Raw genomic sequence first — 72,089 nt, 5'->3', positions numbered from 1 at the left:
TTACATACTTGATCGAATCTTTAAGTCAAACACCTTGGCATAAAGTACCAAATATAATATTATGTGAATCGTTTTCAATACCCACAAAGGCTCACTGATCACAGTCTTGCAGGTAGTTATGAAGGACCGGTCATAGTAACTGGTTTCACAATTACCACTTTAGGCGTTATAATCCAACTGCCGATTCCATATTTAGTTGCCAAAATACCGTATTTCTTTTTTGATTAACCCGCTTTCCCCGACAAAAACGGTAATTAAAAATAGTTTCATACGACGTTCGTGCATCCTTTAACATGCCTGAGAATGTTCATATGATATCTGAACTCAGACGAGAAGCCTCCACTGCACAAGAAACGTATGGCGGCATACGTAAAAGTGCATTACGATACATTTGCCACCGATGACTTCTACACAATTTGAGAACTGCCGCCGGCCGCTGTGACCGAGCGGTTCTAGGCGATTCAGCCCGGAACAGCGCTGTTACTACGGTAGCAGGTTCGAATCCTGCCTTGGACATGGATGTGTGTGATGTCCTTAGGTTAGTAAGGTTTAAGTAGTACTAAGTCTAGGGGGCTGATGACTCAGATGTTAAATCCCATAGTGCTTAGAGCCATTTGAACCATTTGAGAACTGCCAGTGCATTCAAAATTAATGGATAATACGTAACCAGTCATTGGTTGTTGTTGCATGAAGGAATACATGTCTCACGGAAAATGCGTCAAATGGAAGAATGACCATAACAGTAATTAAGCTTTATCATTTGCTGACAGTCGCCATAAGAAAACTGCATTCTAGTTGTAACTTTTCCTAACATAAGGCTGTTTGCAGAGACTAATAGAAATGAATACACAAATACATCACAGGTATATGCGCTAGAGGCTATATTAAACAAATATTCTGGCAATAAATACGCAACAGACATACCTAATTAAAAGTGGTATTATTTCCTGTTGGGCTGCATTAACAAGAAATACAATTCGTCTGTGTTGAAACAGTGCTCCACAGTAGCCTATCCTATGTAGGCCTTTTCATCTCTATATAACTACTGCATCCTACATCCATTCTAATCTGCTTACCATTGGCAAGCCCTGGTTCCTTGGTGCCTCATAATATGTCCTGTCAGCTAACCCCTCTTGTAGACAAGTTGCGCCATGTTTCCTCTTCCTCCTCTATTTAATTTAGTACCTCTTCTTTATTTATACGATCTTCGTATCTAATCTTCAGCATTGTTAATTATCACATTATTTTGAAAGCTTCCATTGCCTTCTTGACGCCGGCTGGAGTGGCCGAGTGGTTCTAGGCGCTTCAGTCTGGAACCGAGCGACTAATGTTAAGTCCCACAGTGTTCAGGGCCATTTTTTTGCAGTTCGTAACCAGTAAATTATCATCGGTCTGCGTGTGCACTGGAAAATGGCTTAAAATTTAAAATCTAGTTTCGAAAACTCTGTTCCAGATACGTATTACTCTTTCATGATTCTTGAGCGAAGTGTTGGTGATGTTTACATTATCCTCTGTGTAGAATGCTATGAGGACACTTCCCCTTTCATTCCTTCCCCCAAGCCTGTATTTTCTTACTGTTTTATCTTCCTACAGCTGCTACTGTACTCCAGTCTCTCATCAGATTTTAAATTTTTGTCTCGCTTAGCTATCTGAGTAATCTCTTTTATCGTACATTGTTTCAATCTGTTCATCAACTGTGGTGTAGGCAGGCATGTAAACTTGTATCAATGTGGTGTCAGTGTTAGCATTATGTCTATCTTGGTAGTGATAATGTTAGTAGCTGTTTAGAGTGGGAGATGAGTGTTGTGATACTACTTCATTGGTAGTTTCAATAGCTAACACTCACAGAGTAATTAAAATACATGATCGTAAACAGCCAATATTGAGGATCAACTGTCAGACACTTTCAGTTATAAATAAATGATTATCAGATAACACGTAATGTACTATCATACTAGTAAGCCGGCCAAGGTGGCCGAGCGGTTCTAGGCGCGACACTCTGGAACCGCGCGACCGCTATGGTCGCAGGTTCGAATCCTGCCTCGGGCATGGATGTGTGTGATGTCCTTAGGTTAGTTAGGTTTAAGTAATTCTAAGTTCTAGGGGACTGATGACCTCAGAAGTTAAGTCCCATAGTGCCCAGAGCCATTTGAACCAATAGTAAACTGCGTTTAGGTACAACAATTTGCAATACTAAAAGCTGTTATGAAAGTAGTAATAAGTTTATGTTCTGGGGCGGTCGGTTTTCTAAATGAGAGTGAACAATCATGGACGGTAGTCATGAAATCTGTTTATGATGAAATATGAAAACATGTAAAAGGGTACATCGTAAAGAAAATAAAAATTTGGTATTTCTTGATTCAACTTCGTCTTTCCTTCATGTAGGTTCATGGTATAGTTAATGAAACGCACCGGGCGTTTCGGTGGCTCCCGCCCTATATCTCAGATTTGAACGCCAATTAAGCGAGCGGCCGCGTCAAAGCGGAAAACGCTTGCTGCTGCCGTTGTTGCGCGCCGCGCTGGAGTTTGAATCGGCGAACAGAGAGGCTGCGGCGTGGTGGGGTGTGACGGAAATGCGCGCGCATCGTGCGGTTGCGACAACACGAGAGAAGCGGCACATGTGAAATACGGGGGATCAGTTTTGACAGCGATGCCACCTAATAGCAGCAGTGGCGAGTCGGCACTGCATAACACTGACAATGTTTTCATACCTCAGTCCCTTGTGTGAGGAATCTTTGTCTTTTTACGCAAAACGATAGTTACGCAAAATGGTAGCTGGTACAAGGAAATCCAGCTCATTTTCCTAAATTATCGTGAGAGGAAGGTGCTGTTGTTGATACATATTTCAGTATCCTTAAGGAAGGATTTGAGCTATTTTTATAAGATCTGACGGCATTAGAAAGTAATTTGCAACTGTTCTCTTCTCCACATTCAGGGAATATTGAAGAGATTCGTCCTGAACTACAACTAGAAATTGCTTACCGGTAGTGTGACAGAGAATTAAAGACAAATGTGAGTACAAGAAAAACAGTTTGGAATCATGGAATTCCATATATACGTCCGCAGGACAGATTTCCTCGTTTCAGCAAACAGGTGGTTACAGTAATAATCGATGTTCGGTTCCACTTACGCTTACGAACAATTGTTCTCTGCAGTGAAAAGTAAGGAGAAGCGTGTGATAAAACTCGCTCTCTGGTCGCAATCTGAATTGCGCGCTGCGTCTGTAACGCACAAGAAGAAATATTCCAGACACAGAAGCTTCATAGGCAAACTGCAAGAGAACGGAGAATGTCACATTTTACCTGTCATTTTTGTGTAACTGCTCACAAAGTAAATGAAGAAAAATGTAGGTGTATACTTTAATAGGATAATGTGGCATGTGAGCAGTTTTGTTTACTTGTTTCATTTGTAACAAGAATAATTCATATATATCCATGCAACTGTTCGCGGATTTAAGTTGACTGACAAACATGCGACAGCAGCTGTTATGTTTCCCACTCGGCTCTCCATTTGCCTCCCCACGCTCCGCCCTTTGCCAGTAGTGCGGGTACTGTGCTCGCTGCGTTCCGTGCTCGCGCCGTGCTGTTGACAGGTTGCTCCGCGACACATTTCTTGTGACGCTCTGGTCTAGACGGACCACTGGCATAGAGGAAGGATGACTGCCAATACGTCCACGCACGTGAGGTGCCTAAATTTAAGTAGCAGCTGGCGACGGAAGACGAGATTTGCCTCCTCTCTCCTACTGGACCATGTGCCGGTGCTGTATGATCTTTCTCGTGAGTTCCAGTGCATTCCGGAGCTACAATGTCATGAACGCCAGTGTTAATCATGTTAGACGGAGACAGAATGTTCTAATCTGCAGTTAATCATACTTGTGCCGTTTCTTCTTCTTTTTCAGTGGACTTTCGTCTTATCAGACGTACCTTACACTTGTAAGATTACGGACGTGCTAATGAAACTCATTAATCCGGCCAGTGGTATTTTTACCTTGTAAGTAGGCTGTTTAGATTTTTATATTGGTAATGCCACGTAGCGCTCTGTATGAAAATCACTGGCTGTGCTGTGTGCAGTCTGTGGCTAGTTTGCATTGTTGTCTGCCATTGTAGTGTTGGGCAGCGGCAGCTGGATGTGAACAGCGCGTACCGTTGCGCAGTTGGAGGTGAGCCGGCAGCAGTGTTGGATGTGGGGAGAGAGATGGCGGAGTTTTGTAATTTGTCATGAACTGCTATATATATATTATGACTATTAAGGTAAATACATTGTTTGTTCTCTATTAATATCTTTCATTTGTTAACTATCCCTATCAGTAGTTAGTGCCTTCCGTAGTTTGAATCTTTTATTTAGGTGGCAGTAGTGGCGCTCGCTGTATTGCAGTAGTTCGAGTAATGAAGATTTTTGTGAGGTAAGTGATTTCTGAAAGGTATAGTTTAATGTTACTCAGGGCCATTCTTTTGCAGGGATCTTTGATAGTCAGATTGCGTTGCGCTAAAAACATTGTGTGTCAGTTTAAGCACAGTCGTGTATAATTGTTCTAAGGGGACGTTTCATATGTCGACCCTTAGCCGAGGATACCTCACTGGAATCTTCTGATTTTTTCTTGTAGTTTGTGTATTTAGTGTAGCTTTTGTTTATTGCTAGCGCGTAATTATAGAGAGAATTTCCTTGGTAGTTGTGGTTTCTCATTGTTGCACAGTAAAACAGTTGTGGCAAGCATGTAGATTTGCACCAAGTATTTCGCAGCTGCAATTAACTAGATATTATTTTCAGTGCTATGTTAATGTGTTCTCTTATTTTTGCTCTTCAAATTGTGTTTTTCTGTGTTATCGTGTGTTGTCACAAAAATGGCGTGTGAAAAACGTAACACTAGGCTCCAAAGTAAACTGAGAAATAATAGTGACGACGAGCGTAGCTTATCAGCACCACTGTGTAGTGAATTAACACACATTCCAAGTAGTAATTTGGTAATTGTGCATAGGGAAATGGAGCGGGCGGCAAATAATGGTGCAGACAGTGAAACAGGTTGTGAACAGGGAAGCATTATCGATCGATCGGTCGGCAACAGCTCGCCTCAGGAATCCGAAATGACAGGACACAATTTTACAAATACTGTAGATTCAGGTTTTGCGTCCTCACCGTTTTCTCAAATAAGTCAAGACACATTTTCAGCTTGTCAAAATGTGAATGTTGCCGGTGCAAATGCACTGCCGAAAAGCGTAGAGGAACAGATTCCAGACACTAATGCATTGTTATTACAACTAATGCAACAAATGGAACAAAATCAGAGACAAACACAGCAAAAGCTTCAAAAGTTAGACACAATGGAACAACATCAGAGACAAACATAGCAACAGTTAGACGCAATGGAACAAAATCTTCACACCACGCTTGAACAAACACATGAAGATTTAACTACTGAGTTACATAAAATAGAATCGAAATGTCAAAAAGCCTGTAATGACGTAAAAACAAATTTGTGAGCATTTCCAACCTATTTTTTCGCTTCATGAAAATGCATTACAGAATCACGAAGCAGCCATAAAAGAGCTGCAAACTATTGTTCATGAAAATCATGAGACCTTGCAAGCTAAAATTGACTCAGTTGCGTCTACCGATTCGGTTACGCAACTTGCAAAAACTCAGGAAAACTTAAAGGACACAGTAGAAAGACACATGGAGGAAATTAGTACATTATCAGAGAAAGTAGTTGAACTTTCGGATCAGCTGAATAATTTATCTACGAAGGTAGATGATAATCTGAATGACACAAAACCGGTAGTCTTTAATGACACAGAAGAGAGCGAACAAATTAGGAAACTGAAACAAAATCTGAATCAAATTGATACGCAACACCAAAGAGAAATCCGGGAAGTACAACATCAGCTGACACAGGTAATACAAGAATTACGTATTTCAGAGGACACTCGCGCCCCAATAAGGGAAGAGGGATATAGAAATACGGAACAGCCACAAAATAATAACACAGGGCATTTCGGAAGTTATGAAAGAAATTGGCAATGTGCACCGAATTTTGAGATGGAACCGCCGAAGCGACGTAACAATGACCGACATGCGACTCGCCGACATGATGATTTTGACTCTAAGCTGTTCATTACTACACGTAAATTCAAAACGTTTAAGAATTCTGCCAACGACATTCATCCACAAGCGTGGCTCCATCAATTCTCTCATTGTTTTCCTCCCAACTGGTCATTGGAGCACAGGTTAGAATTTATGTGTGGCTACTTGGAGAATGAACCAGCTGTAAGAATGCGATCGGTCATTCACGATTGTCACAGTGAAGGAGAATTTTACCATGCCTTCCTCTCAGCATATTGGTCTCAAGCCACACAAGACCGAGTAAAACATGGCATCATAATGATGAAACATTTCGAACAATCTGAATTTTCCAGTCTTGTGAAATATTTTGTAGACATGTTGCACAAGAATCAGTACCTGTCAAACCCATACAGCCCTTCAGAACTCATTCGCATTTGCTTAATGAAATTGCCTGAACATTTACGACATATTATTTTAGCAGGACGTTGCAAAGACGACATTGAAGCTTTTCAGGGACTCTTACAAGAATTAGAAATTGACACAGACAGTCGCAGGATGCGAAAACAGAAAAACAATCACTACAGGTCACATCCGTCACAATTCCGTGACGACAGAAACAATAACTGGACACGACAATTCTATTCTTACAACGTAAATCGTGACCAAAAGAGACATCACCTGTATGACAACCACTGGCAGACTAATAATAGTTACAGAGAAAGATCACATTTTCGTAGTAATGAATATGACAGAGATTACCTTAGAAACAGACAATATGGGAACCAAAAAAATTATTATCAAGGGAGACAGAATAACTTCAGACGCAACAGTCCAGCGCGCAGTTACGATTCAGGGAGAAATTCTCCACCACGTGACTGACAGGAAAGAAACTATGGAATGTACCGACATGATGACAGACGATATGATCGTAACGACAGACCTGAACTGCATCAGAACTGTCGGGATTTAAACAGAGCAGAGCCCTCTCGGCAAGGCGAATTTGTAGAAGTTAGGTCTCCTAATCCCAATAACGACGCGCGCCAACAAAGAAACAGACAATGACTCGCACCGCAGGCTGCCACTTGCGCCCGCTGGTTCAGGGAAAAATAACATTGACGCTAACCGTGAGCAAAATTCCAGTATTCTTTACGGACGAATACCACATGATAATTGCATTCAAGTTGAAACTCTGCGTACTGAGAAGAGCAAAGGTTTACACCACATTTCACATGTAAAACCGTTTATTGAAAGATAATCTGCTTTTTAACTTTGTCTTTGCCATAAATACGTTACAGCACAGTACTTTCATCATCACAACAATAAGCGTAATAACTAAGATATCTCTATGCAAAGCATTTCACTTTTGTGTATCATGAGGTAAGTACATTGATTTCTGCAGAACTTAGCTTTCAGAGGAAAATAACTACGACACTTCCACAGAGATTATCTTACAGCAAGACGCACATTTAGCGCTACAGGACACAAATTTGAGTGATTAATTTTGTACTTAAAACATTTATTTTTAAAGATTTTTGAATTACAAAGAAAGTTTTCCGTGATACATTTCATTCCATTGCTGTAATCTGTAACACCTGAGGGTATAATTACAATAATCCTCAGGGGGGGTACACGCTTACTTTGTGTACCATGTGTGTGGCAAGCACAAGAAGCCCTAGCTAATATGGTATTTGCTTATACAACTTTACACATTGGTACCATATTTCTCTAATATATAAATTACACAGCTATCTGATCATTTAACTGAGAGAGGCAAACTTTTTTATTACGTCAGTGACACATGTTTACGCAATTACAGAGTTGGATTACTTCACACTTACGAAATTGTATTTTGTCTGTACTGTGTGAACTGTTCATATTTTTTCAGACCCATTGGGATACTATGAGAGCTTTGAATGATGTATTTGGTATGAGATCATGATTTTTAAAGTACGTTTGAGGTAGATGACACTATTTAAATGAGCAGAGAATTCTTTTTAGGTTTTGAAATTATTGGAGGAAGCTACGACGATTTTGAGATTTGACTGATGTGTTATGATGTTATTATTACGACGACGATGTGTATTATGCTGCTGAGGTATGTTTATGATTAATAGGCTGATGCTATATGAGTTATTTGATTAAGCCACATAGCCGTTGTGATGAAATATTGAAGAAGTGTCGACGAATAAGGTAAGGAATAATGAGTAGTGTTTAGGGACTCTGGTTTGTGAAAAAGGTTGTTGGAAACCAAGATTCGTACTTTAAGAGTTATGAAATGTGTGTAAATGCGTGAATGTATCACAATGCCTGCGAAAATTTTTTGGACACTGTTATATTTATAGGGTTTTGTTTCTACACATTTGCAACGCAAATTCTCGACCTGTGAAATTTTTATATGAGACTGTCACTGTAGAGGGAACTGCTGTCGTAAATATTTCCGTAAGAAAGTTGAGTGACCACTTGCATGTAATGCGTTTTGGGCGCACCGGCTGAGAGGTAGTCGTCTGACAAAAGAAAGCCATTAGTGTGTGCGCCTTACAGAGGCAGAGGTGGAAAAAAAAAAGAGACCATTAACCTCGCTATTGACATTCCTTTGTAGAAAGCATTGCAAATATAACAAGCTCATTACTTGAAAACATATGATTACTCGTACTTTGTGCTAATTACTGAAATGCTTATGAACTGATGGGAAATATTCGTACATCTGCACACCTGACTATGACAAGTGTCTTTCTACGAGAGTTGAGAGCTACTGACTTACAAAATGCCACATAGCTATTGAATGATGTTTTTATGCTTTGGTTTGCGTAATTGCTTATTTCATTTGATACCTGTTTTCCAGCTGTGTTGCAGCATTGGTTTTATAAAATAAACTTAAATGCATCTGCTAATGTGAACACTTTCTGTCAACAGATTTATTAAATAATTATTTTCTGATCCACATTCTTCGAAAAAGGAGCTCTTGGAATGGAGAGAACAATAAGAAGGGACTAATAACAATAACTGCATATATAATTTTCTTTTCAAGTACTTGGTAATTTTTTGTAGAATTAGTTTTTATGGTGCACCACTTTAATTACATAGACATTAAGATGTGAATAGACATTTCCCTTTTCTGCATTGTTGTTTTTACTGTAATATTTTTTCTGCTTGAGCTATGTCATGTTTAGGTATAAGTTACTGCTGTTTGCCAGGCATAGTGTTACTGAATTTGACTTTGTGCTACTCTTCTAAGCTACTTTTCCTTGTTTGCTGCACAGTGCCTTATATTAGTTGTAGTACTGCAATTGCTTTGCCTATTTAAAATTTTTGTTCTTGATGTTTGTGTTAATTGTTTTATGCTGCTGCATTGCCTCGTCCCTTAGTTTAGCATCTGAGCTCAGTAGATTTAAGTTAGCTTAAGAGGGGGTAGACTATATAAGAAACTAACTATGATGAATTTATTAGAAATGCATTGAGAAGCTATCAGAAAATGGTTTGGCAAAAAAAAAAAGATACTGCACAGTGGAGAAAAACTGTTTTTGACAGAGGATGTGAACAGAATACAGAAAGCAGGCTTAGATAGGACTTTTTGGGAATAATGATGAACGAAGGGAGATCTCCATGCAAAATACTGCAGTAAAACAAACCCTGTCCTTTCCCTTTTGTGTTATCCCACTATATGTTTGTGTACCCTTGTGTATTTGTTTTCTTCCTGTCTCTGTGTAGTTTCATAGAATTTTTTCTTCTTCTAATACTAAGCTACATTCACTATGATGAGGAATACTGTTATCCTCAAATATAATTGGCATTAATAATATGTTATTTACCTTGTAAATACGCTTAGACGTTATTTATTCTGTTTTGTTTTACTGCTCATGTGTAAAGTTGATGTTTCGAAAGTTATTCTGATCTTTTATGTATGTACTTATAATTCCTGTAACACTGATGTATATGTTATTTCGATTCTTTTGTAAAGCCTGTACTACAAATGTTATCTGTATTGTTATGTTCTTTAATGATGTATTATGTACCTTTGTAATTGTATTCTTATGTTCTAATATTGTAATTGACACCAGTTCATCAAATTAAGTAACTTGTAAGCATTCATTTCACTGCACACATTTCTGTTGGTCATAGTAATGCACAATATGTGAGAAGTAGGGACTGTTAGTGTTTGCACATGTGTTGATAATTCAGCAAGGGACTGGATAACAGCATTACTGGTTCTAAGGACAATTCCAAAATTTTTGTGAGTGCATAAGTGGTGGTTTATGGACTTGCAAAATTCTCCGCAAGACTCTTCGATGGTGAATGTGCACCTGCACAACCGCAACAGATGGCTGCTGGTCATCTCTACAAGGACTGCAGTGGGTCTGCATCTCTGATGACCCACCAATACCATACTCTCTACCAGGAATACAGTGGGTCTACTCTGTGATGACCTACCTACCAATCTTCTTCAAAACGTCGAATGACTCTGCTGTGGGTTTGCTCTGTTGTGGCCCATTACCTGTCTGCATGTCAAGAGTCAGCACAGTCTTTCCGTTGGAAGGACAACACTACTTCTTCACGACTGCATGGAAATCCACTACTTCCGTGTGCATTGTCTTTTACTGCTCAGACTTTGAGAAAACAAACTGCAGGTTTACTCTTATGATGAATGATCAGGACTGTCTTTATGGACTGTGAGAAAATTTTAGCTTTTGACCAACATTGTATCAATAAGTGTGTGCATTTGATTTCTTTGTTATTGTATTTATGAAAAATTTTATCAAATCATTATTGGCCACTGTCCAAAACAATTTGTAAAATTTTTTGTGGGGAGCATGGGGGCTATGTAAGTAGGCTGTTTAGATTTTTATATTGGTAATGCCACGTAGCGCTCTGTATGAAAATCACTGGCTGTGCTGTGTGCAGTCTGTGGCTAGTTTGCATTGTTGTCTGCCATTGTAGTGTTGGGCAGCGGCAGCTGGATGTGAACAGCGCGTACCGTTGCGCAGTTGGAGGTGAGCCGGCAGCAGTGGTGGATGTGGGGAGAGAGATGGCGGAGTTTTGTAATTTGTCATAAACTGCTATATATATTATGTCTATTAAGGTAAATACATTGTTTGTTCTCTATTAATATCTTTCATTTGCTAACTATCCCTATCAGTAGTTAGTGCCTTCCGTAGTTTGAATCTTTTATTTAGCTGGCAGTATTGGCGCTCGCTGTATTGCAGTAGTTCGGGTAATGAAGATTTTTGTGAGGTAAGTGATTTCTGAAAGGTATACTTTAATGTTACTCAGGGCCATTCTTTTGCAGGGATCTTTGATAGTCAGATTGCGTTGCGCTATAAACATTGTGTGTCAGTTTAAGCACAGTCGTGTATAATTGTTCTAAGGGGACGTTTCAACCTGTACTGTTTATTGTTTTCCTTGTCAACGTAACACAAACACATATTATGGTACCCACACAGATTTGCTTCATACGGATAAATGTAGTGAAGTTTTGAATAGGATAACGTAAGATAATATATGGATGGTAATCCCACACCAAGTCCTTTTGTCTGTCAGTAGCCAGGCGAAACCCTATACTAGAACGATGTTACATCATCTGGGGAATTATTACTTTACAGGTACACATCTTTAGAAAAAAGAAAATGGAAACTTCTCAAAACCTCAACCAATCTCTCACATCACAACGTAACTAGATGTCGGGCTAAACAACTAATCAAACTTAAACCACAGCCCGTGTGGCTGTGTATAACCTGCCAAAATTTGCTTATCCCAGCAAGAGCCCGAGGTTCTGCAGAAATAACTCTCTGTAGAATTGACACTCCACGCGAAGGTCACACAGGCCGCTGCTAGGCCTACTACTGCCGGGGCTTGAACTTGCGCCATCCAGTTGGGACCGCCTTCCGGGTGACTACAACCAGCCTCTGCACGTCTCCAGGGGGTCTTGGGTCTGGGTCCAGTGCACCGCGACCCTGACCGTTCACATCACGCCTTCCAGTGCTGCCAGCAGCCATTGTAGAGAGGCACAGTGAATGAAGATTTAAACTGATAACGGGGCATTTCTGAGTTCACATACACAAGGACACTGGTAGTACGCATCCTGTGTCCTGCACTGGTTCATGAAAAAACCTTCCTCGCATGTAATATCGTCCACAACCCCATCACAATTGCAATAAAATGCAACCTTAAGAGACTTAGCTTTCCTTATTCCAGAAGAACTCAGTGATGACCTTGGCGGTTTCTTACCTCATGCCGGTTGCAATTACTGCTCACAGTGTGTTGGGTATCTCCAATGAACAAGAGGGCAGAGAGGTGAAAGTATAGGTTAGCCACAGACGTGCTTCTAAATTCCAAAGCAGATTTAGGTTCGCAGGATTCCACAGGCTACATAAGCTGCACGCACAAGCACGAAACAGTAACTGCTTTTCAATTCGTAAGTGCTACAAGAAACTCATACCAGCATACGTGACAACCGCTTTGCCAGATGTCCGTAAAGGAATGGAGAAAAACTAGAATCAGATGTGACACGCAACACAGTGAATGAAAGAACTGATGTCACAGGAGTAGGGCTAGGGCCCTTGTATAAGGGTTACTGATTCAGGAGGATGTGCGCATTAACTGGTAAAATCATGTTTAAAATTAACTGACACTTCAGTCAGTTTTTAAAAATGTTCTAGCGCATGCGGTTATCTGTGTGTGTCTGATTTATGTGTTTGGGACTTCTGGGGAGGAAATCATGTATGTGTGAACATTTTTAGTAGGGTAATTTTGTGCCAATTTATTGTGTAGTAGGAATAATTTCTTAGTATTTATGTCTCTGTACCTTTTTGAGAGCAAATCGTGTAAATATAATCGGAAATAGAGGATAGCTTAGCATTTAAGTGCGGATTTTGGATATCTACCGCTTAAATTAAAGCTTAAAACACCATTACCATGGAGAAAATTATGGATGATTCTGTAACAAATCTCTATGAGAGACACTATTCATTCTAGGGAAACTTTCCTACTCTCCGAAAGATTGCACTCCGAAAAGAATGTTCGTAGTAACATGAAAAATGACTTACTAGGTGAAAGAGTTACAGTCTAACATTTGCTCGAACAGTCCACGGGTGTACTGCCGGTCCATACTGTCCAACGGGCACTATGGACCGGCAGTACACCCGTGGACTGTTAGAGCAAGAAATACACCGGGAGAAACTGAGGAATTACAGTCAAACATTTATTTACGGAAATCACTGCAATGATAGAGCTTAGAGTCAAAAGACTCACAGTGGAATTAGTTAAATAGAACGCAATATGAGGGCAGAGGGAAACAGAAATGAATCAAGTCATAATTCAACGATTAGAGGATATGTAAAGAAAGTTTCAAAAACAACTGGTTGAGTTCTGGGAATATCGTTGGACGTTTGTGGCAGCAAGATAGTTGTTGAACCAGAGCAAGTGGGTTTACGTACCGAGATGATAGAAGAAAATTGACTCATTTGAAACCACGACTAATGGGAGTTTAGAGACAATAGAAAAGAACTCGGTACAACAGCGAAATTAGGTCACTGTATCTAATTCTGGTATGCATGCAGCACATATGGAGCTTGCAACACAAGGGACTGAAAAAATTCAGCAAACTAAGGAATCGATATCAAGTGAACTTACTGGAAAAGCATATTATGGAGAAGGGTAGTTGATATAGTAGAAAAGGTTTGGGAAATAACTGAGACCGCTGAAACGATAAAGTGTGAAGATCGTTCTAGTGAAGCGCCATGTTCCCAAAAACTTAGAGACAAGAGGAGACAAGACAGTAAGAATGCAAATGACTCGTAAAGGTTCTTATACCTGTGTGCACCACATCCATATCTTCCCTCAGGAAAATGTACGCAGATGCCTTTATCAGACAATTTGATGAACTTCTAACAACTGAAAACTAGGTGTCCTCAGAATATTCCAAACAACGTAAATATTTACAGATAGATGAAGATAGAACAAATGTACTTTGCAAAAAGCATTTGTAGCTCTTTAGAACATCATTTATCGAAATAGGTTCCTAAAGAGCCGTACAATTCACAAGATTATAATGATCATGTACTTACATTCTCATCAGGTGCCTGCCGTATATTAATATTACATTTACTCCTTTCTTTTCCGAAAGCAGCGTTTGACCAGTACTTTCCACTGGCGTCAGCTTTAGTAGGGAATGACGAAGCACCAGACTGATGTATCTGCGGGTTCTCAGACACCTGGAAGAGGTAAGAATGACTGGATCAGTGCTTATCAGTCGTTTCCCGAGCAGGTTCATTCAATGCAGTAAAAGCGGTGAAGCTTTATCGTACTTTTCTGACACAACGAAGTGATAAAGAGAAAAACAACAATTACTTTTTTGTGAGTCATCAGTCTTCTGACTGTTTTGATGCGGCCCACCACGAATTTCTCTCCTGTGCCAACCTCTTCGTCTCAGAGTTGCACAAGCAATCTACGCCCTCAGTTATCTGCGGGATGCATTCCTATCTCTGCCTTCCTCTACAGTTTTTGCCCTCTACAGCTCCCTCCGGTACCGTGGAAGTAATTTCCTAATGTCATAACAAATGTCCTATCATCCTGTCCCTTCTTCTTTTCGTTGTTTTTCACATATTCCTTTCCTCTCCGATTCTGTGCAGAACCTCCTCATTCTTTACCTTATCCTTACCGTCCAACTAATTCTCAACATTCATCTGTAGCACCACATCTCAAATGCTTCGATTCTCTTCTGTTCAGGATCTCCCATAGTCCATGTTTCACTATCACACAGTGCTGTGCTTCAAACATACATTCCCAGAAATTTCTTTCTGAAATTAAGGCTTATGTTTCATCTTAGTACACTTGCCTTGGCCAGGAATACCCTTTTTGCCATTGCTATTCTGCTTTTGATGTCCTCCTTGCTCCGTCCCTCATTGGGTATTTTGCGGTCAAGGCAGCAGAATTCCTTAAATTCGTCTACTTCGTGACCATCAGTCCTGATGTTAAGTTTCTCACTGTTCTGATTTCTGCTACTTTTCATTACTTTCGTCTTTCTTCGATTTACTCTGAATCCGTAATCTGTACTCATTAGACTGTCCGTTGCATTCAGCAGATCATGTAATTCTTCTTCACTTTCAGCCAGGACAGCAATTTCATCAGCGAATCATATCACTGATATCCTTGAATTTTAATTCCACTCCTGAACCTTCCTTTTATTTCTGTCGTTGCTTCTTCGACGTACGGATTGAACAGTAGGGGAGAAACACTACATACTTGTCTTACACTCATTTTAATCCGAGCATTTCGTTCTTGGTCATCCACTCTTTATTATTCCCTCTTGATTCTTGTACATATTGTATATTATCCGTCTCTCCCTATAGCTTACCCCTACTTTTCTCAGAATTCCGAACATCTTGCACAATTTTACATTGCCTTACGCTTTTTCTAGATCAAAAATGAAATGGCTCTGAGCACTAAGGGACTTAACATCTATGGTCATCAGTCCCCTAGAACTTAGAACTACTTAAACCTAACTAACCTAAGGACGTCACACAACACCCAGTCATCACGAGGCAGAGAAAATCCCTGACCCCGCCGGAAATCGAACCCGGGAACCCGGGCGCGGGAAGCGAGATTTTTCTAGATCGATAAATCCTACGAACGTGTCTTGATTTTTCTTTAGTCTTTCTTCCATTATCAACTGCAACGTCAGAATTGCCTCTGTCGTGCATTTACCTTTCCTGTAGCCTAACTGATATTCATCTAACACATCCTCAATTTTCTTTTCCATTCTTCTGTATATTATTCTTATCATCTACTTGGATGCATGAGCTGTTAAGCTGATTGTGCAATAACTCCCGCACTTGTCAGCTCTTTCAGTCTTTGGAATTGTTTGGGAGACATTTTTTCGAAAGTCTGACAGTATAATGCCACACTCACACGATCTACACACCAACGTAAATAGCCGCTGGTGTCACTTCCCCTAATGATTTTAGAAATTCTGATGGAATGATATTGATCCTGTCTGCCTTATTTGATCTTAATTCCTCGAAAGCACTCTTAAATTCTGATTGAAATACTGGATCACCTATTTCTTCTAAACCGACTCCTGTTTCCTTTTCATCTCACGAGACAAATCTTCCCCCTCACACAGGCCTTCAATGTTCCCTTTCCGCCTATTCTCTCTCTCCTCTGGATTTAACAATGGAGTTCCGGTTCCACTCTTAATGTTACCACCCTTGCTTTTAATTTCACCGAAGTTTGTTTTGACTTTCCTATATGCTGAGTCAGTCCTTCCGACTATCGTTTCTTTTTCGATTTCTTCACATTTTTCGTGCGACCATTTCGTCCTAGTTTCCCTGTGCCTACTCCACTATTCTTTATTGTTGCATCTACAGCCTTAGAGAACTTTAAGCGAATCTCGACATTCCTTAGTACTTCCGTATCTCACTTCTTTGCGTATTGATTCTTCCTGACTAATCTCTTAAACTTCAGCCTACTCTTCATCACTACGACATTGGGATCTGAGTCTATATCTGCTCCTGGGTGCGCCTTACAATCCAAAATCTGATTTCGGAACCTTTGTCTAACCGTGATGTAATCTAACAGAAATCTTGCCGTATCATCCAGCCTTTTCCTACTGTACTTCCTCCTTTTGTGCTTCTTAAACAGAGTATTCGCTATTACCTGCACAAATTTATTACAGAACTCAATCAGTTTTTCACCTTTCTCACTCCTTGTCCCAAGCACATATTCTCCTGTAACCTTTTCTTCTGCTCCTTCTCCTACAACTCCATTCCAGGCCCCATGACTGTTAGATTTTCATCTCTCTTTTCGTATTGTATCAGTCTTTCAATATCCTCATATACTTCCTTAATCTCTTCATTTTCAGCTTGCGACGTCGGCATGTATACTTGAACTATCCTTGTCGCTGTTGGTTTGCTGTCGATTCGGATAATAATAACCCTATCACTGAACTGTTCACAGTAACACACTCTCTGCCCGATTTTCCTATTCTTAACGAATCCTACTGCCGTATTCCATTTTCTGATGCTGTTGATATTACCCTATACTCATCTGACCAGAAATCCTTGTCTTCTTTTCACTTCATCAACCCCTACTATATCTAGATTAAGCTTTTGTGTTTTCCTTTTTAGATTTTCTAGTTTCACTACCACGTTCAAGCTTCTGAGATTCCAAGCCCCGACTCGTAGAACGTTGCCCTTTCTTTGATTATTCAATCTTTTTCTCATGGTCACCTCCCCCTTGGCAGTCCCCTCCGGAGATCCGAATGGAGGACTACTCTGGGATCTTTTTCCAATGGAGAGATCATCATGACACAGTTTTCAGTTACAAGCCATATGTGAATACACGTTATGTGTCTTTAATGCAGGGTTTCCATTGCCCTCTGCATCCTCATGCAGATCATTGCTGATTCACCGCCTTTTGGGGCAGTTTCCCACCCCAAGGACGAGAGAGTGCCCTGAACCTGCTCCTCCTCCATCTTTGACAAGGCCTTTGGCAGAATGAAGGTGATTTCTTATATCGGAAATATTCAGCCGCCAATGCTGATTATTAAACAAGCTGCAAGTAGTGGCGGGTTTCGAACGCGGGGCCGGGGACATTTTGATTATGAATCAAAGACGCTACCCCTCCCCCTTTTCATTGTGGACATCATAATGGATAACACAGAGAAAAGAAAGCAGATTAATCCCACTGCACCTGTCCTCCGAAGTCAACAAATGATCCCCAAACCAAATCTCCCATTGAGGCTGATAACGGATTTCAGAAAATCACCCACTTACAAACTCGCAGGATGGATGTTAAAATTACTATCTCAGAATTTCAAAGTACACAAAGGCAGAACCATTAAACACACTACACAGCTAATACAACAAATAAAAGATGTAAAAATCCCAGACACAGTAACACTTTTTTCATTTGTTATATAAAGCACATATTCCAGCATACCAGTAAGAGAAACAATAGACATCATAGACAAAAACCTGAAGACACATAGCCGACTCCCTAATGATCCGATTAATGAAATACTCATATCAATTAAGCTCAAAATTGAACAAAATTACTTCCAAGTCAATAATGAAGCTTGTTTACATCAAGATCGATTATCAATGGCCTCCCCAGTTTTAGGAGCCTTAGCAAATATTTTTATAAACCACACAGAACAGATAATTTTCACAAAAATAGAATCAAAAGAATATAAAATCTCATGCTGGTTCAGATATGTGGATGGCATCCTCTGCTTTGAGAAGAATCACAAATAAAAACTTAAAGACTACATACTGATGTGAACAAGGTAAATAGAATATAAAATACACAATGACAGGAGAACAGAATAAGTAGATTAACTTTCTGGACACAACAATCAAAAAACAAAACAATAAGGATGTGTTTGAAATTTACTGTAGACCCACAGTAATTGACAATATCATTCCCCAATCCAGAAACCACCCACCCTCACAAAAGCAAGCAGCACTTCGACACACGCTACATAGATTCAACACAGTGCCACTCAACAAAGAAAGCTACCAAAAACAACTTGACATAACAATGAACATAGCCAAAAACCAATGGTTTTTATACTAACATAGTCGCAGAGCTAAACAACAAAATTAAAATTAAATAAAAGCAGAAACCACAAAACCACAGACACCAACACCACAGAATTAAATTCAATCACAAACACTCAGAGCCATAGCAATTACACAGAATAATCAGAAAAATATAAGAGAATGACGTACAAACACAAATTCACACATAAAAACACCAACATTTTCAAAAGAGAGGGCACAATCATAGCGTACACAATAGACAATCTGTCCAGAAATACACCTCAAAACCGACAAAAGACATAGATATACACCAGAAAACAGGTACATATCAATTACTGTGTAACACTTGTGATGGAAGATGCGTAGGACAACCAGGCAGACCACTTGAAGTCAGATACAAAGAGCACATGAAAGCCTGGAAATATGGGACAAATCACTCAACATTTGCAGAATATCTAAGAGACCACAATCACAAACCAATCTCTAGAGAAGAAGACATGAAAATAACTAGAATCAATAATAAGAAACACTTCCTAACCCTGCAAGAAAATTACCACACACAGAAAAACCAAAGCAGAAAAGAAAACCCTTTGAACAATCATGTACACATGACAAACAACTAATTGTTTACACTAACAGATAAAATAGTGGACTAACCCTCGCATAGAGGATTATTATCGTAGTAATAACACCACACAACCTCTTTCCACTCACTTGTCTGTGAACCTCATATCAGCTTAGCACCAAAACTTTCAACCACTCTCTACAATTCACGGTGAATAACCACCGGCACACACACACACACACACACACACACACACACACACAAACACACAAAGACACAAACACGAACATGTACATATACACTCTTTATCTCTCTTACACACAGACACACAAAATACTACATAAGTATACACACTCTTTCTCTGTCTCTCTCTCTCTCTCTGTTACACACACACACACACACACGCGCGCGCGCGCGCACACACGCAGACACACACACACACACACACACACACACACACATGAACGCACACGTATACACACATATAAACAAGAGCAGAAATGAATAGGCGTTAGTTTTTAGCATATACTTTATTACGTTGACAACAGGTACATTATCAAACCGAGCACGAAGAGACAGTGCAACACAGTAGTTACGACTCCAAAGCACAGTTTTCGGTAAAATATTTATAACTAGTGACAGAAGACTAATAGTGCTCCGCAACAATTAGGGCAGAGAATATGAAAATTATGAGGAAAAATGTTCATAACATGTCAACATGCTTGTGTTTCGCAAGTGAAGTTATAGTGCGAGCTACAACATGAGATCGGATGACGGGAAACACAGATGCCAACCAAAAAAGCGAAGAACTTAAGTGACGACTTACGTAAAAAAAAAGGCGTGGACTGTTTTATAATCTAGTAACATTGTATGTTAAAACACAACTGTATTATTCTAGATTCCACTGACGGTGCTTTATGGAAAAAGGCAAAGCACGCCTGGAATAAAAAAAAATGCAGCAGTAAAGTGCGGTTTTCATTTACAAAATAAGCAATGGGTGAGTGAGTACACAAAGTTGCTCTAGAACAAAAAAGAAAAAAAAAACGGAAACAGAAAACTACTGTTTGTTGGATGTATTCCAAACCACAACCTGTATGTTATTTTATCTTTTTGGGATAAATTAGAATATTTGTTATGTCCCAGGCAGTTTGTCCAGGGACTTTTAAGAGCTATTCTCTATTCATCAGGGAGTTGGAAATGAATTTCACCTGTAGAGAACGAAAATACAAGTGTAAAGTTTCTTCAGAAGTTAAACACTATTACACTATTACTTAACGCAACAAAGCACAGACAACACTGAATTTTGTTGTAAAGATACGACGGTTGACTGAAAAGTAATACCTCCACTTTCATAACGCTTCAACAGTTGGCAGCACTGGTATACGGCAGCTACTGGCTTGTTCCACAGCCTCTTCTCTACAGCGTCAGTTGGCGGGAAGCCTTAGCATTGAACGGTTGTGTTGCTACAGTGGAAAGTATGGAACCCTGCGCAGACTGTCGGTCAATGCTATTTAAGCAACCTGTATTCATTGAATTCTTGACAGCAGAAGGTGTCACTCCAAAGGAGATTCATCAGAGAATGAAAGCATTTTATGGTGATTGTGTAGATGTGAGTACTGAGCGTTGTTGGGCGAGTAAGTTTGAAGATATTGAGGCGGGAACATCTGATCTGCCTGACAAACATAGAGTTGGACGTCATGTGACAGCAACCACTGAGTTTCACAAGCAAAATGTTAACAGATTGATTCAGGACGATCGTCGTATCACTCAGAGGGGAACTGCAAGCACAATCGGAATTTCACAAGAATGTGTGGGTCACATTATTGCTTTGCTTGGCTATCGGAAGATCTGTGCATGATGGGTACCCCAGATGCTAACTCTTGGAATGAAAGTGCACAGACCTGAAATTTGTCAGGATCTCCTTTCGCGCTACGAGAATGAAGGTCACGCCTTTCTCCATTCAATCGTGGCAGAAGATGGTCCTGATGAAGACCTTGAGAGAACTGTGAGACTGTGGTTGTGGGAACAGTGTGTCGACTTCTTCCGTGACGGCTTCAGAAAACTTGTTCATTGTGGAGAGAAATGCATCCAATAGGCTGGCGATTATGTGGAAAAGTGAATATTGGTAATTAAACTTCACATTCTAAGGATTATTTCTGAGTTTGATTTATTAAAATATTCCCATCCAGACCCAGTTAACGAAGGTGGAGGCATTACGTTTCATTCAACCCTTGTAGGTGGAAGTCAGTTAAGCGACATTGAAGGTCGTCGCATGAGGACAAATTATTCCAGGAACCACAGACCCACGATTACTGATCAAGTTGATTGCTAGAGAGTCACACGAGTACTTGAATGAGTAATGTACTTAGAAGGATTATTGTAGATTTGTTCTGAAAGCAGCATCTGGATTGGATAACTTTCTGGGCAAAACTTACCTGTGTTATAAGCGAATGACATTGACTGCAAAATTGTATACAGTAACTGTCAATTTTGTTTGCTGTCTGTTGAGGGTTTAAAGCAATCAAACCTGGCACATTATATTCATGTACATGTGGAATGTGATTGTGTGTAAATGAAATGGACTTCGGCTATACAGTATCATATAACGAAAGGAAAATATTACTGGCCTGATGGTATTGGGCAGAATACATCCCTTTACGTTTCAGTAGTTTCTTAGGTTAAAGACATGCTACTAATACGCTAAACACAGTATTATCTTTCTTGTATATTATTATCTATTTGTGTTAGTTTGCCGAACAGCACTCGTTACTTCGTACATACAGCACTCCTTTTTGCGAATATGTCTTGGAGATTTAATAGCGCTTCCTTGTATTCTTTGTTTATGGTCTTTATTTAAATATTTTTGGAAACATCAACACATTGAAGAAATGTATGTATAGTTAGGCCAATTTTGTAAGAAAGGCAAAATTACACACCTGGTTGCGATTTGAAGCTATTGTGAAACATTAGCTCTGGGTTCAGTTCAAATAAAGTATTGTTTTCCGAGATTTTCATGGTATGACGGACTACATTTGTCACCACATGATTTTATATCAATTGTCGAATTTCTTTAACATCTACTGAACATCAGATCAATCACACAGGTATTTATAATATTCTTTAGAATCAGTTACTTATTTTTCTGTGTGTTCTCGCACTTTAACTGTTTGAACACTGTAAATCCGGGGAGAATTAGCTACACATTCATATAAGGAAGGATGGAAAACTAAAAATCTAAGTAACAAGTGTTTCGCGATCAGAGTAATCGGAAGTGGAGACAAAAAAATGGCTCTGAGCACTATAGGACTTACCGTCTGAGGTCATCAGTCCCCTGGAACTTAGAACTACACTACTGGGCATTAAAATTGCTACACCAAGAAGAAATGAAGATGATAAACAAGTATTTATTGGACAAATATATTATACTACAACTGACATGTGATTACATTTTCACGCAATTTGGGTGCATAGATCCTGAGAAATAGGTACCCAGAACAACTACCTCTGGCCGTAATAACGGCCTTGATACGCCTGGGCATTGAGTCAAACAGAGCTTCAACACGACACCACAGTTCATCAAGAGTAGTGACTGGCGTATTGTGACGAGCCAGTTGCTTGGCCACCATTGACCAGACGTTTTCAATTGGTGAGAGATCTGGAGAATGTGCTGGCCAGGGCAGCAGCCGAACATTTTCTGTATCCAGAAAGGCCCGTACAGGACCTGCAACGTGTGGTCGTGCATTATTCTGCTGAAATGTAGGGTTTCGCAGGGATCGAATGAAAGGTAGAGCCACGGGTCGTAACACATCTGAAATGTAACGTCCACTGTTCAAAGTGCCGTCAATGCGAACAAGAGGTGACCGAGACGTGTAACCAATGGTACCCCAAACCATCACGCCGGGTGATACGCCAGTATGGCGATGACGAATACACGCTTCACGCTTCTAATGTGCGTTCACCTCGATGTCGCCAAACACGGATGCGACCATCATGATGCTGTTAACAGAACCTGGATTCATCCGAAAAAATGACGTTTTGCCATTCGTGCACCCAGGTTCGCCGTTGAGTACACCATCGCAGGCGCTCCTGTCTGTGATGCAGCGTCAAGGGTAACCGCAGCCATGGTCTCCGAGCTGATAGTCCATGCTGCTGCAAACGTCGTCGAACTCTTCGGGCAGATGAGTGTTGTCTTGCAAATGTCCCCATCTGTTGACTCAGGGATTGAGACGTGGCTGCACGATCCGTTACAGTCATGCGGATAAGATGCCTGTCATCTCGACTACTAGTGATATGAGGCCTTTGGGATCGAGCACGGTATTTAGTATTACCCTCTAGAACCCACCGATTCCATATTCTGCTAACGGTCATTGGATCTCGACCAACCCGAGCAACAATGTCGCGATACGATAAACCACAATCGCGATGGGCTACAATCCGATCTTTATCAAAGTCGGAAACGTGATGGTACGCATTTCTTCTCCTTACACGAGGCATCACAACAACTTTTCACCAGGCAACGCCGGTCAACTGCTGTTTGTGTACGAGAAATGGTTTGGAAACTTTTCTCATGTCAGCACGTTGTAGGTGTCGCTACCGGCGCCAACCTTGTGTGAATGCTCTGAAAAACTAATCATTTGCATATCACAACATCTACTTCCTGTCGGCTAAATTTAGTGTCTGTAGCATGTCATCTTCGCGATGTAGCAATTTGAATGGCCAGTAGTGTACTTAAACCTAACTGATCTAAGGACATCACACACATCCATGCCCGAGGCAGGATTCAAACCTACAACAGTAGCCGTCGCGGGGTTCTAGACGGAAGCGCCTAGAACCGCTCGGCCACTAAGGCTGGCGAAAGTGGGGACAGAAATTGAGAAGTATCCTACAGTTCATAGCAGATCAGTAACTTCTCAAACATGGTAGGGTATTCCGAGAGTAAATTTACCCCGACAGTGATAACAGGGAACGCACTCACCGCTACACCACTCGGAAAGAGTCCGAACAGACTGGCGCAGAGCGGCGGCAGCTCGCGGGGCGGCGGCGCGTTGAACGGCGGGCAGAGCTGGCCCTCGGCCATGGCGAGCGCCAGCTGCGACAGGTACACGTTGCGGTCGCGCCTCTGCTTCCGCGTCTTCCGCATACCCTCCAGCCGCTGCAGCCACTCCTGCACAGGGCATCTACCTCATCTGGATGTCAGGAGGCGAAGCGCGTCAGCTCCACGTCAGCCACACAAGGTAAGGCACACAGAATTACGAGCAATCTAACGCGGTACACCACAAGATTCTGTTTTGGGTTCCTCTGCTGTTCGTGTTGCGCATAAACGCAGTTTCAGAAGATGTAAATGTATCCTCTCTGCAGATAATGCACGTACAGGAAGAAACGGTAGAATAAGTTCCATTAGTTAAAAGACACCTAACGAACTATTTGAAAACACCAATGGATGGTTCGAGGTAAATGGATTAGCCCTGAGTTTTGGTAAGACTCAACAGATAGACTACAGCCTGAAAGGTATGTGCTAAGGTCTGGTCAGGGTAGCTCCAGAAAATAGTCAGTAGTTGCCAGATGCACGGTTGAATGAGCATAATATCTTTGAGTAGGAGGTTCTTTGATGGTTAAGAGAGCCAGGTGCGGGCAGTAAAAAACTGAAGGGTCGCAGGTAGGTGCCCAGAGAAAGCACACGTGAGCAGACAGCTTTAAGGCATCCTTTTATTCTGTGGAAGTATCAATGATAGGATTGTTCTAAATTAATTATTCAGAAAACCTGCATCTGACTGCGTCTGTGAACTTGTTTCTTGCACTCCTCCATTTTGCCAGCAATGCAACATGTATTTGACTCAGCAATAAAATTTAAGAGAATAATGCCGTTTATGCAGTTGCATTAAGATGGTACTGGAAAATTAACTTTTGACCCTGATGTTTACTTGGTTCTTTCATTGGTGGGTAACTTTATTACTAATTTTCATATTCAATTTAGGCAAAGGATTTGGATTATGATTCAGGCTGTTAGAACCACAATGTTGGTCTCAATATGTATACTGTTAAAATTTTAAGTCATACACAAAACCAACCGTAGCACGAAACACTCTTACAAAAATTTTACCAAACGCTTACTGTGTCAAACCTTGGACATACAAATCCTAACTCTGAATAGTATCTAACAAAACCAATTTGAAATCATTATATATCTTCTCTCATTTACGTGCTAATGTTTGGTCTGGGGCAGCGAGCGCGACCTACCTTACAGCTGTCACCACACGTCTGCTTTCTCTGGACACCTACCTGCGACCCCTGGGTTTTTTACTGCCAGCGCCTGGCTCTCTTAAACATCAAAGAACCTCCTACTCAAAGATATTATACTCGTTCAACCTTGCGGCTGGCAACTACCGACTATTTTCTGGAGCTACCCTGATCAGACCTTAGCACATACTTTTCAAGCCTTAATTTCAAAACCCACTGCTGCGATCATCAAAAAGTCTTAGCTGATCTACATTTTCAATGTTTGTGATTACTGTTGTTGCCTGTTGTTGTGATCTTCTGTCCGAAGCCTCGTTTGATACAGTTCTCCATACCACTCCACCAAGTGCAAGCCTCTTCAACCCGAATAAATACTGCAACTTGCATCCTTTTGAATCTGCTTAGTGTATTCCTCTCTTAATCCCCCTCCACAATTTTTACCTCCCACACTTCCCTACTAAACTGGTCATAATTGATGTCTCAGAATGTGTCCTAAGAACCGATCCCTTCTTTTAGGCTAATTGTACCAAAAATTCTTCTCTCCCCAATTCTACTCAATATTTACTCATTAGCTACATTACTCTCGGGTTTGTCGAGCCCTGTCATAGGCATCAGATGTGTTGGAAAAGCATTTGAATGGAATAGACATTGTCTTGAAAGAAGGAGATAAGATGAATCTCACAAAAAAAGGCAAAAGAAGAGTAATGGAATGTAATCGAATTGAATCAGACGATACTGAGGGAACTGAGTCAGGAAACGAAACACTAGAAGTAGTAGACAAGTTTGAAGACTAAATACTGTTTCGGGTGTTTTAAAAATAAAGACACAGCCATTTATAAGCATAAAATTTACGCATTTCATTATCATTGCCTCGAAATAATACGTTTAGGACATGAGATTCTCCTGCTGGTTTACGAAGTTCTAAACCGTTATTGAGTGCAAATCCCAGTTTATCGTGTAACAGGATTTAGTCTCCACAAAACTGTGTTGCGTGGTAATATTACTCGTGGATGTCTGTCAGTACGCCAAATATTATTGTTCAGTCCCAATTAGTTTCTTATTTACCCTTCAATAACACATTTCAAGTCACAAGCCTCTGGCTCCTAGCTCCCTCAAAAAATTTTTAAATCACGTATTGTTCCTGTTTATTTGTCCCAACAAATCTGGCCACGGCGGGTAAGCATGTAATAATGAAGGAGGTTTTATGGTCGTATTTTTGTAAGTTTGGAACACACGCACATCTTTTAACAGTTTTAAAATTTCTAATGGTGCGGCGGTGCGCTATCGGAACGAGCCGTGACATTACCAGAGCAATAAATCCTGAACAGAGGTGTAGAGTGGCAGTCTTTGGTCATGGTGTACAGCATTCTTAACACTGCGCTCTCCTTTTTCGCAGAACTTGGCCTTTCACCTGCTGTTACTTTTATCTGATTATCTGCCCTTTCACTACATCAATGCATCTTGCAGATAAGAATCTGGCAAAAAGCATACATGGCATAGGAATTTCGGCAGTCAAGCTATTGTCTGCGCCACTGAAAGCCAAGATAAAACGGGAGATTACATTGTCAAGAAGAGGGCGGAGTAGTGAAACGACAGTCGACCTAATATTATGCATTACCACACAATATTAAGACATAAATGGATCAGTTTTATGATCACATATTCATGAATTAATTTTTCGTAATTAGCTCCAAATACTTCAATGTCTAAGTTTTTTCTGTCAGTCTGAGTGGTTCTTGTTGGAGGCACTGAAAAACTCATACGATGAGCCTTGAGGCCGTACTGAAGGGTAACTGTGTACTGCATGACCATCAGATAATATCAGCCTCTACTTCTGTCAACCGGTCCGTCTTGAATCCTGTCCATATTCATTTAACACGGGCAGTTATCAACCATGTCACACGTGAAACTGCTTTCAAGATACGTAGATGTACCAGCTCTGCAGGCCGTCATGAACTTTTACCAAAATTGTTTACTCCGTCGATTCTCATTATTTTCAGGAAGTAAGAGTTAACGGGCGACCGATGACAAGGACAAAAGAGACGGAGCACTAGCTCATATACGACAAGGACTGCCTTTTGCAAAGAAACCATCCGGACATTCACCTTCATCTATTTAGGGCAACAACCGCAAATCTAAATCTGCATATCTGGACGAGGATTCGAAACCCATCCCTCTTGAATACGAATACTACTGGTTCACTTAGGCGAGACATTATGCTGTGAAATGCTACTTTCGTCAAAAATTTCTGCGCTTCAGAGTTGTACAAACTCTTTACGAATAACTTCTGCACAATTTACGAATAACTTCTGCACAATCACACAGACAATGTTACAATTTAAGGAGATGGTCGTAATTACTTAGCTTATTAAGTTTCCTAAGATACGAATTCGAAGATGAAGCTTTCTTTTTATTTAAAATAATAAATTCCATCTAGATTAAATACACATTACGCAGAAAAAATAGAAAATCATGACAAAGATGAAAGTTTACTAACTTATGGGTATTCCCTCACTTTCAAATGGAAGTTACATGTTGATTCTAACAGAAGGAAAAGTGTAGAATAAAGAAGTTCCATTTTTGGGGAAGAACGTCGACGTACGGAAGAAGGGAACGCTAAGAAAATTCAGGAATAGGATACCCTTAAAATGTTTGGAAGAACTCAGTTATAATGATCTGCTCCAAAAAATCAGTCCTTTCCCTGTGCTTTTTAAGTAAAGACGTATTTGTATGCCAGTCAAGAAGAAGAAAGTAATTCAGCTGACCAAGGACACTAAGTAAAACACAAGATAGTGAATATGAAGTTAGTTATTTGCTTATGTTGTAGGTTATATAATCAATAACTCGTTAGGTACATAAAATATATATTTTTACTTATTGAAAGCATGACAACATGCTGCCAATTTAAATAAATAGCCTCTTCATTTAATTTTAATCTACATTAAATTTAATAAATGTAGCTCAGTCACAAATATAAATTACCTGTTTAGAAATGAGCAGCAGAAAGAGTGGCAAGCATATGCGATTGTTATTTGTTTTGTCTGACACCGTCTACAATTCACAATGGCGGTTGTCAAATGGTTTAATGGCTGTACATTTTCTGTGCAAGAGTAACATTCAGTTGTGGACAGAATTTCTGAATGATACTTTACAAACTTCAGCCGATTCTCACAATACATTTCACAAAAGAGGAAATGTATTGTTAGTTTGTTGGCACTACGTCCACATTTTTACCAGCTGCCTTCATTAAGTTCGAGGATACACACCATATATTATCCTTGCACGTTTCTGTCCAGTAAATACTTCATATATATATCTGCGGAATTTCCCAGAAAATAATTCCGTATGATATTAATGAATGGCAGTATCATAACAAGACAAGTTTTAGAGGTATTTATCACGCAAATCAGCGGTTGAATGAAGAACAATGTGTTGCTGAACTCAGCGTTTGAGGAAATCTGTAATCTGTGAGCGATTCAAGTTCTGATCCCCACACACACCTGTAGGGATCCTTATTATTCACTCTTATGTACAGGGTGGCGTAGAGAAACGGGAAATTTCGAAATAACGTCATTTCCATGAATAAAATCATAAAACTAGTAATTTATTAACGAAAGTGAATGTATTCAGTATGCCATTATTCAGTATGTCTTTACAATCACAATGTCCAAAAGTGTCTCTTTACTTTTTAAAGATGACATCGGAAAGACGTGCTCCCATTCGGCGTTCACACTCTAACAGCCTGTTATGAAAACTCTGGAATGCACGGTGTAGCAAATCTTGGTGAATGGCAGTGATTTAGTTTTTAATGTTCTCCTTCAGTTCATGGATTGTTGCAGGACGTGTACGGTTTAAGATATCCCCACAGGAAGAAGTCGCACACACTAAGATCAGGGGATCCCGCAGGCCATGCAATGTCACCGTTACGTGAAATAATGTGTCTTCCAAACAACTGACGAACTGCTGCCATCGATTGTCCAGCAGTGTGTGACGTGGCTCCGTCCTGCTGAAACCACATGTTTTCGACGTTAAGATTAAGCTCGTACAGTCTCCGTGTAAGGAATGTTTGAAGCACTTCAACATATCGAGCGGATGTTAATGTCACTGCACTACCATCTTCACGTTCAAAAAAATAAGGACCGATAACACCATGACATGATACAGCACACCATATTGTGACAGTGGCGCTACGTAGTGGTCGCTGGTGAACCTCACAAGGACTGTCATGTGCCCAATAACGAAAATTCTGTTTGTTCACGAATCCGTTCAGGTGGAAATGGGCTTCGTCTGATATCCATAAGTTACCAAGGAAATTCGCGTCCTCGTTGATTTTAGCCAATATCTGGCTACTAAACTCCATACGTGACGCTGGGTCTCGTTCATGTAAGTGTTGCACAATCTGCAACTTATAAGGATGGAAGTCTAATTCGTGCAGTATTCTTTGTAAGCTTCGTCGCTTAATCCCTAGCGAAGATGCATGCTGTCGAACGGAGCGGCGAGGACTTCTCTCGATTGCAGCTCTAGCAGCTGCAATGTTCTCTGGGGTACGTACCGTTGGAATGCCACCTGGAGGTTTCTTTTTCAAGGCATATCCTGTTTCTTCAAAATTACGTACCCACGTTGTAATCGCATGCGCAGATGGGACTAGTCCATGACGTACAAGCTGGTAATGCTGTCGAAATGTTCTCTGCGCGGCAGTCGCACTATCACCATTTTTGTAAAACGCTCTCTTCACAGCTACTGCACGTTGCACGTTCCGCACCTGTACAATTCTCCATGATTACTAAATGGCAATGCGTTCACATCAATTGTGCAAAGTTTCGAACATCTGCCGGCGCTACAGTGCTGCCAACTGTAACGTTCAAAATTTCCCGTTCCCCTGCGCCACCCTGTATTTCCTGTTTGCCAAGCTCTGTTATTATTTATGATGATATTTCCGGCCTTGTACAGAACTGTAAGAACTTCTTTTTTCTTAGTGATAGGACATTTACCAATGTCCAATAAGTAACTTTTGTGAATATTTCATTAGTGTTTCTTCTGTTGTTTGATGTCTGTTGTCTCTGGCTACCCCGAAGAACATGTAGCAGTAGAAGATGAATATCAGGTGGTCTTAAATGTGTTTCTGACGCAGTGCACTACTTGGTCGCACCGGTATGTGATCCTATCGCAGACAGAGTCAGCATGTCTGATTAAAGGCACTTTGTCTAGTATGACGACCAGGCTGAATACTTTGGGTGGTTATCGACACTACTGAAATAATGTAGTTGCTTTTTTTGGACTCCACAATTCTGCACACAAGTACAATGTTTACAGTTGGCATACTGGACATTCCACTTTTTAGATTAAAGAAAGTCATCAGGAAGAGCATATGGTCAAAGAAACGAATTACAACAGCACGATGGGCTTCGACTGATCAGTGGAGACCCACCAATAGAAAAACAATGTCCAGAAAAGAAAACAGGCTTAGCAATCATTGCTCTCTGATAGTTACTCTCTGGAATTGTCTCCAAAATGAAATGAAAACTTTCGTCAACAATTCCTTAGCTTACCAAGCCTAATTTCTGTAACATTATTCAATGCTTTCACTATTTTGTAATGTTACGCTTACAATTACTGTGTCATTATTTCATTTTCTAACAAATATTTATCTTACTGTGCAAAGAAACCATCCAGCTATTCACTTTCATCGATTTAGGGGAACAACTACAAATCTAAATCTGTATATCTGGACGAGGATTTGAAACCCATCCCTCTTGAATTATTCTCATAATACAATCCTGGCATAAAAATTTATTCTAAAATCCTGTATCTGAATCATATCGATAAGATTCACAAACAAAATAATCACTGCTAGCACCGTGTCAGCTTCTAAGATTCGCATCTTTCAGTCGTTAATTAATCACCGTTGACAGCTTAAATTTAAACATCTTAGTATACACCAATCAGTAACCATATTGCGTGGTCGAATGTGAGTACCACATATTTAACGTTTTTTTATTTATTTTGCTCTGAAATGTTACTGTCTATTATATCTATGGATTGAAGACGTCATATTAAGAACTGTTATCAACAATAAAAAGAACATAAAGAATCTATGACGACTTACATTTATTACAGCAAAACTCAAGGGAAAGAAGAGAATGGAGTTGTAGAAATTATAACTTTTGTACCTGGCATAATGCTTTGTCCTTTTCATTCTGAAGTTCCTTCAAGTTTTTTTCAAAGAAATAAAGATAAAACTCAAAATCTTCTTCTAACCTGTCACTCGGACCCATCTGACTTTCCTGTTAGCAAAACCTTTGTTGTTTGCACACATACTGCATTTCCTAACTTTATTACGTTTCATTCCCAAAACGGACACTTCAGATTCGTGAATGAAATGCTATAGTGCTCGAAGGACACAATCATCTTTGCGACATTGTACACATTATAAAACAGAAATAAATGTTGGGTAATGTTTACGTTACAGAGAAACACAAACAGAAAATTTAAAGATGCTAGCACCGCTGAACAGATACTGTAAAATCTCTGCTAGCGTCAGTGTCAATTTATTTCACAACAGATTATTATCTTTGGTTGTTAAACATGAACGACAACACTAATGTAATGGAATTACATTTCAATTAACTTTTCCATTGGAAAGAACATCTGTACCTCACTGAACATTAAAGCAACTCGAGTACTCTTGATGTGTACTGAATTACATTAACTTTATATAGCTCTCGAAATGTAAAATACTTTACCTCGTATCGCTGAAGTGCACGAAAATCTTTGCTTTGCGTCCCATAACATTAGACTCAGAAATGTGAAACGCGCCCCACACAAAATATACCTGTAAATGCAGCAGAGAAATATTTTTTAATCCTATATTTCTTCTTCCGATCAACGCACCGTCGAATACGATTGCTGTTATTAACAGTAACATCTGATACGAGGTTTTCGACTTCATTGTGTTGCTGCAAAGAGTCACTTAATTTCTCCTGGTTGACATAATAGGCCTAATATTCCGAAGCTGCGTTCTTGACTGACACGAGTTTAGAGCTTTTTATTGAAGAATTAACGAGTACAAGAGATTTGGCTTAAGCAGAAAATGGTAAAATGTAAGAACATCAAGACCTCTATTACACGTAGCATCTTAAGTGTTGATTATTTCATACACCACATGTTTTTCACAAATTCGATGTACGCAGGAACGTAACTCGAAGACAGCTTTCACAGATCGATAATTATAATTAGTTGTGGTAAACAGGCTATACATTCTGAACACGAAAACCCTTTCCCTTTGCGTAAAAGTACTTATATTTTCGTTGATTACTGAATACCGTGAGGCATCATTATAGTTGATAGTTTCTTTGGCATATAAGTGTAAGGAATCAGACTGTCCGTTGTGGATACGTTGCTGGATCAGTTTTAAACACACAATTAATGAATTTAGCGAACTGACAGAAGAATACAGAAAATCTACAACCGGTAAAACCACATTAAGTAAAGAGTGCACTAAAATGGTATCAGTTAGAATTCCTAATAGTTGTTAGTTTTCATCTACTGCAGAGTATGTCTACCAGACAGACTTAACAAAACGATCAGGATTACTTATTATCGGATGAGCCACTTCTGTCGGGCACGTTCAGTGGATTCTGTGAGGACCACTTTTACATTGGATCCAGATTTCCTTGGGCGAGGACATCCTTTACCTCACACGCTTCCAGCACCCATCATATGAATCTTGTGATGATTCTTTAGATAAATGTTTGTTACAGCCACCTTTTTCGAAGACCGCTCAACGCTGTCAAATGAAGTACAAGCCTTGTAGGAATTGAATTCAGGTCAGATTTTTCTGTTAATATCTTATGCTAAGAAATAGGCTGAGTTTCTAATATTTTCTGTAAGCTCTCTAACAGTTATATGACGCTCGGCGCATAAAAGATCCTCGATGTTTTGAATATTACTGGAGATGTACCTGAATACCGACACTTTTCACTACTGCTATAATTTTTAGTATTATATCCATCTTCATCAACTGTAACTATACATACCGAAATAGTCAGCAGCCACTGATTGCCGGTTATTTCGTGACAACATTTTCCAAAATTTATGAAGAGGGTCATGTATTCTAGAACTGCAACCCACGTAAACAAACAATATCCTCAGCAAATCACAGTTTGGATTTCAGAGAAGTGTTCAACTGAGAATGCCGTTTACACATCCGCTCTCCAAACTTTAAAAATATTAAATAAGAAAATAGCACCAGCTAATATTTTCTGTAGCCTTTCGAAGTCATTTGACCGTTTGAATAGCAATATTCTTCTGGATAAACTGAAGTATTATGGAGCTGATGGCACAGCAAACCAATGGATGCTATATCTGACTACAAGAGCGCTGAATGCTGCACTTAATTATTCAAACTATGTAAGCAGGGGAGAAATCACTTATGGGATACCCAAGGGCTCAGTCTTATATCCACTATTACCGCTCATGTATATTAATAAAAAGGAAATCACAACACACAAAAAAAAGTAGAGTAATGAAATTTCGGGAATATATTTCTCTAGATAGCACTTTTGTGTGGTTGACAGCGGAGGGTCACAGGGTAATATAAGCGTGAGATAAACCGTTGAAAACGTGCAATGATGCTAAATTAATAACTAGTGTAACCGCCAATATGTTGTATGCAAGTATGCAAACGTACATGCATTGTTTTATACAAGTGCCGTATGTCAGTTTGTGGGATGAAGTTCCTCGCCTGTCAGTACATGGACGGTTAACGCTGTTTGTGGATGACGCTTGAGTCGTCCGATGATGTCCCATATGTGCGTGATTGGAGCAGATCTGGTGATCGAGCAGACCAAGCCATCGTGTCGACACCCTGTAGAGCATGTTATATTACAACAAGGGTACGTGAACGAGCATTGTCCTGTTGCAAAGAACCACCCGGAATGCTGTTACCGAATGGCAGCACAACAGGTCGAATCACCAGATTGAAATACAAATTTGTAGTCAGTCGCCTAGGATAAACACGAGAGTGCTCCTGCTGTCATATGAAATCGACCCTAGACCATAAGTCAGGTTGTAGGTCCAGTGTGTCTAGCACGCAAAATGTGTTGTTTCCAGACCATCAACTGGCCTCCTTCGAACGAACATACGGCTGTCACTGGCACTGAGGCGCAACCAGCTGTCATCATAAAGCACAACTGACGTCCACACTGCTCTCCAGTAAGCTTCCACTTGACGACACGGAAGTCGCAAATGGCGGCAGTTTAGTGTCAGTGGAATGCAGGCTGCAGGGTGTCTGGTTCGGAGCTGCCCTTCAAGCAACCGATTTGTAACAGCTCGTTGTGGGACTGTGGCGCCAGCTGCTGCTCAAACTGATGCTGCAGATGCCGCGCCAGAACCATATGTCGAACATGGAGTTCGCTCTCGGTTATTCCACGTGGCCGTCCGGAGCCAGGTCATTCTCGTGACGTGGCAGCAATCATGTACAATGGTTACATTAATGCAGCGTCTTTACGCAGTATTGCAGAAGGAACCACCAGCTTCATATGGCCCTGTTAGATGGCCTCGTCCAAACTCACTGAGGTGCTGATAATGACGTGTTTGTCACCTTAAAGTCATTCTTGGCTAACATCACCTCACCATCTGCAACCTCAAAGGCAACTAACCTCTCACGACCCTTACAGCGCGTATTTAAAACAAACCTGATCTGCAACTTCGGAGTGGTGCTACTAACGCCAATCTTACGCATCTGTTGCGAAATCTGAATGGACCTCATCTTCCAGATGTCGAAACACGCCTACCTACTTTGGTTTATGTCGCACAACTCCTTGCGATTGTGTTTCGTTAGTGCATATAAACGACCTGGCATCTAATACACCACCAGAATTAGTTTTTGGGGATGAAAATAGTATTTTAATCGGTCGAAGCATACATACAGGTACAGAAGAAATGGTAAACAATACTCTCCAAAGTGTCATTGACTGTTTTTCTGCGAATGGTGTTACTCTCAATTTCAGAGAAACATAATGTATGCAGTTCTGCAAATGTAGAAGTACTACACGAATGACGAGCGTGACACATTGTGAGGAAATAATAACTGGGGCGGCAACGTCCAAAGTTTTAAGTTTCCATACTGACGAGAATTTAAAGAGGAAAAAAAAAAAAAAACGAAAACGCTTGGAACTCCTGAAACTACTTGGTTCATTCAAATCTGCACTTATAATCATTGCAAATCTTGTGGAGTGACAAATCAGTAAGGCTACAGATTTTACAATTTTAATTCAATAATGTCATATACTATGAGGAGCCAAAACGTTAATACCATCTGCTTAATAGGGCGTTGGTCCACTTCTGGAACGCAATTCAGCAGTGATTCTGATTTTAACAAGTATTTTAAAGGTTTCCAGAGGTTTGTGGCACCAGGTGCTTCCGCACAGGTCACACACTTCCCGTAATTTACGGGCGACTGGTTTGTGGGCGTAGAGCTGACGCCAGATAGTGTCCCAGTTGAGTTTCTTCGGATTCAGGTAAGTCGAATCTGATGGCCAAGACATCAACGTGAGTTCACTGCCATGTTCCTCAAACCACTGCAACACGATTCTGGCCTTGTGATATGGACACTTATCCTGCTGGAAGATGCCATCGCTTGAGGAAAACATCAAGCATAAGGGGTTACAGGTGGTTCCTAATGATGGTCATGATGCCTTCGGTTGCTACCGCAGGTCCCATGGAACTCCAGGTGAATGTCACTACAACATAATACTGCTCGCACCGTCATGCGGCCGTGGCGAATCAAGTTTCGAGCAGCCGTTCGCTTGAAAAGGACGTATCTTGACACGACTATCGACATGGTTTAACAATAAATGGGATTCATTTGACTGTAGCACCTAGGCCGGCCGGAGTGGCCGAGCGGTTCTAGGCGCTTCAGTCCGGAACCGAGCGACCGCTAAGGTCGCAGGTTCGAATCCTGCCTCGGGCATGGATGTGTGTGATGTCCTTAGGTTAGTTATGTTAAAGTACTTCTAAGTTCTGGGGGACTGATGACCACAGATGTTAAGTCCCATAGTGCTCAGAACCCTTTTTGTAGCGCCTAGAACCGCTCGGCCACTCCGGCCGCCTCTTCACGAAGTTTCTTGTAAATAGTCCACTGCAGTTCAAAAGGATTAATCTACATCTACATCTACATTTATACTCAGCAAGCCACCCAACGGTGTGTGGCGGAGGGCACTTTACGTGCCACTGTCATTACCTCCCTTTCCTGTTCCAGTCGCGTATGGTTCGCGGGAAGAACGACTTCCGGAAAGCCTCCGTGCGCGCTCGAATCTCTCTAATTTTACATTCCTGGTCTCCTCGGGAGGTATAAGTAGGGGGAAGCAATATATTCGATACCTCATCCAGAAACGCACCCTGTCGAAACCTGGACAGCAAGCTACACTGCGATGCAGAGCGCCTCTCTTGCAGAGTCTGCCACTTGAGTTTGCTAAACATCTCCGTAACGCTATCACGCTTACGAAATAACCCTGTGACGAAACGCGCCGTTCTTCTTTGGATCTTCCCTATCTGCTCTGTCAACCCGACCTGGTACGGATGCCACAGTGATGAGCTATACCCAAGTATAGATCGAACGAGTGTTTTGTAAGCCACCTTCTTTGTTGATGGACTACATTTTCTGAGGACTGTCCCAATGAATCTCAACCTGACACCCGCCTTACCAACAATTAATTTTACAGTATATGACCATTCCACTTCAAATCGTTCCGTACGCATACTCTCAGATATTTTACAGAAGTAACTGCTTCCAGTGTTTGTTCCACTGTCATATAACCATACAATAAAGGATCCTTCTTTCTATGTAATTGGAATACATTACATTTGTCTATGTTAGGGGTCAGTTGCCACTCACTGTACCAAGTGCCTATCCGCTGCAGATATTCCTGCATTTCGCTCAAATTTTCTAATGCTGCAACATAATTACAATACCAGAAGGAAAAATACTTTTATTACTCCACATTAAGGATGTCTTTAGCACAAAGAAGGTGCACACAGCTGTCACCAAAATTTTTTATCACTTATGCAGTAACATAACATATATGACCGACATTAAAGTCAAATATGAAAACAACCTGAAGAAATTTCTCCTTGACAGCCACCTCTATTTCGCAGAGGAATTCCTAATCTTGCAATGTGTAAAAGGTGATCGGCAGGTATTATTAACTCACAACAATTCTAAGAGAAAAAAAAAGTAGACAGCCATATTTACATATGAATGTGTAAAGTGTATGTAAAATGACTAGTTTCGTATCATTACGATTAATTGTAAAAATGAATCACCGACATGAAAACAACTAACTAACGACCAGTTGAGATCGAAGGCGTGCCTGTTTGCGCATCACCTTCAGTTAACTGACGGCCACTTTGAAATAGGGAGACCTATACGTAGCATTATGTTTGTACTAGAGTATCAATTTCACAGTTTCCCTTCAAAAGATGATACACTTCCGTAAATCCTTACGCCCACTTTCAGGCAGAATTTCACGGCGCATAATTGTTCGCGAACTTCAGCATTTGCACACATGGCTACGAAAATCGCAAAGTGCAGTTCGAAAAATAATTCAGTAGAAAAACAAAAAATGAAATTGGCAGATGGTATTCATGGCCGGGAGGCCCCATCGGGGGAAGTTTGACCACCGAGGTGCATGTCTTATTTCAGGTGACTCCAGTTTGGGCGAGGTGCGTGTCGGTGATGATGAAATGACGAGAGTAACACAGCACTCAGTCCACGAGCGTAGGAAATCTCCAGTGCCCTACGGGAATCGGACCCCGGCCCACGGTATTGTAGCCAAATTACGTTATCACTCCGCGGCGGAGGCGGCACAGGCGGACAATTCACATGAGATTTTGTAGGATGTATTGACGGATACAGTATACGGAATTTCGTTGTTGCGTTTATATCTAATTTATGTGGTAGTAGAATGAGTTCCGCAGCTGAAGTGAGTTATAGTTAACTACATCAGGCTTCTTTTCTCATCTGCCTACTGACATCAAACAAGGGTAAAAGACGAGTTTGGCGCAGTGCTGTGGGATAAATGATAGAAATTAATGCCTATTTGTATAAATGAAATGTTTCTTTGATATATTGCGTATATAGGGTGGTCCATTGATAGTGACCGGGCCAAATATCTCACAAAATAAGTATCAAGCGAAAAAACTACAAAGAACGAAACTCGTCTAGCTTGAAGGGGGAAACCAGATGGCGCTACGGTTGGCCCGCCAGAAGGCGCTGCCGTAGGTCAAATTGGTTTTTTTTTTTCAAAAGGAACCCACATTTTTATTACATATTCGTGTAGTACGTAAAGAAATATCAATGTTTTAGTTGGAGCACTTTTTTCGCTTTGCGACAGATGGCGCTGTAATAGTCACAAACGTATAAGTACGTGGTATCACGTAACATTCCGCCAGTGCGGACGGTATTTGCTTCGTGATACATTACCCGTGTTAAAATAGACGGTTTACCAATTGCGGAAAAGGTCGATATCGTGTTGATGAATGGCTATTGTGATCAAAATGCCCAACGGGCGTGTGCTATGCATGCTGCTCGGTATCTTGGACGACATCATCCAAGTGTCCCGACTGTTCGTCGGATAGTGACGTTATTTAAGGAAACAGGAAGTGTTCAGCCACATGTGAAACGTCAGCCACGACCTTCAACAAATGATGATGCCCAAGTAGGTGTTTTAGCTGCTGTCGCGGCTAATCCACACATTAGTAGCGGACAAATTGCGAGAGAATCGGGAATCTCAACAACGTCGGTGTTGAGAATGCTACATTAACATCGACTGCACCCTGTACCATATTTCTACGCACCAGAAATTGCATGGCGACGAGTTTGAACATCGTGTACATTTCTGCCACTGAGCACAAGAGAAATTACGGGACGATGACGCGTTCTATTTAACGACGAAGAGTCATTCACCAGCAGTGGTAACGTGAACCGGCATAATATGCACTATTGGGCAACGGAAAATCCACGATGGCTGCGACAAGTGGAACATTAGCGACATTGGCGAGTTAATTTATGGTGCAGCATTATGGGAGGAAGGATAATTGGCCCCCATTTTATCGATGGCAATCTAAATGGTGCAATGTATGCTGATTTCCTACGTAATGTTCTACCGGTGTTATTACTAGATGTTTCACTGCATGACAGAATGGCGATGTACTTCCAACATGATGGATGTCCGGCACATAGCTTGCGTGCGGTTGAAGCGGTATTGAATAGCATATTTCATGACAGTTGGATTGGTCGGCGAAGCACAAGAGAAATTACGGGACGATGACGCGTTCTACACTCCTGGAAATTGAAATAAGAACACCGTGAATTCATTGTCCCAGGAAGGGGAAACTTTATTGACACATTCCTGGGGTCAGATACATCACATGATCACACTGACAGAACCACAGGCACATAGACACAGGCAACAGAGCATGCACAATGTCGGCACTAGTACAGTGTATATCCACCTTTCGCAGCAATGCAGGCTGCTATTCTCCCATGGAGACGATCGTAGAGATGCTGGATGTAGTCCTGTGGAACGGCTTGCCATGCCATTTCCACCTGGCGCCTCAGTTGGACCAGCGTTCGTGCTGGACGTGCAGACCGCGTGAGACGACGCTTCATCCAGTCCCAAACATGCTCAATGGGGGCCAGATCCGGAGATCTTGCTGGCCAGGGTAGTTGACTTACACCTTCTAGAGCACGTTGGGAGGCACGGGATACATGCGGACGTGCATTGTCCTGTTGGAACAGCAAGTTCCCTTGCCGGTCTAGGAATGGTAGAACGATGGGTTCGATGACGGTTTGGATGTACCGTGCACTATTCAGTGTCCCCTCGACGATCACCAGTGGTGTACGGCCAGTGTAGGAGATCGCTCCCCACACCATGATGCCGGGTGTTGGCCCTGTGTGCCTCGGTCGTATGCAGTCCTGATTGTGGCGCTCACCTGCACGGCGCCAAACACGCATACGACCATCATTGGCACCAAGTCAGAAGCGACTCTCATCGCTGAAGACGACACGTCTCCATTCGTCCCTCCATTCACGCCTGTCGCGACACCACTGGAGGCGGGCTGCACGATGTTGGGGCGTGAGCGGAAGACGGCCTAACGGTGTGCGGGACCGTAGCCCAGCTTCATGGAGACGGTTGCGAATGGTCCTCGCCGATACCCCAGGAGCAACAGTGTCCCTAATTTGCTGGGAAGTGGCGGTGCGGTCCCCTACGGCACTGCGTAGGATCCTACGGTCTTGGCGTGCATCCGTGCGTCGCTGCGGTCCGGTCCCAGGTCGACGGGCACGTGCACCTTCCGCCGACCACTGGCGACAACATCGATGCACTGTGGAGACCTCACGCCCCACGTGTTGAGCAATTCGGCGGTACGTCCACCCGGCCTCCCGCATGCCCACTATACGCCCTCGCTCAAAGTCCGTCAACTGCACATACGGTTCATGTCCACGCTGTCGCGGCATGCTACCAGTGTTAAAGACTGCGATGGAGCTCCGTATGCCACGGCAAACTGGCTGACACTGACGGCGGCGGTGCACAAATGCTGCGCAGTTAGCGCCATTCGACGGCCAACACCGCGGTTCCTGGTGTGTCCGCTGTGCCGTGCGTGTGATCATTGCTTGTACAGCCCTCTCGCAGTGTCCGGAGCAAGTATGGTGGGTCTGACACACCGGTGTCGATGTGTTCTTTTTTCCATTTCCAGGAGTGTATTTAACGACGAAGAGTCATTCACCAGCACGTTCACCGGATCTGACGTCCCCGGATTTCTTTCTGCAGGGAAAGTTGAAGGATATTTGCTATCGTGATCCACCGACAACACCTGACAACATGCGTCAGCGCATTGTCAATGCATGTGCGAACATTACGGAAGCGGAACTATTCGCTGTTGAGAGGAAAGTCGTTGCCAAATGCATTGAGGTTGACGTGCATCATTTTGAGCATTTATTGCATTAATGTGGTATTTACAGGTAATCACGCTGTAACAGCATGCGTTCTCAGAAATGATAAGTTAACAAAGGTACATGTATCACAGTGGAACAACCGAAATAAAATATTCAGACGTACCTACTTTCTGTATTTTAATTTAAAAAACCTAACCGTTACCAACTGTTCGTCTAAAATTGTGAGTCATATGTTTGTGACTATTACAGCGCCATCTATCACAAAGCGAAAAAGGTGGTCCAATTAAAACATTCATATTTCTTTACGTACTACACGAATAAGTTATAAAAAATGGTGGTTCCTACTTAAAAAAAACGCAGATGATATCCGTTTGACCTATGGCAGGGTCATCTTACAGGCCAACCTTAGCGTCATCTGGTTTCCCCCTTCAAGCTAGACGCCAGTCGGAGTGGCCGAGCGGTTGTAGGCGCTATAGTCTGGAACCGCGCGACCGCAACGGTTGTAGGCGCTATAGTCTGGAACCGTGCGACCGCTACGGTCGCAGGTTCGAATCCTGCCTCTGCATGGATGCGTCTAATGTCCTTAGGTTAGTTAGGTTTAAGTAGTTATAAGTTCTAGGGGACTGATGACCTCAGATGTTAAGTTCCATAGTGCTCAGAGCCATTTTTTTCAAGCTAGACAAGTTTAGTTATTTGTAGTTTTTTTTTGTTTGACGCTTATTTCGTGAGTTATTTGGCTCGCTCACGATCAATGGACGTCCCTGTATAACAACGCTTGATGACCTGAAGCTAGGTGATAACAGTGCTGTACAAAGATTATGTATTAGAGTGGGAATCATAGTGACGAGTACGGAACTTACTAAATACTTGAGTGTAGAAATACAATTTTACAAATATTTTGAGCTCCAAATTTTACTGGAATTTCAGAAAGGGTGAAATTTATGACACATGTGATATCAATATAATCAAATACTTTAAATTCATTTCTGAAGCAGCAAGAAATCATATTGATACACGCCCAAGGACAATTACATTTTGACGTTAAGATTACGTTTAAAGAGCAAATAAATTTGCCTATGTAAATTTACATTAATTTGAAGTAATTATTGGTATACAGAAATCATACCTTAAACTAAGATCTTCGCAAAAAAAAATTACATCAACTAAAGCAGAATTGATGTGACTTCTGAAATTTTCCCGGCGTATTTCTTCTTCTAATAATTTCCGGGTATGCAGCCGGATCCTGTCTACATTCTGCCACGATGTTTCGGCCCAGAGACGTCCGGCCATCATCAGGGGAGTACACAACTACTGAAGAGCCCAAGTGCAGTCGCGGTATTTATGCCGAATCTCACCTGATGATGACCGGACGTCTCTGGGCCGAAATATCGTGGCAGAATGTAGACGGGATCCGTCTGCATACCCGGAAATTATTAGAAGAATAAAGTAGAATTGCTCCATCTGCCATTGTTGACTAGACTGAGTAGAAAGGGTACGTGTGAATATCGTAATCAATTTATTGCTGTCATTTCTAGTTATTTGGCCCTTTCTCCCCAGTAGAGCCGCGTATACGACTTTCGTTTCTAAAATTGTAGAAAATTTGGAATAATATAAAGTATTGGCCAGCGGTAATTGAACAGTTCAGGTACTTCAGTGGAAGATAGTTTATCGGAGTTTCACACTTACAGTCAAATGTTCAAATGTGTGTGAAACCTTATGGGACTTAACTTCTAAGGTCATCAGTCCCTAAGCTTACACGCTATTTAACCTAAATCATCCTAAGGACAAACACAAACACCCATGCCCGAGGGAGGACCCGAACCTCCGCGTGGACCACACTTAACAGTTGTTGCGCTCTCTCGTTTACTGCGGATTTACCAAGTACCGTTGCGAGAAGTGTAAAATCCTACGTTTGCTCCTCTCACAGAAACGTTCCTTTCCCTCCCCCCCTTCCCTTTCCCCCTCCTACACACACACGCACACACACACACACACACACACACGCACACACACACTTTGCTCCTCTACATCGTTTCTCTCACCGTCAAAATCGTCACAGATCTGTTGACACAGTCTGTAGAAAAGTGTAAATTCATCCCGGAGCCCAGCTCAAGGTTGCCGCAAGCCAGTTGATGGACGGGGCAGATTAATGGGGGCGATGTTGGCAGCAGTAACCGCGTCTGAAGTAATGGCGGTCAAGCCGTGGGCAGCTCTGTGACGAGAGAGAACTTTCATTGCCTCGCTGACAGGGAGGGGAGATTAGGAACTGTGTGTGTGTGAGTCTGTGTGTGTGTGTGTGAGTGTGTGTCCACATTGGTAGCGAGTGTCCTTGGCTGGCTCGGCAAGGCGCCTTGTCTTGTGAGCTCGTGAGCACAAATAAAGTTACACGGACGCTGGCTGGTTTCAGAGGCACTCAATATCAGAAATAGAACGCTGAGTTGGACAGGTTACGGTACAGAAAGTATTTGATGTCGGGGAAGTGTAGAATATCATCAGATGCTACCAAACAGCGGGATGCAAGCCCCACTCCTCGCGAATCCGAATCCAGTATGCCAATCACTGCTCCATCTCGGCCAGGATGAACAAGTTAGAACTGAAGAGGGGAGAGAATCAATCCTAATATTTAGCCTCTGGGTATATCTTTCGTTGAACGTTCTGTCTTACGTAGATAATGCCTCTCACATTATACGTCGCTAAGCAGTTCCATAACATGATAAACTGTACTTTGTGGCGAATCAAATAATATATTCCTTAAAAATATCATGGTGTTCCCTCAATAGGTGGCAGTACTGTATTGTTAAAAATTTCCGACATGTGTATTTGATGGCGATATGGTTATGAAACCCCGATTATCACTCATAAGAATTTTGGTGAGGGTTATCTGTGGTCTGCAAAAGACAACGGCACAGATACCAGCTGTGTTCTTCGCTGAACGGAAGTTGTGGGTCGAACGCAATTGGTTGATTAGAGGTCTGACCTGCCATTTCACTCAGTGCACCAAAGACCCAACATGTCGATTGCGTAATTCATGGCGATCACTGGGCAACAACTATTACATTTATTATCCACTTTCTATCTTTAAAGATGATTAGCAGCGTTATCAGGTTTAGCCACTGGTTAGTGTCCCACTAGTAATGGGGATATTAAGCGAACAGAATAGTGATAATGGAAACAGTAGCCATCAAGTTATTGTATCATTTCAGAAAGAGCGGGAAGGATTTCGTAGCGGCATCGATATGGGAAATAAGTCATAAGGTAATGCTTTTGAACCTAAGTAAACAAAGCATTTGAGGGAACTGCATCACACCCCATCAGAGAAGAAGAAACAAAGTAAAAGTGTAAATTTTTAAAAGGCGTGTTTTTCGCCGTAGACTGCGGAAAGAATTTGTTTTCAAAATTACAATTTAGGCCACAGGTCCATTATCATGTGCGATGCTGAAAGACCCTGACATGTACGTATGTCCTCGTCGTATCTGAGCCTTATGACAATGCCAACAATAAACAATAATCCACTGATGTTGTGCACCGATTACATGAGAAAATAAATACTTTGTACTGTCAATGGTGAAAATGATAGCTTTTAAAAAGTTCTACATCGCTGTGAATCTCAGCTATGAGAAGTTAAAAGCGTGAAGTCACAGGGGCGGTGATGCGGGATCCTTTGCTTCTGTAAGGTTATGCAAGTGCAGTCGGATATGCACAAATCACCGTTATAATTGCAAGACTGATGTGAAGTATCGTTTCTTCTCCCACACTTCCTCGATCCTGGTCATGAAAAAAAGAATGGGTTTTAGATCACTAGAGAAAACAGATGTAGTGATTTAAAATGCACGTGAGGATGTTCAGATGTAATAATAAATACCTAAAAGGCTAGTGGTTAGTGTTGTTATGCTTCTATTATAATTCCAGTTATTGTTTTGAAGTGTTGGAAATACATTTCGTCAGCCACGTGTAACAAGAATTTCTGGCGAGTAGATGTGTTCTACGCAATCTAGAGTTTATGTTATGGCCTCAAACTTAACATTACATGTGGAAACATATTGTAAAATTTTGCACTATTCTTCATGTCCAGTTTTAGGATATAATGTAGCATGTGCTACAAGCTACACGACGTAATAATTTGCTCATTCGCGAGTCTTGCGGTTTTAAGAAATAGAAACGTTGTTGATCACAAGTGTAAACTCGCTCGCGTCGACAGTAGAATATTGCGCCTGCACCCTGCGTAACGTCGAATGAGCTAGAGCGACTTCCGGCAGCCAGACTATATCTTTGATCTCCTGGCTAACATACATGGATCTAAGAAGACCAGTAAGTCAAGGTCCTTATCAGGACCAAATGAGAAAGAACCTCCGAAAAAAATCCGTATCTGCCAATTAAATGCTTAGGGACTTAGCAGAACCAGAAGTTCCTGCTAGAAGAAAATATTGACATGACCTTGATCCAGGAAACTCATATAGAAAACGACAACCAGCAACACTATAGCGGTAAAATCCATCGATATAAACTACTAGGCGCAACCTATCATCGATCGTATGGCGTCTCGACCTATGTCCGAAATAACGTCGGAAACTCCCAACTAGTACAGTCAAGCACAGATGGCAATACCCACCAATTAATTGCCAAAACAGCTGATGTAGCTGTTGTTAACATATATAAGCCACCGCAAATACAATGGCCCCAGAGGATGTTACATATCCATCCACACCCAGCTATATATGCAGGCGACTTTATAATAGTTCAAATGATTCAAATGGCTCTGAGCACTATGGGACTTAACATCTGAGGTTGACAGTTCTCTAGAACTTAGAACTACTTAAACCTAACTAATCTAAGGACATCACACACATCCATGCCCGGGCAGGATTCGAACCTGCGACCGTAGCGGTCGCGCGTTTCCCCACTGAAGCGCCTAGAACCGCTCGACCACAGCGGCCGGCTTTTAATAGCCATCATACAACTTGGAAATATAGAACAACAGATAAAAACAGTGAACAACTTTTAAATTCGGCAGATTCCCATAATCTCAGCTTAATTTTCAGTGCAAAAGGTAGGGGAACCTTTAGATCGGCTGCATGGAACACGAAAATGAGCTCAGACCTTTGCTTTGTTACACAGGTCACCCAAAACCGTCCAGTCACAGTTTCAAGGAGGGTACTGAACGACTTCCCACATACAAATCATCACCCTATTATACTTGAGGTTGGCATGAAAATTCCAGTTATTCATTCCACTCCCAGACTGAGATGGAACCTGAACAAAAGCAGATTGGGCAAATCTGTAGCACAGTTAGATGGGATTGTCAGGTGGATCCAAAAGTACTAACTACGAATGGTTTAAAATAACTGTCATTTCCACAGCAAAGAGATTTGTATCATGTGGCTTAAGTAAGCAATATATCCCTGGTTGGAACAGCGAATCTGAGGAGCTGTATCAGGAGGTCCAGAACGGTGGAGACTCTGAGGTAGCAGACGAGCTTCTCAACCGACTTGACATGGAACGACGTAAGGAATGGGAAGAAACCGCCAGCAATACAGATTTTAAAAGATCGAGCAGGAAAGCTTGGAGCCTCTTGAGGAAACTTGGTAGCAATAATACCTCCACCAAGGAAATACCGGAGGTAACAGCCGACGAAATCGCCGCACGAACTGTAACGCTCCACAGGGCTCTCAGCATGAAACAGAACATGAAAAGTATCAAAAAACAGCTAAAAACTCTTCGTCGGTCAACAGGAGCTCATCCAGAATACTCGAGACCTTTCACCGTAACAGAATTAAACAGAGTATTAGATGACATCAAATCTGGCAAGGCCCCTGGGTTTGATGGGATACACCTAGCATTTCTCAAAAGCTGTGGCAAACATGCAAAGATGTGCCTGGCAAAATTTTACTCAAACATCTTATCAACAGGGTATCTCCCGCAAAATCTAAGAAGAGCCACAATTATATCAGTATTAAAACCAAATAAACCGAAGAACCTGCCAGAGAGCTACCGACCTATTGCACTTCTTAGTGTATTCCACAAATTACTAGAAAGGCTGCTTCTAAACAGATTAAGCCCTTTTATATTGGAAAGTGTCCCAGAGGAACAGGCAGGTTTTAGACCACAGCGCAGCTCTCCTGACCAAGTATTAAGCCTCACAACGCATATAGAAGCTGGATTTGAACGTCAACTAAAAACCACTGCTGTTCTATCGACTTAACTGCGGCCTATGATACAGATTGGAGAGAGGGCCTTCTTTACAAACTTCTGAGTAAAGTAGCGTGCATCCAAATAATATCCTTGTTAAACAACATGCTTTGTGACTGGCCTTTTCAAATAGTCATGGGAGAAAGCAAGAAAAAAATAAGGAAACTGAACAATGGCCTACACCAAGGATCGGTACTCGCACCTACTCTTTTCAATCTATATATCTCTGACCTGCCTCAAACAAGATCCAAGAAATACGGTTATGCTGACGAACAAGCACTAGCTGCCTGCAGTAAAACCATAGAAGAAGCCAGCAATATACTCACAGAGGAGTTAATTGCGGTGGGCAAATTCTTAACTGACTGAGACTTACTCCTAACATGAATAAAATTGAAGTGTCCAGCTTGCACCTGAACAATGGACAAGCAAGAAAGCAGCCAGTAGCATATTTTGACAACCACCTCCTACGGTACAATCCATACCCGAAATGCGTGGGCATCACACTGAATAGAACGCTGTCGTATAAAAGGCACTTGGAGAACACCGCAGCCAAAGTTAATACTAGGAACAACATAATCCACAAATTATGCGGCACAACTTGGGGTGTAAACGCGTCCACACTTAGAACTTCAGCTCTTAGGCTGGTGTACTCCGTTGCTGAATACTGCTTCCCGGCTTGGCTAAATAGTTGCCACACAAAGGAAGTCGACATCAAGCTGAATGAAGCTATGAGAATGATCAGTGGTAGCTTAAGAAGTACTCCAGTTCCCTGGCTTCCCCTCCTGTGTCATATTGCTCCCCCCCCCCCCCCCTTCACCCCACATTCGCAGACAGGAACGCCTCCTTAGAGAATACAAAACAATATTAGCAAATCACAGTCTACCTGTCCACGAAGACCTCCCTGGCATAACTCTGAAAAGTCTTAAATCTAGGTGTCCTCCACTCCTTACTGCAGAACAACTACTAGCAGAAAATTTCAATACAAATGACAAATCGAGGGACTACTGGGAGTCCATTACAAGCCCTTGCCCCCCACACCATCGACCCTACTGAGACCATGCCAGGAATGTAACTGCCTCACCACATATGGAAGACACTTAATAGAATAAGAACTTCACGTGGTGTCTGTGAGGATGCACTTTACAAACGGGGATTTGCAGAATCATCGTCCTGCGACTGTGGTGAACCTCGCTAGACTATCCGACACATTACAACCACCTGTCCACTAAGTTCATATCCTGGAGACCCCGCCGATTTCTTCCAAATTGTCAGACACGGCGCTGGACTGGATCAATGGGCTAGATATCACAATATAGTTCTAACTCAGATGTCATAATAAATTCTAAGTATGTATATAGTTGTTTGTGTTTAGACTGTAAAATCATAAATATGTATATGTATATGGTAGTTTGTTGTGTAACTATACATCATCATCATATTAACTCTGACTTAGATATCTGTACTTGATTTTATGTTACTATTTGATCCATTTAAGCCACACGCTAGATAAATAAACCCAAACTTTAAGCTTTATTATATTGCCTATGTACTGCATGTCATAAGAGAATGTGATTATGCACGTTTTGCGCCGTGCCTAGTTACAATTATCTGGCTGTGACAAAACATACGGTTCCATTGATACAAACATGAACTACTATAGTCAGTCATATCACTTTAGCTAATGATGGGGACACATTTGCAATATTGGGAGATGATAATACACAATTGTGACGTTACATAAGTGCATACAAAGTCCTCACAACAATTGTTGGAAGTGCCTTCCAACAGCATCAGTGCGCAACTACACTTTTTTCACCATATACCGCGAGGTCGTATCAAGTGGATCCTTGATAATGTCGCTTATTTCGTGTGCGAGGGTCTTACACCAGTTGTCCGAGGTCTGTTCTTGTACACTCGTCTTTTAAGATACCCCCCAAGAAAAATACTAGTGGTTGGGGGACGGGGAGACCTATATCTCTGACGTCGATCTGTTGTAGAATTTTAGAACATGTTTTTTGCTCGAGTATCATGTCGTTTTTGGAAACTCAGAATCTACTATGTAGGAATCAACATGGATTCCGGAAACAGCGATCGTGTGAGACCCAACTCGCTCTATTTGTTCATGAGACCCAGAAAATATTAGATACAGGCTCCCAGGTAGATGCTATTTTTCTTGACTTCCGGAAGGCGTTCGATACAGTTCCGCACTGTCGCCTGATAAACAAAGTAAGAGCCTACGGAATATCAGACTAGCTGTGTGGCTGGATTGAAGAGTTTTTAGCAAACAGAACACAGCATGTTGTTATCAACGGAGAGACGTCTACAGACGTTAAAGTAACCTCTGGCGTGCCACAGGAGAGTGTTATGGGACCATTGCTTTTCACAATATATATAAATGACCTGGTAGATAGTGTGGGAAGTTCCATGCTGCTTTTCGCGGATGATGCTGTAGTATACAGAGAAGTTGCAGCATTAGAAAATTGTAGCGAAATGCAGGAAGATCTGAAGCGGATAGGCACTTGGTGCAGGGAGTGGCAACTGACCCTTAACATAGACAAATGTAATGTATTGAGAATACATAGAAAGATGGATCCTTTATTGTATGATTATATGATAGCGGAACAAACACTGGTAGCAGTTACTTCTGTAAAATATCTGGGAGTATGCGTGCGGAACGATTTGAAGTGGAATGATCATATAAAATTAATTGTTGGTAAGGCGGGTACCAGGTTGAGATTCATTGGGAGAGTCCTTAGAAATTGTAGTCCATCAACAAAGGAGGTGGCTTACAAAACACTCGTTCGACCTATACTTGAGTATTGCTCATCAGTGTGGGATCCGCACCAGATCGGGTTGACGGAGGAGATAGAGAAGATCCAAAGAAGAGCGGCGCATTTCGTCACAGGGTTATTTGGTAACCGTGATAGCGTTACGGAGATGTTTAACAAACTCAAGTTGCAGACTCTGCAAGAGAGGCGCTCTGCATCGCGGTGTAGCTTGCTCGCCAGGTTTCGAGAGGGTGCGTTTCTGGATGAGGTATCGAATATATTGCTTCCCCCTACTTATACCTCCCGAGGAGATCACGAATGTAAAATTAGAGAGATTAGAGCGCGCACAGAGGCTTTCAGACAGTCGTTCTTCCCGCGAACCATACGCGACTGGAACAGGAAAGGGAGGTAATGACAGTGGCACGTAAAGTGCCCTCCGCCACACACCGTTGGGTGGCTTGCGGAGTATAAATGTAGATGTAGATGTAGGTGTTAGGTCAGGTGATCGGGGTGGCCACAAATTTTTTGAGATTATTCGGTTACCAGAGAAACTGATTGCAATTTACATGTGAGCATTAGGCGTGTGACATGTTGGTCTGTCTTGTTGGAAATAACCTTTTGTAAACTGGACGTCACTCAGCCGATCCACAAATGTACTGAAGATGCCTGTTAAAATGTAGTGTCCACGATCGTGTCACACAGCGCACCACATTCCAACCTTCTCATCATGCAGGGGTGTTTCGTGGAAGGTACTGAGGTTTACACCTATCGTCTGCTATTTTGTGTGTTGACGTAACCTGGCAGATAGAACCACGTCTAATCTGTAAAACAAGTTATGGTGATAATGTCTGGATAAGAAACCACAGAAACTACCGACAGTAACGCATTCTTTTCTCACAATCTGTGCAGTCCTTGCATCATGTGCACTGTGTATTTCTTCGCAGCTGTCTGCCATGTGTCATGTGAAATGCCTGTCTCCTGGTTCAATTGACTCGACTATTTCCTCAGAGAGTCCTCCAAGCGTCTTCTAACATTATCAGTAACCCCGGCGCTCAGTGGTGGGCTATGTTCACCACTGTCACTGTTTACTAAACCAGTTGTCTCCAGCTTCCTTAAAATCGATAAAATTATTTTTATTCGAACATCGCACACACTGAACTCTCTCCTGAATGCCCGTTGTGTTGTAACCAACGAGTCTGTCTTCCAATATGTTTTCACAATAAAAAAAAGGCTTACGAAGTGTGCACTGTACGTTTCTGGCAGCCGAGGGCCGCGAACGAATCACTAATTTGCTGCTTATTGTTTCACGGCCCGAACTATATGCTCACAGACTTCACAATCCGCGACCGACGACGTTACGAACGGACTAAAGCGAGCCGAGCAAGGCAGCATTATACCAGATATGGGACCTCATGCGGAGAAACAAGTGTAACAACTGTCAATTGCCAACAAAGGACGATATCTCTGAGTCTCCCAGAGCTTCTGAGACCATTCCAACTTCTCTCCCGTTCTACAAGTTTTCAGAGGGAAATTATCAGCCACTGAATTAGTCCAAGTTCGAATGGATTGTCCCGTACTAAAGGCATGTAGTGTGTAGTCTACCCTGTGATCGACAATCCCTTGAACGATCAGTTCAATTTCTGGTGACAGAATGGTCATGTTCAGCTGCAGATGAATCGGTCCTTGTGTTCACAGAATGGAAGACTATCAACGCAGGACAACTTCTGTTTAGTAACGTGCCTACTCTGAGAAAAAATAGGTTAGATGCCCTCCTGTTCATCAGATGGCAGCCCCTAGACAACATCCAGCTTAAGATTTGAGGCCACCTGCGGCTAAACGTTTCCCGTGCCTTTTATAACAGCGAACTGTTGCTACCTGAAGAGGCGACCCAGCCATTATCCACGGGGGGATCGGCGTGTCGGCCTAAACGCGCCACCAGAACACGTGGAATCTCTGCTAAGCCGACTTTACCTGGCGCTGTCTTTCACCTCAGAAAGCTGCGCCTTTCTTTACGTCCTTAGATATCGAGGGGAATTAATAAACAGCGGAAGAAAACTGTGTCCCTCGGCAGCAGAAAGGACAGATCCGCCCGAAATTCTTCGGTGCTTTTGATTTTTGTATTGTGTAGATTCACATTAGCAGTTTCTCCGAAGCTGGAAGTAATCTTGGGTTCTGGGAAGGGGGACGCTTGGCAGCATTCGGCTACCTGTGCTGAAAAGTTTTTGTCGGCTTTCCTCCTCCCTCGTGGGACTGCCGAATTCCTCGGCGGACTCCCACTTTTCCCATTGTGTCATTGTGACCTGCGACTGGCCACTGGTTGGTGCCGCGGAGAGCTCCCGAGGGCAGGAGAATGCGGCTCCTAAATCACTCACCCCTCAGCCTCCTACAATCGACGGACGGCAACCAGAGTGGGCTGAACACAAAAACTGATATCCTGCGGGCGTTTGTGAGAACCGAGAAAGAGCAGGCGCGCTGAGGACGGCTTTGTATTACGCCTCGTAGCTTGACCATAAACCTCACCCCTAACGTGACTGAGTGAGACAATTATATCTGGTCTTCTGGCCTTCAGTCCAGTCGTGTTGTTAGGACACATACGAGAAAATAAAATTGGAAACACTTTAACTTATAGCAAAAGACATACTGTATAGATTTTTCCACCATGTTATTCCCAGTAAATTACTGGACATTTTTGCATAGAACTGCAGAGGATGAATCAAAGATCGTGAGAAACGATTCAACGAATTTTGCCTATATTTTGTTACTACAATCTCATAATTTCATTCTTTTGGCCTTCTTCAAGAGCTTGCGATAGACTGGGTTTAATGAAACGGGCTGGAGTAGTCAACCGATACTTCCAATAAATGAATCACGTTTCTATGGTAACCTGTAAATAATGACTTACTATGGATAGTAAAACTCCGATACTGGCCATTAAAATTGCTACACTACGAAGACGACGTGCTACAGACGCGAAATTTAATCGACGGGAAGAAGATGCTGTGATATTCAAATGATTAGCTTTTCAGAGCATTCAGACAAGGTTGGCGCCGGTGGCGACACCTACAACGTGCTGACATGAGGAAAGTTTCCAACCGATTTCTCATACACAAACAGCAGCTGACCGGCGTTGCCTGGTGAAACGTTGTTGTGATGCTTCGTGTAAGGAGGAGAAATGCGTACCATCACGTTTCCGACTTGGATAAAGGTCGGACTGTAGCCTATCGCGATTGCGGTTTATCGTAGCACGACACTGCTGCTCGCGTTGGTCGAGATCCAATGACTGTTAGCAGAATATGGAATTGGTGGGTTCAGGAGGGTAATACGGAACGCCGTGCAGAATCCCAACGGCCTCGTATCACAAGCAGTCGAGATGACAGACATCTTATCCGCATAGCTGTAACGGATCGTGCAGCCTCGTCTCGATCCCTGAGTCAACAGACGGGAAAGTTTGAAACACAACAACCATCTGCACGAACAGGTCGACGACGTTTGCAACAGCAGGGACTATCAGCTCGGAGACCATGGCTGCGGTTAGCCTTGACGCTGCATCACAGACAGGAGCGCCTGCGATGGTGTACTCAACGACGAACCTGCGTGCACGAATGGCAAAACATCATTTCTTCGGATGAAACCAGGTTCTGTTTACAGCATCATGATGGTCGCATCCGTGTTTGGCGACATCGCGGTGAACGCACAATGGAAGCGTGTATTCGTCATCGCCATACTGGTGTATCACCCAGGGGTGCCATTGGTTACACGTCTCGGTCACCTCTTGTTCGCATTGACGGCACTTTGAACAGTGGACGTTACATTTCAGATCTGTTACGACCCGTGGCTCTACACTTCATTCGATCCCTGCGAAACCCTACATTTCAGCAGGATAATGCACGACCGCATGTTGCAGGTCCTGTACGGGCCTTTCTGGATACAGAAAATGTTCGACTGCTGCCCTGGCCAGCACATTCTCCAGATCTCTCACCAATTGAAAACGTCTGGTCAATGGTGGCCGAGCAACTGGCTCGTTGCAATACGCCAGTCACTACTCTTGATCAACTGTGGTATCGTGTTGAAGCTGCATGGATAGCTGTACTTGTACAAGCCATCCAAGCTCTGTTTGACTCAATGCCCAGGCGTATCAAGGCCGTTATTACGGCCAGAGGTGGTTGTTCAAATGGCTCTGAGCACTATGGGACTCAACTTCTGAGGTAATTAGTCCCCTAGAACTTAGAACTAGTTAAACCTAACTAACCTAAGGACATCACACACATCCATGCCCGAGGAAGGATTCGAACCTGCGACCGTAGCGGTCTCGCGGTTCGAGACTGCAGCGCCTAAGAACCGCTCGGCCACTTCGGCCGGCGAGGTGGTTGTTCTGAGTACTGATCTCTCAGGATCTATGCACCCAAATTGCGTGAAAATGTAATCACATGTCAGTTCTAGTATAATATATTAGTCCAATGAATACCCGTTTATCATCTGCATTTTTTCTTGGTGTAGCAATTTTAATGGCCAGTAGTGGATATACACTCACTTATTATTACTTTTATCTTCAAGCAGCTGTATTTGTCGATTTTAGCTGTTTGCGATCGACTTCAAAGCGCAAGGGCTTCATTTTGAAGAACATAGTGTCGTAGTCAATGTACGAGTATTACACATCCATTAGTACCCTGAGCTTTGGCGTAGCCATACCTGATGCTGCTGCATTATGGTGCCGTCATACACATACGGCTGTGTAATACACTGATTACGATGCTATATGCCCGAAGGTGAAGCCTTTCGTGTTTTAAAACCGATTGCAAGTACCAAAAATCAACAAATACAGCTAGTTAAACACAATAAAAATAATGAAAGAGATTAAACAGTTTTCGTTCTCCGCTGTTAGACATGTAGCAAAAGGACTGGACAGAATAAGTTCAGTTAAGGGTATCGACACTTGTTAAAGTTACAAGAGGAAAAGATTTGAGCAGGAACAGAGCAGTATGTGCGCTGAACGGCGAAATCATGTCGTGACATTTAGACTTAACAGAGGATGTGCACATTTTCTTGAGCTTTTGGCTCCATGAACCATTGGCGATGGAAAGGTAGTGCATCTACTAGCAATAAGCTTGTTAGAACTTTTAGATTCAGTGTATGTAAAAACGGAAACCAGCGACCACAAAACTGTTTTTGTATCTATGATCACTAGTGCTGAACGAAAAGTTAACATAGGATGAAAAATATTACAGAGTAACAAGGGGAGCAAGGAAATGGCTAGAAACTACCTGAGCTGCTAAGAGCAGAACCTCAAGTATGGAGAGGAGATTTCGATAAATCCATGGTACAACTTAAGAAGCATTATTGGTTAAATCTTGGATATTTCTGCGCCTTGGAAGACACTGAGGAATGGAAAATTCTACCATGCTTCAAAGACAATATTAAAAATCGAGAGGAGCGTAAGAGCTATGTGGTAAATTCAAAAGAAACTCTTCCCTTGCCCAGCAAACCAAAGCATGAAACAAGCGTAATCACAGATATGTGTGAAGTAACAAAAAAAATGTGAGAGCGATCTGACCCGCTTGCTTGTCGAAAACAATAAAAAGTGGACCATTGTTACGCTGAAATATAAGTTTAGCAGATGAAAGCTGAAATACAAAGATCTATTTTTTTAAGTCGTTTCACCGATCAATCACATCACAGTTCTGGCTCTAATACTAGTGCGCGTATGCGGCAATGACAGATAAAGAAATGAGTGAACACGAAATTGACAAATGCCGAAAATGGTCGATAGATGTTAACGTCACTGGACCTGATAATGCACCCATCCGATTCGTCTGGTCATCTTGATAAAACGGGTAGGTGATTCTACTCTTTAAGGAGGGTCGTAAGTAGCTGAGTGCTGGTTGGCTAGGTTTTCCTTGATTTCCGAAAAGATTTCGTACACAGTTCCTCACAATCACCTACAAACAAAACAGCTGCTAGTGGTATATCAAAGATTGTGACCGTTTGTAAGCACTCCACTTTAGAAAATGCTTGGATTATGCGAAGATTCCCAGAAGACCTATATCTAAATACGTAATTTCGACATGATAATGACAAACAGGATTTGCTGCATCAGCACCAACTAAAGCTTCACCTGTTGTCTCCTTACAGTTATAAATTTTCTGTACTGTATCTCTCTCAGCTGAATTACTCTTCCTTGTAGGACACTGTTGTCTTTAATATATAATTTTCTATTTGAAGGAATGAGTGTTAAAAAAACTGGTTAGGTAAAGAAGATAAAATGAAAGCATAAATAATGGAATAAAATAATATTTATTGTTGGTCATGGATTTCCGAGTGCGCAAATGTTGAACGTTACCCACGGACAATTATGACGGTGCTAATACAATGCACGAAAATTAGCATCCGTGGGCTGTCCGCTGAAAGTCGAGGGTAAAAGTATGGCCTTGGAAAGTCCGAAAGCATCTAGCGAGACGGCGTGGAAGGTCAGCCGGCGAAGGACAACGCACTCTCTTCTGTCATGTCACTGCCTACATAACAGTCTGCGCTCGACTCTGCCATTCAGGTGCCACACTTATCTGAGGACCGGGTACTCGTCGAAAGGGAAACGTTTGGTCTCATTCAAGTACCCTAAGCCACTTACTTGTGGTCCAATTTGAGCATTAGTGGAAAATCTAATAACAAGTAAGCTGCGGCAACCATTCTGTAAGAAATTCTGTGTGAAAATTTTATTAGGCAGAATTATGAAATGTTCTCTAGTATTTTAATCAAACGGCTAGTACACAGCACTTTTTAGCTTACTGATGATTGCTTTTCCTTTTGTTTTAGAAGTCATTTTGTCATTGTTTGTTTCACGCTAGGAAAGAAGAACAAATTAGCGTGTAATTGATCAGCGATTGTTGTTATGGACATCACTTGTTCTGTGACAGAAACTATGTGCAACAACTAAAATGAGAAAGAATGAAGCCAGTACGAAGAAGGTTATCGGGAAAGGGAAGCCAAAAATTTTATAAAAACTTTAGGGGGAGTTGTTTCTGCGCAGCTGATGGTATTGCCGTCCTCATCGTCCTTATGACATAGCACTATTCACCAGACTACAGCAAAGGAACGTTTGTGCTCGAAAAGTAAATTAGTGGCCCACCTAGTGCGAATATTTTGTTATAATAAAACTGTACGATTTTTATTGAGCTGCATTTTGAGAAGGAACTTGGATAATGAATGATAGTGTCCCGAACAATATCCCAACCGCGCGGGAACGCTCATCTGGGGTACTGCACTAAACACATGGAAATTTTTACTCCTCCGGGAGAGTAGGTGCATCGTTCAGTCTAGTCCTGACACCAAGAGACTTTCATCTGCTTCCGGAAGGATTACTGAATGGAGAAACAATTGGTCAAATCGTTGAGGCCCCAGGCCCCGCGTCAAGTGATTAAGCCTTGTAGTGGAAAATTTAACATATGTGTCAATTTGGAAGAGAACTAAAGGTACCTTCTCAGTATACAACAGTGGCAAATGAACTCCAAATTTATCAAAAGTGTAGTACTTACTGTGTCAGACTGCGGCACAAGAATCACTCTCCAGTATTTCACTTGTCAGTATAGTGCCTAACTCATACACGTTTTATTTTTTTACGGGCGACCATAAGACAGCGCTTTTGGGACGTGATATTGGTATTGGTTTAAAGTTTGTCATCCATTACCGTTCAAATGATGAAATCTCAAAAACTGGCCGAGTAATTCTCGTACAGTGAGACTTTAAAAAAGCAGTGTTCTGAAAAAATGAAAATTTCAGTTGAAGGTTTCCTTTAGATATTTTTTTGCGATTTTTCGTAAATTCAACAATGTCTTCAATTGCTTTGATCCACTTTTGGTAATAAATCACCTTCAGAACTGACTCTTTACAAGTGATTTGCAGAAGTTCACCGTGGCCGTACTTTCGTCAGCAAGGCATTTCCTGAAGGTCAACCAAAATCTGATTTTGTATTACGAGAAGAGAAAAAAGTCCTCGATGCTGTGTGCAACATGACCGCAGACGATCGGCTTGTGATTTCGTGAGAGAGAAGCATCGTTGAGTATATAGACCACTGAAGTACAGTCGATTTTGCGTGAACATTTAATTGTAAGAAAGATCTGCTCCAGAAGGATTCCATGCTGTGTAACCGAAACACAAAACCATGTTCGTGTGAACAGGCGTAGGGAAATGTTCAGAAAATTCTAGAAAGTGAATGTAGAATTTGTGTAAAAGATCGTAACAGGAGATGGAACTTCGAAATATTCGTATGGGGCGGAAAACTAAACAGAAATCAACTGTTTGGGTGTTCCAAGATGAACGGAAACCAACGAAATGATTGATTCTTTCTTTTGTTACGTACGTTGGAAATGTCCTGACTAGTGCTTTAAACCGTCGAAGAACACTTAACGCTAAATGGTACACTATTCTTCATCATGACAATGACAGCTGTCACTCAGCAGGTAAAAAAATTTGACGTAGAAAACAACGTAATTATGGTCTTAGTGCTTACGAGTTCTTTTAGTTCCCTTACCTCAAACAAAAATGCGAAGACTGTGATTTGCATCACCTCAAGAAGCTGTTTCTTCCTGTCAATACCAAGGTTTTGAGGAACCAACTTCACAGTGGAAAAATAATTCTAGAATTCTTCCTTTCACATGTAATGGTGTATAAATTTAGTAGGCAAATATCTTGAGAATAAGTATAAACATTTGTACCCGAAAAAAATTTATTGCTTTGTATTTATAAAACGCTTGTAAGGCCTACCTCTTAGAAACCACTTACATAAAATCTGCTTCTAATTTGGAAACTGAGATATGCATTATATGTCGTGAAAATTGGGTAAACGTATTTCGACTTCTACTGAGAAAGATCAGGTTCCAAATGGGGTGCAGAGGCTGCTCTGGATACAAGGGAAGAACGTCTTACCTTAACTTATTGCACGGAATGCACGGGAGGCATCAACATACACAGCAAGTCGCTCATGGCAGAAATGCAGCAACAAATAAATAAAATAAAAAATGAGAAGTTCCATTACATTAGAGATCAATTAAACCAGGTATGTGAGCTTATTCTTTAGTTAGCAGATTTTGGACGCTCTGAAAATGATGATGTCATATACCTGTTCAAACATCATTAACAACTTTGGTAGAGTAGTTAAGTACAACAAGTTTAATTTTCGTTCTTTGTTATTCTATCTGTGAGATGAAATAGAATGATCTGTGCTGACTGTAGCTTAGATTTACGAAGTGATTCGTACAGGGAAAAACGTCTAGAAACATTCAGAATTTGATTTTAATAATTCGTTCTTGATTTCCATATTTTCTCTGCAAGCCACCTAACTTCCTGTAAGAGGTATTACATGTTGTAACAGGATGATTGTTTTCCTTCAGTTCCAGTTGCACTCTATGGAGGTACCACTCGGTCTGAGTTCAGATTTCTCTAACATTTTTATTGTGGTCATAAAACGATAGGTTAGCTGACTCGTCCGGAATGCCAGGTCTCGGTAGTCCGGCTGTAAGTCTTGAAACGTCCCCTTAGAAAAATTAATGAATGACTGTGCTTAAACTGACACTCAATATTTTTTAGCGCAACGCAATCTGACTTTTAATAATCCCTATAAAAGAATGGCCCCGACTAACAATAACCTATACCTTTCACAAATCACTTACCTCACAAAAATCTTCGTTACTCGAACTACTGCAATACAGCGAGCGCCACTACTGCTAGCTAAGTGAAAGATTCAAACTACTGAAGGCACTAACTACTGATAGGCATAGTTAGCAAATGAAATATTTTGATAGAGAACAAACAATGTATTTACCTTAATATTGTTCAAAAGTCATATTATATATACATACATATATATATATATATATATATATATATATATATATATATATATATCAGTTCATGACATCCAGTCTTACAAATGTACTGTCTCTGATGGACACACGTCCAGATCATCCGCTCTCAAAAATCTGCCATCTCACTTCCCCACATCCACCACAGCTGGCGGCTCACCTCCAACTGCGCAACGCTACGCGCTGTTAACATCCAGATGCCCAACACTAAAATGGCAGACAACAATGCAAACTAGCAACAGACTACACACAGCACAGCCACGTGGCGTTACCAATAAGAAAACCTAAACAGCCTACTTACATAGCCCCCATGCTCCCCACAAAAAAATTTTACAAATTGTTTTGGGCAGTGGCCAATAATGATTTGATAAAATTTTTCATAATTACAACAACAAAGATATCAAATGCATACACTTATTGATACAATGTTGGTCAAAAGCTAAAATTTTCTCACAGTCCCATAAAGACAGTCCTGATAATTCATCACAGCAAAATTACAGTGTTTTTTTCTGAAAGTCTGAGGAGTAAAAGAGAATGCACATGGAAGTAGTGGATTTTCATGCAGTCTTGAAGAAGTAGTGTTGTCCTTCCAACGGAAAGACAGTGCTGACTCTTGACATGCAGACAGGTAATGGGCCACAGCAGAGCAAACCAACAGCAGGGTTGGTCGAAGTTTTGAAGAATATTGGTAGGTAGGTCATCACAGAGCAGACCCACTGTAGTCCTGGTAGAGAGTATGGTATTGGTGGGCCACCAGAAGTGCAGACCCACTGCAGTCCTTGTAGAAATAATGGTACTAGTGAGTCATCAAAGGTGTAGACCCACTGTAGTCCTTGTAGAGACGGCCAGCAGCCATCTGCTGCGACTGTGGAGGTGCACGATCACCATCGAAGAGTCTTGCAGAGAAAATAGCAAGTCCATAAACCACCACTTGTGCACTCACATACTGTTTGGTATGTCCTTAGAACCAGCAATGCTGTTAACCAGCCCCTTGCTGAATTATCAACACACGTGCAAGCACTAACAGTCCTCTTTTTTTCACATATTGTGCATATATTATGACCAACAGAAACGTGCGCACTGAAATGAAACTTAATTTGAAGAAATGGTGTCTATACAATTATAAATTTACAGCATAAGAATACAATTACAAAGGTACAAAATACAGCATTAAAGAACATAACAAAACAGATAACATTTGTAGTAATACAGGCTTTACAAAAGAATCGAAATAACATATACATCAGTGTTACAAGAATTATGACATAAGTACATACATAAAAGATCAGAATAACTTTTGAAACATCAACTTCACATATGAGCATTAAAACAAAACAGAATAAATAATGTCTAAACATCTTTACAAAGTAAATAACACAGTATTAGAAAAATTGTACAACGTAACTCTCATCAGCTAAACCCATAAAGACAGGAAAAACACAAATACACAAGAGTACACAAACACATAGCAGAATAACACAAGAGGAAAGGGCAGGGTTTGTTTTCAGTGTAACATTTGGTACTGCAGTCCAACCCAAAACTTCATTCCATAGATCTTTCCTCTTATTTCAACATTTGTTTCCACCAAAAAAATCCTATCCAAGCATGCTTTCTGTATTTACATGTTCACATATTTCTTACCTCGCTATTTATTTTCCATTATCTTACCTCATCATTTATTTCCAAGAAAATTCTACCTAAACCCTACTTTTTGTTCATATCCTCTTTCAAAATACTTTTTTGACCAAACCATTTTCTTATAGCTTCTCAATGCATTTCTTCCAATTCATCATAGTTAGTTCCCTATATAGTTTACCCCCTCTTAAGCTAACTTAAATCTACAGAGCTCAGATGCATAAACTAAGGGACGAGGCAATGCAGCAGCACAAAACAATTAATACAAACAGCAATGACAAAAAAATGCAAATTGGCAAAGCAAGCAGCATAAATTAGCAAAGCAAATGCAATATTACAACTAATATAAGGCAATGCGCAGCACACAAGAAAAATAAATCTGTAGTAAAACTGGCTTAACAGAGTAATACAAAGTCAAATTCAGTAACATTATGCCTGGCAAACAACAACAGCAAATGCAAAAACTTATACCTAAACACGACAAAGCTCAAGCAGAAAAAATATTACAGTAAAAACAACAATGCAGATAAGGGAAATGTCTGTTCACATCTTAATGTCTATGTAATTAAAGTGGTGCACCACAAGAAGTTATTCTACCAAAAAAAATTACCAAGTAGTTGGAAAGAAAATTATGTAGTCAAATTCAGTAACATTATGCCTGGCAAACAACAACAGCAAATGCAAAAACTTATACCTAAACATGACAAAGCTCAAGCAGAAAAAATATTACAGTAAAAACAACAATGCAGATAAGGGAAATGTCTGTTCACATCTTAATGTCTATGTAATTAAAGTGGTGCACCACAAGAAGTTATTCTACCAAAAAAAATTACCAAGTAGTTGAAAAGAAAATTATGTATTCAGTTACTGTTATTAGTCCCTTCTTATTGTTCTTTCCATTCCAAGTGCTCCTTTTTCGAAGAATGTGGATCATAAAATTATTATTTAATAGATCTGTTGGCAGAAAGTGTTCACATTAGCAAATGCATTTAATTTTATTTTATATAACCAATGCTGCAACACAGCTGGAAACCAGGTATCAAATGAAATAAGCAACTATGTAAAGCATAAAATATCATTCAATAGTCATGTGACATTTCATAAGTTAGTAGAAATTCTCTCAACTCTCGTAGAAAGACACTTGTCATAATCAGGTGTGCAGATGTAAGAATATTTCCCATCAATTCATAAGCATTTCAGTAAGTAGCACAAAGTACGTGCTCCACAGTTTAATCATATGTTTCCAAGTAATAGCGTGTCATATTTGTGATGCTTTCTACAAAGGAATGTCAATAGCGAGGTTAATGGCCTCTTTTTTCTTTTTCTCCACCTGTGCCTCTGAACACACACTAATGGCTTTTTCCCAGGCGACTGTCACGCAGCTGGGTGCTTACAGTGACCTACCTTCCTTACGGAAATATTTACGACATCAGTTTCCGCTACAGTGACAGTTTGATACAAATAAAATTTCACAGGTCGAAATATTTGCGTCACAAATCTGTAGAAACAAAATCCTATAAATATAACAGTGTGATACATTCACGCATTTACAAGAATTTCATAACTCTTAAAGTACGATTCTTGGTTTCCATCATCCTTTTTCACAAGTCAGAGTCCCTAACCAGTACTCATTATTCCTTACCTTATTACACATATACATATTCGTCGACACTTTTTCAATATTTCATCATAATAAATATGTAGCATAATCAGATTCCTCATATAGCATCAGCTTATTGATCATAAACATACCTCAACAGCATAATACACATTATCATCGTAATAATAACATCATAAAAACTTAGCCAAATCTCAAAAACGTCATAGCTTTCTGCAATAATTTCAAAACCTAAAAAAAAATTCTCTGCTCATATCAATAGTGTCATCTACCTCAAAGATACTTTAAAAATCATGAGCACATACCAAATACACAATTCAAAGCTCTCATAGTATCACAATGGTTCCAAAAAAATAGGAACATTTCACAAAGTACAGACAAAATACAGTTTCATAAGTGTGAAGTTATCCAACTGTGTAATTGCGTAAACGTGTGTCACTGATGTAGTAAAATGAATGTTTGTCTCTCTCAGTTAAATGATCAGATAGCTGTGTTAGAGAAATATGGTACCTATGTGTAAAGTTGTATAAGCAAATACCATATTAGCTAGGGCTCCCTGTGCTTGCCACACACATGGTACACAAAGTAGGCGTGTACCCCCCTGAGGATTAATGTAATTATACCCTCAGGTGTTACAGATTACAGCAATGGAATGAAATGTATCACGGAAAACCTTTGTATCATTGTAATTCAAAAATCTTTAAAAATAAATGTTTTAAGTACAAAATTAATCACTCAAATACGTGTCCTTTAGCGCTAAATGTGCGTCTTGCTATAAGATAATTCTGTGGAAGTGTCGTAGTTATCGTCCTCCAAAAGCTAAGTTCTGCAGAAGTCAATGTACTTACCTCATGATAAATAAAAGTGAAATGCTATGCGTATAGATATCGTAGTTATTACGTACATTACCGTGATCAAGAAATTACTATACTGTAACGTAATGTTGCGAAGGCTGTCACATTGTAGCTATACCACAAAAGTTACTACTAAAACATGTTTTACTTTCCAGAAGAATTCAGAAAAACTGCGCAGATATAAAACAGAAACACCACAAAAGCAACATTGTAAATAGTCACTCATTAGTAGCGTCGTGATAAAATCGTGTAGCTGTCACATAAACTAACCACTGTATCATCTGGTATCTCGCAGAATGTACTTTAAATCCAGAATGTATTTTCAAGTAAACCAAAATGTTGCATTAAAATCTCATTAGCAGTACCGGTATATGTTCTAAGTTTGGAAGGCTGATAGTCGTTACGTAATCGTGCAACTAACAAACAAGAATGTACAAATAACAACACTGTGTCGTCTATTCACTATAACAATGCTTTCGTAATTTCTGTTTAAAAATGTTCCCTAGTTTCTAGACTGGATAGTTTACTTCAAAACATTGTTGCATGTTAACAGTTTCTCAGAATAACAAATTGTACTAGTAGCGTGAAGTGAAAAGTTTTATGGCAAAGACTAAGTTAAAAAAGAGATTATCTTTCAATAAACGGTTTTACATGTGAAATGTGGTGTAAACCTTTACTCTTCCTAGTACGCAGAGTTTCAACTTCAACGGAATTATCATGTGGTATACGTCAGATTCTGTAAGGTCCATTGTAAACTAGAAAGAATTTGTGACTCTAGTGATTCTTCTTATGTGACAATGATGAGCTTTAATGAGAACTTTCTGACCAATATATAATTTCTTTGCATTTGCTTTACCGTGTAGTTTTCTCCTTTTGTTTGCTGCAGATTTTATATTTTTAATAGCCAAATCAATTATGTCTTTGTGTCGAAGTTTACATGTATTCCGGAAAGCTACAAGCTCTCTGATTCTGTTCGGTGGTTCTTCATTCTTCAGTACAAGAATAGGTGGTAAAGCAGTGGAGTCATGAGGCATTTCATTCAGCACGTTTTGAAATAAGTGTAAATATCTGTCCCAATACCGATGCTTTCTGTGACAATGAAGTCTACAAAGCTTATTGATTTCTTTCATAATCCGTTCAGACGGCTTACAATGTGGTGAGTGCACTGAAATAAAAACAGGTTAGATTTTATGGTTCCGAAGCATGCGTGACCAAACAGCAGATCTGAATTGCGGTCCGTTATCTGAAATGACTTTAGCAACGTGGCCAACTTCACGTAAGAAATTTTTAACAAAGGCGTTGGATACAGACCGTCCAGTGGCTTTACGTAACGGAGTGAAAGAAAAAAAAAAATTAAAGCAAGTTCAACAGCGACTAGGACGTACGAAAATCCATTAGATCTTCTGACAAGCGGTCCCAAGAGATCAACAGCATCAAATTCTTTTAATTTAGAACGAATGATAGGAAACAACGGAGCATGATGTGAGACAGCGCCGGCCGCGGTGGTCTAGTGGTTCTAGGCGCGCAGTCCGGAGCTGCGGGACTGCTACGGTCACAGGTTCGAATCCTGCCTCGGGCATGGATGTGTGTGATGTCCTTAGGTTAGTTAGGTTTAAGTAGTTCTAAGTTCTAGGGGGCTGATGACCGCAGAAGTTAAGTCCCATAGTACTCAGAGCCATTTGTGAGACAGTAGATGGTTTAGCCTTTTGACAAAGTTTACAAATAGACAAGACTCTTCGAATTCTCTTTTCCATATCGTTAAAATAACAAGTCGTCCGAAGAATATGATAGCATTTTCGTGGATCAAAATGTGTACAGCTGAAATGAATGTACCAAATGAGCTTATTAACAAAATCGTCAGGAATGCAAAGTACCCACAGCTTGTCATCAACAGTGCAGCGTTTGAACAGTATGTTGTTTCTAACCAGATAATAATGCCAAATCTGTGTGTGTGTCTTTTCATGCCATTTGCTCTTGATGTCTTTCCAAATCGGATCTTTATCTTGTTCGTGAGCAATGTCCTTTAAAGATGTGGTGATGAAGTTTTCAAAGGCGACTTTCTGAATGTAAAGAATACTGAAATTTGTCTCGAGGTTGCCTTTTGTATTACTTTTCTCAAGCCCAGCCGTTGCGCGTGACAGTGCGTCCGCAACAATGTTCTCCAGACTACTGTGAAGTGGAATTCTTGAAGAAACAATGCCCAACGTTTTAGCCTGTCATGATTTAATTTTGAAGACATAAGAAATTGTAATGCACGATGATCACTGTATACTTTTACGTGCTTACCAGAAAGAAAGAAACGGAATTTGTTAAATGCCCAAACGATAGCTCAAGCTTCTAATTCAGTAACGGAATAATATTTTTCAGATTTTGTTAGTACTCGGCTAGCAAAAGCAATGGTTTTCTGAACAGCAGTGTCATTTTCTATGGCTTCTTGAAATAAATGGGCACCAAGACCGACTTTAGAAGAATCCGTGCTAAGGCAGAAATCTTGTGACAGATCTGGATGAGCTAGTATTGGCGCGTTAAGTAGCGATTCTTTCAAAGAATTAAAGTCCAACTGTGCTTGTTCGTCCCAGTTCCAAATAGTATTTTTTCCAGTGAGAGATCTAAGTTTTGGTGTAACAAGAATTTGCATATTCAGAAAACGACGGTAAAAATTTACGAGACCTAGAAAACTCCGGACTTGTTTTTTGTGGATGGAACTGGAATGGCTCTGATTGCTTCTAACTTTTCAGGATCCGGCTGAACGCCTTCAGAAGAAATAATATGTACCAAGAGCTTCACCTTTGTCGTACCGAATTCAGACTTTTCCAAGTTAACTGTAATTCCAGATTCTGCAAAAATATGTAACACGCTGTAGCGGATGCGACTGTGTTGTTCCCATGAGGCTTCTGCTATCAGAATATCGTACACATATAAGGTGATGTGACGTTTTAAGAGCTCAGGTACTATGGAATTTAGCCCGCGAATGAATGCTGCCGAAGAATTGTTCAAACCAAAAGGAAGTTTCCGAAACTGATAACAAACGCCGAAAGAAAGGAAAGCTGTGTATTTTCTACATTCTGGATGAAGTTCGATCTGATAAAAGCTGGATCTGAGATCAATAGAAGACAACACTTTTACACCATTAAAATTTTGAAGAAGTTCTTCTATCGTTTGCGGCCTGCTGTTTCAGGAATGATGATAGTATTGATTTGTCTCGAATTTGAGACAAGCCTGATCGATCCATTTTTCTTCTCAACAACATGTAATGGATTGCTGTATGAGCTTACTGCAGGCTCAATAATGCCCTCGTCAAGCACAGATTGTATTTCTGTTCTAACACGGTCCCTATAATGCGCCGGAATTACGTATGGTCTAACACAAAATTTAGTATGCCCACGAACACGAAATTGGTATTGAAATCCCCTGATTGTTCTTGTTTTGTGAGTAAAAACTGTGGAAAGTTCTTGTAAAATCTCAAAAAGGTCTTGCCTATCAGTGTCATTACAATTCTCAATTGTTTAAATTTTATTCTGAATTAACTCATTAGTATCAAATGCGCCGTCGATATCATCCCTGTCAGTACTTGCAGAGTGATTGTTAGTGTCAAGTTCCGTCGAAAATTCCGAACTGTTGTCTAACAGGAGGTAAACCCGATTAATTTCTTCGTCATGGTTTGAGAGCCAATCTTCAAATTTCAAAGCTATTGACTTACCTTCTTTTTCTAAACTTATTTCAGCATCGTGAAAGCTGAAGATTGCTTTGTATTCATTCAAAAAGTCTACTCCCTGTATAATTTCCGTCGACAATAATGGAACAATAAGAAAGTTCATAGAGAAGCTGCGGCTTTGGCAAAAGAATTCTAAATTGGTTTGTTGGCGTACATCTACACTTTTTCCAAAGATTGCACCTTGTAATTTAATCTTACGTAACTGAAGTGTGGGGCAATCGTCCGATTTGTTGCATTTCCTAAAGGCTGTTTCACTAATTACTGAAATGGGACTGCCAGAGTCAAGTACTGCCGTAAATTTTACGTCATTTACTGTAATGTGAATCACAGGATATGCAATGTTGTTATGTTTTACGTCGTGTTCCTGGAGTAAGATGTCCCTAATGTCTTCCCTTTTTACGTAATTATTAGCCACAGCAGCTGCGTTGTCAGTTTCAGAAGTACGTTTTGTGGCTGCCAGCAGTATGAGTCATTGCCTATTGTCTCTTTGTTGGCGCACGTCGTTATTGGGATTTGGAGACATAACTTCTACAAATTCACCTTGTCGAGAGGGCCCTGCCCTGTTTGAATCCCGCCAGTTCTGATGCAATTCAGGTCTGTCATTACGATCATATCGTCTGCCGTCATGTCGGTAGATTCCATAGTTTCTTTCTTGTCGGTCACGTGGTGGAGAATTCTCCCTGAATCGTAACTGCACGCTGGACTGTTGCATCTATTCTGTCTCCCTTGATAATAATTATTTTGGATTCCATATTGCCTGTTTCTCTGATTGTCTCTGTGATAGTCACTACCACGGAGATCTTTCCCTGCAATTATTACTACTCTGCCAAAGGTTGTCATATGGGTGATGTCTGTTTTGGTCACGATTTGTGTTGTGAGAATAGCCTTGTCGTGTCCAGTTATTATATCTTTCATCGCGGAATTGCGACAGATGTGACCTGTAATTGTTGTGCTCCTGTTTTCGCATCCCGCGATTGTCAGTGTCAATTTCTAATTCTTGTAAGAGTCCCTGAAAAGCTTCAATGTCGTTTTTGCAACGTCCTGCCAAAATAATATGTCGTAAATGTTCGGGTAATTTGATTAAGCAAATGTGGATAAGTTCTGAGGGGCTGTATGGGTTTGACAGGTACTGATTCTTGTCCAACATGTCTTGAAAACATTTCACAAGACTGGAAAATTCAGATTGTTCGAAATGTTTCATCATTATGATGCTATGTTTTACTCAGTCTTGTGTAGCTTAAGACCAATATGCTGAGAGGAAGGCATGATAAAATTCTCCTTCACTGTGACAATCGTGAATGACAGATCGTTTTCTTTCAGCTGGTTCATTCTCCAAGTAGCCACACATAAACACTAATCTGTGCTCTAATGACCAGTTGGGAGGAAAACAATGAGAGAATTGATGAAGCCATGATTGTGGATGAATGTCATTGCCAGAATTCTTAAATGTTTTGAATTTATGTGTAGTAATGAACAGCTTATAGTCAAAATCATCGTGTCGGCGAGTCGCACATCGCTCATTGTTACTTCGTTTCGGCGGTTCCATCTCAACATTCAATGCGCCTTGCCAATTTCTTTCATAATTTCCGAAGTGTCCTGTGTTATTATTTTGTTGTTGTTCCGTATTTCTATGTCCCTCTTCCCGTATTGGAGCGCGAGTGTCCTCTGAAATATGTAATTCTTGTATTACTTGTGCCAACTGATCTTGTATTTCCCAGATTTTTTTTTGTACTGTGTATTGATTTGATTTTGATTTTGTTTGAATTTCCTAATTTGTTCGCACTCTTCTGTGTCATTAAAGATTACCGGTTTTGTGTCATTCAGATTATCATCTACCTTCGTAGATAAATTATTTAGCTGACCCGAAAGTTCAACTACTTTCTCTGATAATGAACTAATTTCCTCCATGTGTCATTCTGAACCAATTTTCAGAGTATCTACTGTGTCCTTTAAGTTTTCCTGAGCTTTTGCAAGTTGTGTAACCGAATTGGTAGATGCAACTGAGTCAATTTTAGCTTGCAAGGTCTCATGATTTTCATGAACAATAGTTTGCAGTTCTTTTGTGCCTGGTTCGTAGTTCTGTAATGCATTTTCATGCCGCGAAAAAATAGTTTGAAAATGCTCCCAAATTTGTGTTTTTACGTCATTATAGACTTTTTGAATTTTCGATTAAATGTTATGTAACTCAGTAGTTAAACCTTCACGTGTTACTTCAAGCGTGGTGTCTAACTTCCGAAGATTTTGTTCCAGTGTGTCTAACTTTTGAAGCTTTTGCTGTGTTTGTCCCATTTGTTGTATTAATTGTAATAACAATGCACTGGTGTCTGAAACATGTTCCTCAGTGCTTTTCGGCAGTGAATTTGCACCGGCAACATTCACATTTTGACAAGCAGAAGATGTGTCTTGACTTATTTGAGAAAACGGTGAGGACCCAAAACCTGAATCTACAGTATTTGCAAGATTGTGTCCTGTCATTTCGGAATCCTGAGGCGAGCTGTTGCCGACCGATCGATCGATAATGCTTCCCTGTTCACTAATTGTTTCACTGTCTACGCCATTATTTGCCGCCCGCTCCATTTCCCTATGCACAATTACCAAATTACTATTTTGAATGTCTGTTAATTCATTACACAGTGGTGTTGATAAGCTATGCTCGTTGTCACTATTATTTCTCAGTTTACTTTGGAGCCTAGTGTTACGTTTCTCACATGCCATTATTGTCACAATATTTCACACGACAACACCGAAAATCACAATTTGATGAACAAAAATAAGAGGACACATTAACATAGCATTGAAAATAATATCTAGTTAATTGCAAGTGCAGCTGCGAAATACTTGGTACAAATCTACATGCATGCCACAACTGTTTTACTGTACAAGAATGAAAAACTACAACTACAGAGGAAATTTTCTCTACAATTACGTGCTAGCAATAAACAAAGGCTGCACTAATTGCACAAACTACAAGAAAAAGTCAGAAGATTCCAGTGAGGTATCCTCGTCTAAGGGTCGACATATGAAATGTCCCCTTAGAAAAATTAATGAATTTCTGTGCTTAAACTGACACACAATATTTTTTAGCGCAGTGCAATCTGACTTCTAATAATCCCTACAAAAGAATGGCCCCGACTAACAATAACCTATACCTTTCACAAATCACTTACCTTACAAAAATCTTCGTTACTCGAACTACCGCAATACAGTGAGCGCCACTACTGCTAGCTAAGTGAAAGATTCAAACTACTGAAGGCACTAACTACTGATAGGCATAGTTAGCAAATGAAATATTTTGATAGAGAACAAACAATGTATTTACCTTAATATTGTTCAAAAGTCATATTATATATATATATATATATATATCAGTTCATGACATCCAGTCTTACAAATGTACTGTCTCTGATGGACACACATCGAGATCATCCGCTCTCAAAAATCTGCCATCTCACTTCCCCACATCCACCACTGCTGGCGGCTCGCTTCCAACTGCGCAACGCTACACGCTGTTAACATCCAGCTGCTCGACACTACAATGGCAGACAACAATGCAAACTAGCAACAGACTACACACAGCACAGCCAGTGATTTTCATACAGAGCGCTACATGCTGTTACCAATAAGAAAAGCTAAACAGCCTACTTACAGTCTCTGCGCAATGCAGTTCGCCTTTCGTATAGCATCCTTCAATCGAGTTCGTTGAACATTTCAGTGACATTTTCGCACAGACTGAATATTAACCTGACAAATCGTATAGTCTTTGAACCGTAGATAAAGAAAGTGGTCTGACCAGAGCGAATTTGACAATGTATGAAATGCCAATATCAAGCATAACTTGAAAACAAGCGTACTTCAAATATCTTTGCTCGTGAATTAACTAGAAAGGACTATATACCACCTCTAAGGTAATACTACATAGCAGCTTACATATATGTGCAAACGAAAGAAAAAGCTGTCGACATTACTGTTCTGTTACTACAGTACAGAAATCGAATCAAGATGTGTCGTTACTGTTTACTCTCTGTTTACACATTAAAAAATGGTACAAATGGCTCTAAGCACTATGAGACTTAAAATCTGAGATCATCAGTCCCCTACAACTTAGAACTACTTAA

This window comes from Schistocerca cancellata, chromosome 1, assembly GCF_023864275.1.
Source record: "Schistocerca cancellata isolate TAMUIC-IGC-003103 chromosome 1, iqSchCanc2.1, whole genome shotgun sequence".
In the NCBI taxonomy this organism is placed as follows: domain Eukaryota; kingdom Metazoa; phylum Arthropoda; class Insecta; order Orthoptera; family Acrididae; genus Schistocerca; species Schistocerca cancellata.
The sequence above is the reverse complement of the archived record's forward strand: the minus strand, read 5'-3'. Positions refer to the sequence as shown.